Here is a 53,451-nt window from a genome sequence, read left to right as displayed (position 1 = left end):
CTAAAGCACTGTTGGTAATGAAGCAGAATCCAGAACTGTTTCAGCTTTGACCTACCTGGTGTAAACATTCCACTGGAAGATGGGACAGATCAGCTTGCTGTCACAGCATACCTGACTCAGGTGTTAGATGGGCCAGGAAGAACTAGGTCAGAGCTATAGAGATGAGGAAAGGGACTGAAATGGGAGACACACAGGGAGTTAGTTAACTGCTCTCCTCTAGCCCTGATTCTCCAGAGAAAGGACTGCATGGGAGAGGCATGCTCTAGGCATCTACTGTAGGCCATTAGTCATCAGGAATGAAACAAGTGGTGTAACCCCACTCGGCCTGTGATGAGAGCAAGCTGTGTCTTGTACTGGCTGAGGTGAGGCTCTAGCTGGACCCAGTGACCTGGGGAGGAGACTTTCGTGGTTGGAACTATCTGCAGGGCTTGCGGACATGGGGCCAGGCCCACCCTAAGTCTCAGTTCGGCCTGTTTGGGTGTGGCCTGAGCCTGAAGTTTCCTGGCAGGTTGCACTTCCTCCAAATGACTACAGGGAGCAGTGGGCCTGAGTGGGGAATGCAGGAAAGAGTGGCCAGCTGGGAACTAAGGGTCTATCTGGAGGACTTCCCAGTATCTTTCTAATTACCTCACCTCATCTTTTAGGTCTGAGAGGACACTATTTCCCGTTTCAACCTATACCAGGTTCACTCACAGGCCCATCTCCTGCCCGTGACACTCTATACTCTTCTCTCTTTTATAATTTATTTACTTGTATTTTATGTACATTGGTGTTTTACTTGCAAGTATGTCTGTGTGAGGATGGCAGATCCCCTGGAACTAGAGTTAAAGACAGTTGTGAGCTGCCACGTGGACACTGGGAATTGAACCCATGTCCTCTGGAAGAACAGCCAATGCTCTCAACTGCTGAGCCATCTCTCCAGCTCCTACGTTTCTCTTTAAGAAAATAACTTTTTATTTTATTCATTCATTTATTTTTACATCGGAGTGTTTTGCTGGCACACATGTATGTACGTGCATTACATGCATGCCTGGTACCCATGGAAGCCAGAATGGGCATCAGATCCCAATGAACTGGAGCTACAGATCCTTGTGAGCCACCCTATGGGTACTGAGAACTGAACTGGGTCCTATGCAAGACCAACCAGTGCTGTTTAACACTGAGCCATAGTCTTAGACCCAATCATCCCCTTTTGAATTTAGAACACATCTCTGTTATACTCAGTTGTGTGACTCTGTAACAATGTCCATGCCAGGCAGGCAGGATCACTGTCTGTTATGCTCACTACAGAAGCTCAGAGCAGAATCCGGTGGAAATGTGTGGACTACACAAGCAAACAAAAGTCATAGTTTGAGTCTTGAATATTCCCTACAGGTCTGTATGTTGAAGGCTTGGACTCCATCCCATGGAAGTGGTGGGCCCTTTAACAGATGTGTCCTAGTGGGAGGAAATGAGGTCTTTGAGGTTATGCCCTTGATCGAGACAGGGCAACACAGTCTCAAAAGCAACAGCGCCAACTGACCACAGAGTAAATTCTTTAAAACTATGTGCCCAAACAAACATTTCCTCCTCTCAAGTTGTTTATGTCAGGTATTTTGTCAGTGCCAGAAGGCTTACAAAACAGAGAGAAGAATAGAGTGGACAATTGAGCTTGTCGAGGGAGGTCTTTGGTCCAAGAGCAGTTACCATTTTAAGGCATATCATTCTTGGTGTTTGCTGGCTAAGTGTACTGCCTTCTCATCCAGCAGTTCTGAGCACCTCCCAAGGTGCATCTTCCTGTTCTGAGCTGAATTATGATTCCTTTCTAAGTACTTCCACCAAGTGTTCATTTATAACTCATTGTTATGTTACTACTGTCTGGTCTCCCATGAGAGTACTGAGGATTTTCTTGATCCTTGACCTCCACTGAGTAAATCCTTAATTGTCAAAACCATCACAGGTTGTCTATACCTACAGAATAAAGGTCATTCCCTGCCTCCCGCTTTAGCCTGACCAATGTTCCACTGCTTCCCAAACTAGCCTTCCCACTTGTATGCTTTACTGAAGTTATACCAGAAAGTGCAAGATACACTATTGTTTCATATACGGTCTAGGAACACATGCTGCTGAAAGCTGTTGACTATGAGACTGGCCTCTTCAGTCTGAAATGCCAGTTGGTGGCTCTGTACTCACCGACCATTTCTCCATTCCTTCCAGGTTTAACCTCAGGGCATCTCCTGTTCTGAAGAAGTCCTGTCACTTCACTTTGTCTTACATAAGTGCATTAATGCATCATTTTAAAATCATACTTCAGGAGTTTATGAATGTAACTCCATTATTGTAAGCTTTGTGGGCAAAAGCAGCATCTTAATTACATTCATATTCAAATGACTCGGCAGCTTAGCATGGTCTTTCCCCAGGCAGAGCTAATAAGCCAGCAATGCAAACTGTATGGCTTTTAGATCTTTATTTGTATTTTTCTCGAATTGCCTTCATGGCATTACACAGTGATTTAAAAAAAAAAAAAAAGAAGAAAAAGAAGATCTTAGAATTCTTCAGAAATACATTTCAGTGAGTTCAGAGAACAGAAAAAGCTGGATGTTTGGATCGGCTGTACTCTTTGGAAGGTGGCCAGATATGTTTTGTGAAGTGAGCTGCAAGGATGTCTGCATTCTGCATCGACTCATGGAAGACTTTCTCTCAAACATCATGGAGGTAAAGGAGGCCACCGTCCTCGGCTTATTTCCATCCAGCCAAGCATCCCATGTTAATTAGGAGCTGACCAGCTGACACAGCACACACTGTACCATATTAGCACACACTGCATCACCACTGACCAATAAAGACCTCCACCAGATACAGTGGATAAAAGGAAATGTTTCATGGAAAAACAATGCAGGCAGACAGTGCAACCACCTTTGAAAGAGACCCTGACAGCAGGCAAGGGAACAAGGAACCATTTATAGATTTATCCTTAGGGATTGGGGATTAGCGATTACAGTCATCAATATTTCTATTTTATTGTGAACCTACGAAATATATGTCTGAAGTCTTATTCTGTGATTACAATCTCTGGTTTTACTTCAATTCTTAAGACCTTGAATGAAGTCTTGTGGCTTTCACTTTGGTGTTGGTCTACTTAGTGTTGTCTTAATGATCCCAGGAGAGATTAGTAGGGGGAGGAGAGAGAAAGACCAAAGCAGTAGGACAGGTGTCTGCTTGCTTTGAGAAGTCCAATGCTTTTTTGGAAGACATGTCTCCTTTCGTCACTGCAGTGTCATGTGGGGGACTCAGGTACGCTACCATCTAACCAGCAAGGGACTCACAGCTCAGAAGAAACTCCCTTAAGGATATTGGCTCATCAGAACAAAGAAGGGAAAGTTATTAGTGAGGTCACTGGGGAACCTCACTTGTCCTTCCGCAGGTAGTGAAAACTTTGCACAGTCCTTTCCACGGCGTCATCCATGGTGACCAGTGGCTGGTACCCAATGTGTTTTTTGGCTTTCTCACAACTGTAGTAATGAAATGTGCCAGCCAGTGCCACGCGCATTGGTGTAAAAGTTGGCTGGATTTGGACGAGAGGACTGACCACCATCACCAGCAGAGACAGCAGGAAAGCAAGGTAGTAGGCCACCCAGTAGGGGATGTGGTACTTGGGGGGCTCATAATTGAGGCCTGTCAGAATGCGGGACAGGAACGTCCAGAAAGGAATTGGCTCATCATTGGTAATGTGAAATGCCTGGTAAAGGAACACAGAGTTAGAGAGCCCTGCACAGCTGCTGGAACAAACAGGCCAACATGGGTCCCCAAGCTCAGCTAGCTGCTGGCTCCACCTACAACTCTTTCTGTGGAAAAGCAAGGGCACACTGGCTTCCTACCTGCCCCATCTCTTTTGCAGGGGCACTAAACGGTGTGGGGTGTGGTTGTGTTATTAGGCCTCACAAGCCTAGTGGTGGAGTGTATAACAGTCTGTCTTAGACTCGCAGAATGGGCAGTGTTTAATTAAGGGCAGAGAGGGGCAGTGCTACAAAGTCTGCAAAAAGGCCATGTCTTTAAGTGAACTTCAGCTTGCTCTTAGGCAGTTACATTTGGTTTTATCTTTGCATGGAACAAATGTTCCATATTAGATCTTTCAACCCACAAAGTATATGCATCCCATTTCCAACCACCCCCAAAGTAGTAAGTGAGAAAATGGAAAAGGTCCAGGGCGAGAAAAGAGTACTGAGTGCTCAGGGTGCATCACAAGGACAATAGTGAGCCTGAGAAATGGGAGGCCAGGTGCCAGTAACCCAGTAGGTTTTCTCAACTCAGTTGCCTTTTGGAGGTCAAATGTTAGGAGACTCATATACATCACTTGTTACAGGAGTGCAAGCCTGAGTAATATGAGCCACACGTGCTTGGGAAGGGAGGATGGGTCTGAAATATAAGGAGGACAAAAGTGAGGAGCAAACATCTACCCTAAGGAACAGGTGACCATGCTTGGAGTGAGCACAGAGGTCTAGAGAACAAAAGCCCGAGGGTTGGTTCCATCCTGGCTATTGGCTCCTGGATTTGGGCTGTCCAAAGTAATAAGATGCTGCAATGATGCAGAACTTCCCAGGAGGACCTGAAGTGCTGAGAGAAGCAAGTGTCTTACCTTCCCACCTAGACCTGCATCTTCACCGAGGTGCTCAGCAGACAGGATATGTCCGTGAACCACGTTCTCCACAAAGGTGAAGTCCACCAGGTTCTCCCCATTTCTGTAGGTACACAGTAAGTATTTTAGTTGTGCTGAGTGTTTGGCTACCAGCCCCACAAAGCCCCAGCACTGAGACTCAACAGATTAACCCACTTTTTCTTTTCCTTTCTTTTTTTTCTTCGAAACAGGGTTTCTCTGTGCAGCCCTAGCTGTCCTGGACTTGCTGTTTAGACCAGGTTGGCCTCGAACTCACAGCAAATCTGCCTCCCTCTGCCTCCCAGAGTGCTGGGATTACAGGCATACACCACTAAGCCCGGGTCACTAACCCACTTAACCTCAGCAGTGCCTGCCTCTCCTATACCTGAATGATTGCAACAGGTAATGAAATGTGGCCATGAAGAACTACTGGGACCTGTGGGTGCAGTGAAATATTGAATGTGAGAGCATGGTGTCCTGCATGGCCCAGCAGGACCTGCAGCAGTGTGTCTTCTTTGGCTCTGATCTGGGGTATAGATCTTGAAAACATGCCCAGGATACACCATGCCAATGGTCTTCAAGTTTTCTAGCACTGCCTCTGTAATCCATCAGTCTTAACTCAGGGTATCAGTGAGATTTAGTAAGCACAGGAAGACAAGACACAGGGATAAAGAAAAAAAATATAAAAGAAAAGGCACTGGGTGTAGTTGCACATGCCTTTAATCCCAGCACTCAGGGAGGCAGAGGCAGGCAGATCTCTGTGAGTTCTGGGCCAGCTTGCTCTACAGAGAGAGTTCCAGGGCAGCCAAGGCTACACAGAGAAACACTGTCTCAAAAAAAAAAAATGTTCAGCAGCCAGCCACACCTGTTGTCATCCTTTCCATTTTTTAATGCACTAACTCCCTTCTATATTCAAGGAGTCAAGGGTCATTGCTTCCCTCCAGATCCTCAACTTCTTTAATTTCTAAACAGGATTGCACAACTTTTCCCAGTGTACGTGAAAGAGTATACAGCACTGAATAATATCCTTCCAAAACTTATGCCACTCTGGAAATTGTGGAGGTGACCTCATGCTGAAAGGGAGACTTTACAGATGAAGTCAGTAATGGACAGACATCTTAGTTCAATGCTGATATCTTTATAAGAAAGGGAAAGTTTCCCACAGATAGCATAGATAGTCTTATGTAGAAGCAGGAGTGATGCAGTGGCATGCAAGGAGCTAGAAAGAGAAGCCCACAGAGGCCTTGGACATATTCTCCTCACAGCAGCCAGAAGGAACCAGTCCTGTCAACAGCTGCATTTCAGACTCCTATTTCCATAACTGAAAATCAATTTGTGTTGTATTCAAAACTGTGGGAATTTGATACAGCAGTTCCAGGAGGACATAGAGGACAACAGAGAAGGACACATGTACGTTCTGCATGTTTGTGTTCACTCAATATTCTTGTTAAAACCTAATCCCCCATGTGCTGGTGTTCAGATGTGGAAACTTTACAGGGTAATTAGAACATGCAAGCACTGCCCCCATGAATGGGATCTTATTAAAGAGGCTTTGAGGGAACCTGTTTGTCCCTTGGGCCACATAAAGATAAACAGCAGGTAAAAGACTAGACTCTTAGCAAACAGCAGTTTTGCTGATGGCTAATCTTGGACTTCGTAGTTACTAGACTATACTATTGTGTTATTGTTAAGCCTGAACAGACACAGACAGTTATACAGTGCAGCTTGGCACTGTCTAATTATTTTCTGTGTGTGTGCTCACACGGTCAGAAGGGGACAGAGAGCAATGGGAGCTGCCTTACCCAATCATGAACTTCATTTTGCCCTTTCTAGCGGCATCAATTAGGATGGGGACCAACTGAGGGTCCCTTGGGCCAAAAATGCCATGAGGACGGATGGCTATGGTTAAAAACTTCTTCTTGGGGTTGTTGGCATCCAGTACTGCCTGAAAAAGAGCAGGAGAGAAAGAGGCCACTGTAAGACTTTTCCTGAGCTGAGATCATACCTAATTGTGTGTGCAGTATTCCCATTAGGAGACAGACTGATGACTGTGCAAACCACTGGACAGCTGTCTACCTTGGAACATCTCACACTGCAACTCTTGATCCCATCTGTCAATGACAAACCACCAATGCAGGAGGAAACTGGCCAACACCTGCTAGGGTGAAATCTGAAAGCTAAGGTTGGGTTCAATGGCTATGTGAAGTGCTGCCAGTGGGTACATCCTGGATTCAATTTATGGAAACAGTCTGAAATTTCCAGTTAATGAGGTAGCCTTGAGCCTCCAGAAAGGCTGCTACCACCAAGAGTTCCTGAATTCGGTGCCATGTACAGGTTTCAAGAATAATCATGCACCAAATGTAACAAATGGTTCAGTCGACAACAGACACATAGTTGGGGAGGTGCCTCAGTCAGCAAATCTCTTTCTTGCAAGCACAAGGACACAATCCCCAGAAGCCATGTCATAATGTGTGGAGATGCTTATAATCTCATGGCTGTGGAGACTGACACCTGAGGATACCTGAAGCTTGCTGGACAACCAGTTCAGTCTAATTGGCAACTTCTAGGCCAATGAAGGACCCTGTCTCAAAGGAGGTGGACAACATTTTAGAAGATGACACCTGTCTCAATACAAGCATACACACGTCCAGACACGTCCGTTACTGTGTAGACTTGCACATATACACAAAGACACGTAGCTGTCTGAGTTTGTTGAGGTATACTCTATGTTCCCACAATAACAAGTCAGTCAATAATGCATTTCTCTGAATCTATCTCTATCCTTATGAAGCATGACTATATGAAGAAACATATTTTGCTTCATAAGTAATTTCCCAAATGATTTGTTATAATGTTAGTAAAAACAGGGAGGCAAAATTAGTCTACAGATTATAATCCGAGTCACTTTAAGCTAGCTATAAACTGAGTGTATGGCAATCACAGCTTCCTGAACCCATGGCACTTAAAATGCTGCTAAGTGTCTGTGGTGCTGAAGGGAATGACCATGCCTTCAATTGGCCTCTATCATGGCTAGCTCTATTACTAAAGAGAAGGGAGTTTGAGGATGTTTTTAGACTAATCCCAAAGATAACTCGTTATTATTAAGAGGGTTTAAAATGGTGTTCATCCACAAAACAAGGCAAGTTACTGTTGGAGTCACCTCCAGTTCTCCTGACTTCTCGTTCAGTACCCAAAACTTCATGCCAGTGACATATTGACAGCCAGAGCTCAGACAACAGTGCACAGGGCATCTTGAGGCTAGCTGAGGACACGCTCTACTGTGATTTCCATGTGACTGTGTTCTGTGCTGAGCTGGAAGTGAGAATAGTCAGAGCAGTAAGACCCATGCCAGCTCAGCATAGAGCTTCAGTTTATGAGTACCAGCTTGCAGATCAAAGCACAGTATGTGATTTGCTGCAAAGGCCTAAGAAATTTAACTCCACAGCTGCCCAAATGACTTTGGGTGCTTGGTGGAACCCCAGTCTACAGTATGGGATTCCCAGTGTCCCTGTAACATAATCACATGGAAACTATGGGCTCCCTGATGAAGACTCTGGATCCGTCTGTGAATCAGTGCATTTTCCCATAATAGAGAGATGGTAAGATCATTTTGGAGTGTAAAGGAAGTAGTCTCCAGAAAATACTGAGAACATTATCTGGCCACAGTAAGTTACATCTCATGCTGGGAACTCAGGCCTCAAAATACTAACTTCCCCATGTTCACAGATATTTTTCTTATAAACGGAGACACTTGAAGTAACTGCTCGTTTAACTGACTTTAAAGCACATACTTTCTCCTGTAAGATCTTGGTCTCTGTGTAGTAGTCAATGGGCTTCACAGCATAAGGGAGGTCTTCAGTTCCATTTTTTATGTCAACACCCTCAAAGACGACACTGGCACTGCTGGTTAAAATGAGTTTCTGGTAGAAAAACATTGAAAGGAAAACACAAGTCAGGAGTTATTGCTATTTCCAACAAGAGATGTATAAAATCTTTGTGAAGTACAGTATACTATCACTGAGTGGGCATTACAGACAGAACATATTTCATCCTTATGAAAGAAGACTTGCTGGGTGGTGCTGGTGCATGCCTTTAATCTCAGCACTCAGGAGGCAGAGGCAGGTGGATCTCTGAGTTTGAGGCCAGCAAGGTCTACAGAGAGTACAGTACAGCCAGGGTTACACAGAGAAACCCTGTCTGGAAAAAACAAACCAGGGGAATCCAAGATGTTGGTGTCCAGAGCACAAGGTGTCTGACGAGCAGGACAGCAGAGAGTGCACAGCCACCAACAGACCAAACTCTGGGCCCTAAAACACCAGCGATTATGTTTCCCAGGTGACAGGAAACCCCAAGGTGTGGGAAGCATCCAGATCCAATCTCAGCTCACCCAGCTAAACCTTGGAAGAGTTCCTGGGTCCAAGAGTTCCAGGGTTGTGGCAGGCACTCTGTTGCCAGCCTAGAGCTACACGCCTGCATGCTCTGATCACCATCTCAGACTGAACTGTGGGCCTTGCAACACCAGAGACTGGGTTTTCCAGTGGAGAGAATACCCCACGGTGAAGGAAGCAATCACCACAGACCGATCTCAGGTCACCCAGACAACCCCCGGGGAAAAGGTCCCAGGCTCTGGCAGGCGCCCAGTTGCCAGCCCAGAGACACACTCTTGTGCTTGTGACTCACTGTCACAGAAAAACTGTGGGCCCCCAAGCACCAGAAACCGCGTTTCCCTGTCGGGAGTAACCCCACAGTGGAGGAAACATCAGGTGAGACCTCAAGGGCACCTAGCTAATACCAGGAAAATTTTCTGGGTTTCCACAGGCTCCGGGTTCTAGCCTCCAGCCACACACCTGTGTGCTGCGCTCATCTGCCACTGATTACCACTTGGGTACTGTGGCACAGAGCTCCAACCTCTCCAACCTCAGACCTACAGAAGCCTGAGATCCACAGGATCAGCCCCCAGATACACCTCCATGGTGAAGCTTCTCTCCCTAGCTAGACAGAGCAAACCTCGTGGCTCCCTGATTTTTCAAGAGGCTTGCACCCAGCAAACACAATGTAAGAGCAGCAGCAGCATCACACTGAATTCAGAGCAAGAAACCCGTTGGCAGGGCACCTGTCTCCAGGACTACTTCTGGTGGGAGGATAGCCCACACTGACTACTAACAACCTCAGTTACCACACAGGACCACACAACTGAGGAGAGCTGTGGCAATTCCTGAGAATTACCGGCCATTAGATGACCATACCGAAAAAGCTGAAGAGGCCTCCTTCAGGAATGACCATCTTCCTGGCAAGGGGATTCCCCCCCAATCCCAGGATTCCGGCAGGCACAAGAAACTAACAGCCAACACCTGAGACTGCCACATGGATAGAGGCCCACACAAAAGTACAACCAACAAAAGCCAAAGCAATTTGGCATCTGCAGAATAGAGTTATCCAGGGGAAAGTAGCCATAGATACGCTAACGTAAGTGAAATTCAAGAAGATGACCTTAAATCTATGCTTATGAAGACTAGAGTGGAGGAAACAAACTAAATGGGTAAAGAAATAGAGGAAGATAAAGTCAAAGAGATTATGGCCATTCATAAATAAATACAGGAAGATGCAGCCAAAGGGTTTTTGGCCTTTAAAGAGTAAATAATTAAATCAGGGAAAGAAATAAAAGAAATAGAGGAAAGTTCAAACAAACAGGTGAAGGAATTGAAGGAAAAGCAGGAAAACACAAAGAACAGGTGAAGGAAAACAACAAAAGAGTTCAAGATCTGAAGATAAAAATGGAAAAATTAAAGAAAACACAGAGAGAAAAAATCATGTAGAGGGAGAACATAGGGAAGAAAACAGGAACTACAGAGGTAAGCATAACCAACAGACTACAAGAGATGGAAGAAAGAATCTCAGGTGTTGAAGATAAAATGGAAGAAATCGATGTTTCCGTCAAAGAAAATGTTAAAATCTAAAAAATTCCTCATACAAACCATCCACGAAATCCAAGACAACATGAAAAGACAAAATCTATGAATATTAGGAATAGTGGAAAAAGAACATTCCCTTCTCCACGGGCCAGAAAATATTTTCAACAAAATCATAGAAGAATAAAGTGAATAAACTGAAAGTAATAAAAAAAGAAAATAAAAGAAAAAAGAGAAAGAATCACTGAAGAAAATTTCCACAATTTAAAGGAGAGTCCAATAAGCATACAAGAGGCCTACAGAACACCTAATAGATTAGACCAGAAAAGAAAATCCTCCTGCCACATAATAATCAAAACAGTAAGTATACAGAATAAATTTCTAAAAATTTCTAAAAGCTGCAAGGGAAAAAGGCCAAGTAACATATAATGGCAAACCGATCAGAATAACACCTGACTTCTCAACAGAGACTACGAAAGCCCGAAGGACCTGGACAGATATCATGCGGATCCTAAGAGAACACAGATGTCAGATCAGACCACTATACCCAGCAAAACTCTCAAGCATCATACATGGAGAAAACAAGATATTTAATGAAAAAAGCATATTTAAACAGTTCCTAACCACACATCCAGCCTTACAGAAGATACTAGAAGGAAAACTACAACCCAAGAGAGCTAACTACATCCAGGAAAACACAGGAAATAAATAATCTCACTACAGCAAAACTTAAAGTAGCCAAGCACACAAACACACTACCACAACCAACATCAAAATAAAAGGATCTAACAATCACTGCTCATTCATCTCTCTCAACACCAATGGACTCAGCTCTCCAATAAAAAGACACAGACTAACAGAATGGATGTGTAAACAAGACCCAACAATCTATTGCATACCAGAAACACACCTAAGTCACAAAGATAGACATTACCTGATAGTAAAGAGCTGGAAGATAGTTGTCCCAGCAAATGGACCCACGAAGTAAGCAGGATTAGCCATTCTAATATCTAATAAGATAGACTTTCAACAAAATTAATCAAAAGAGATGGGGAAGATCACTTCATACTATCAAGGGAAAATTCCACCAAGAAGACATCACAGTTCTGAACATCTATGCCCCAAATACAGAGACAACCATATTCGTAAAAGAAATCATCAATAAAACTTAAACCACACATCAATGCTGACACATTAATAGTAGGAGACTTCAACACCCCATTCTCCACAAAGGACAGTCAACAAAACAGAAACTAAACAAAGAAACAATGACACTGACGGATGTCATAAATCAAATGGACCTAACAGATATCTAGAGAACTATTCACCCAATCACAAAAAAAATTTCCCTTCTTCTCAGCACCTCATGGAACCTTCTCCAAAATAGACCATATACTTGGTGACGAAGCAAGCCTCCACATATACAAGAAGATTGAAATAATCCCTTACATCCTATGTGACCACCATGGGCTAGAACTAGACCTCAACAACAATAGAAAGAGCAAAAAGCCTACACACACATGGAAACTCAACAACTCTCTACTCAGTAACAGCTGGGTCAGGGAAGAAATAAAGGAAGAAATGAAAGACTACCTAGAATTCAGTGAAAATGAAGGCACAACATACTTATGGGACACAATGAAAGCAGTGCTAAGTGGAAAGTTCATAGCATTAAGTGATTCATAAAGAAATTTGAATCATCTCACATAAGCAACTGAACGGCTCACCTGAAAGTCCTAGAGAAAAAGGAAGCAGACACACCCAGGAGGAGTAGATGCCTGGAAATAATCAAACTCAGGGCTGAAATCAATACATTAGAAACAAAGAGAACAATTCAAAGAATGAAGAAACAGCTGGTTCTTTGAGAAAATCAAGAAAAGACAAGAGACAAACAATTAGCCAAACTAAAAGGCAGTGAGACACTATACAAATCAGCAAAATCAGAAATGAAAAGGAGAACAGGATAACATAACATAACACCAAGGAAATCCAAACAATCACTAGGTCTTACTTCAAAAGCCTATACTCTACAAAATTTGAAAATCTAAATGGATAATTCTCCTGAGCTGAATCAAGATCAAATAAATAAATTTTTTTTTAAAATAATAACTTCTGGTAATTGCATCATTAATTAAATTCATTTTTTTTAAATAATAACTTCTGGTAATTGCATCATTAATTAAATTCATTTGCCAAAACATTTATAATTTAGTAATTAGTGGCATTTCCCTTAGGTTTATATAGCTGTGAAATTCTTTTTCTTTTTTTTTCAATGCAGTTTATTCAGGAACCTTGAACAATCATCAGACCCTGGGGAAAGCCAGCCCACAGCTTAAATAGGCTCAGGGTAGCCAACCCCAGAGTGCCACGTGGGCAATGCAGATAGGTCCACATACATGGAAGCAAGCCAGATCCTCAGCCTTAGCCAAATGTGGAGTTGTTTGTGACAGAGAGCACTCACCATCGGGAAGGTGGAAGGCGGAAACCAGCTCCATCTTTAAGGCGCGGCATTACGCAGCTCTCTACAGTTCCCCCTTTTTGTTTTAGAAGCATCAGGCAAGAGTAGAGGTCTGATCTCTGATATTAGAAATAAATTGGGACTTTGTACCGATGTTCATTTAGGTGTCATCCACCCAAAGAGCATCAGACCCGTCCCATACCTTTTTCTCAGAGTCTATATGCAACAAAATTTGAAAATTTAAATGAAATGGACAATTTTCTTGATCGATTCCACTTACCAAAGCTAAATCAGGACCAGGTAAATCAATTAAATAGTCCTATATCTCCCAAGGAAATAGAAGCAGTCATCGAATGTCTCCCATCCAAAAAAAGCCCAGGACCTGATGGTTTCAGCGCAGAATTCTACCAAACATTCAAAAAAGAGCTAACTCCAGTTCTCTTCAAACTATTCCACGAAATCAAAACAGAAGCAACATTACCAAACTCATTCTATGAAGCCACAGTCACCTTGGTACCTAAACCTCACAAAGACCCAACAAAAAAAGAGAACTTCAGGCCAATCTCCCTTATGAACATTGATGCAAAAATACTCAACAAAATACTCGCAAACCGAATACAAGAACACATCAAAGATATCATCCACCATGACCAAGTAGGCTTCATCCCAGTTATGCAGGGGTGGTTCAATATACGGAAATCCATCAATGTGATCCACCATATTAACAAACTGAAAGAAAAAAACCACATGATAATCTCCCTAGATGCTGAAAAAGCATTTGACAAAATCCAACATCCATTCATGTTTAAAGTATTGGAGAGATCAGGGATACAAGGCACATATCTAAACATAGTAAAGGCGATATACAGCAAACCTATAGCCAACATCAAACTGAACGGAGAGAAACTTAAAGCAATCCCACTGAAATCAGGGATAAGACTAGGCTGCCCACTCTCTCCATATCTCTTCAACATAGTGCTGGAAGTCCTTGCTAGAGCAATAAGACAGTTGAAGGAGATCAAGGGGATACAAATTGGAAAGGAAGAAGTCAAATTATCACTATTTGCAGATGATATGATAGTATACGTGAGTGACCCCAAAAACTCTACCAGGGAACTCCTACAGCTGATAAACACCTTCAGCAACGTGGCTGGATACAAAATTAACTCAAAAAAATCAGTAGCCCTCCTATATACAAAAGACAAAAGGGCTGAGAAAGAAATTAGGGAAACAACACCCTTCACAATAGCCACAAATGACTTAAGGTACCTCGGAGTAACCCTAACCAAGGAAGTCAAAGACTTGTATGAAAAAAAATTTCAAGTCTCTGAAGAAAGAACTAGAAGAAGATATGAGAAGATGGAAAGATCTCCCATGTTCATGGCTTGGCAGTATTAACATAGTAAAAATGGCCATTTTACCAAAAGCAATCTACAGATTCAGTGCAATTCCCATCAAATTACCAACACAATTCTTTACAGACCTGGAAAGAAAAATTCTCAACTTCATATGGAATAACAAGAAACCCAGAATTGCTAAAACAATCCTCTACAATAAAAGATCTTCTGGAGGTATCTCCATCCCTGAACTTAAGTTGTACTATAGCGCAATAGTTTTAAAAACTGCATGGTACTGGCATAATAACAGAATAGTGGATCAATGGAACCAAACAGAGGACGCAGAAATAAACCCACACACTTATGGACACCTGATCTTTGACAAAGGCGCCAAAACCATACAATGGAAAAAAGATACCATCTTCAACAAATGGTGCTGGTCCAACTGGATGTCTACATGTAGAAAAATGCAAATAGATCCATACTTATCCCCCTGCACAAAACTGAAGTCCAAGTGGATCAAAGACCTCAACATAAAACCAGACACATTAAATCGGCTAGAAAAAAAAGTGGGGAATACCCTAGAACTCATTGGTACAGGAGAAAACTTACTGAACAGAACACCAACAGCATAGGCTCTAAGAGAAACAAAAAATAAATGGGACCTCATGAAACTGAAAAGCTTCTGCAAAGCAAAGGAGACCATCACCAAAACGAAGCGATTGCCTACAGATTGGGAAAGAATCTTCACCAACCCTTTATCTGACAGAGGACTCATATCCAGTATATATAACGAACTAAAGAAGTTGAAAAGCAGCAAACCAAGTAATCCAGTTCAAAAATGGGGAACAGAGCTAAACAGAGAATTCTCTGTAGAGGAACACCGAATGGCAGAGAAGCACTTAAAGAAATGCTCAACCTCACTAGCCATTAGGGAAATGCAAATCAAAACAACCCTGAGATTTCACCTTACACCCATGAGAATGGCCAAGATCAAAAACTCAAGTGACAACACATGCTGGAGAGGTTGTGGAGAAAGGGGAACCCTTCTCCACTGCTGGTGGGAATGTAAACTTGTACAACCACTCTGGAAATCAATCTGGAGCTTTCTCAGACAACTAGGAATAGTGCTTCCCCATGATCCAGCCATACCACTCCTAGGCATATATCCAAAAGAGGCTCAAGGACAAATAAATAAATTTAATAGTCCTTTATTCCCTAAGGAAAGAGTCTCCCTTCTAAAAAATAACTCAAGGCCAGATGGTTTCAGTGCAGAATTCTACCACACTTTCAAAGAAGAGCCAACATCAATACTCTTCAAACTATTCCACAAAATAGAAACAGAGGAAATATTACCAAACTCATTCTATGAGGCCACAATCACCTTGATAACTAAATTACACAAAGACACAATAAAGAAAGAGAACTTCAGACCTATCTCTCCTATTAACATTGATGCAAAATACCTAATAAAATACTTGCAAAACCTAATCCAAGAACACATCAAAGATACCATCCATTCTGACCAAGTAGGCTTCATTCCAGACATGCATGGGTGGTTCAATATACAGAAATTCATCTATGTAAACGACCATATAAACAGAGTAAAAGAAAAAAAAAAAAAACACATGATAATCTCTTTAGATGTTGAAAAAGCATTTGATAAAATCCAACACTTTTTCAGGTTTAAAGTCCTGGAGAGATCAGGGATACAAGGCACATACCTAAACATAGTAAAGGCAATATACAGCAAGCCTATAGCCAACATCAAAGTAAACAAAGAGAAACTTAAATCAATCCCACTGAAATCGGGGACAAGGGAAGGCTTCCCACTCTCTCCATATCTCTTCAACATAGTATGTGAAGTCCCTGTTAGAGCAATAAGATAATTAAAGGAGATCAAGGGATTCAAATTGGAAATGAAGAAGTCAAAGTATCAGTATTTGCAGAAGATATGATAGTATACGTGAGTGACCCCAAAAACTCTACCAGGGAACTCCTACAGCTGATAAAGACCTTCAGCAAAGTGGCAGGATACAAAATTACTCAAAAAAAAAAAATCAGTAACCCTCCTATATACAAAAGATAAATGATGGGCTGAGAGTGAAATGAGGGAAACAACACCCTTCACAAGAGCCACAAAAAAACATAAAGTATGTAGGTGTAACTCTAACCAAGTAAGTCAAAGATTTGTATTAAAAAATATTTCAAGTCTCTGAAGAAAGATACAGAAGAAAGAACTGCAGAGATGGCTCAGAGGTTAAGAGACCTGGCTGCTCTCCCAGAGGTCCTTAGTTCAATTCTCAGCAACAGCATGGTTGAGATGAGATCTGGTGCCCTCTACTATAGTGCAGGTGTACATGCAGGCAGAAAACCGCATACATAATACATAAATAAATTAAAAAAATTAAATATACAAACAAATAAATAAATAAATCTTAAAAATTTAGAAAAAGATATCAGAAGGTGGAAGAATATCTCATGCAATTGGCTCTGTAAGATGAACGTAATAAAATGGGCAATCGTACAAAAAAACAATCTAAAGATTCAATGCAATTCCCATCAAATTACCAATACAATTCTTTACAGACCTTGAAATAAAAATTCTCAGCTTCATATGGAATAACAAGAAACCCAGAATTGCTAAAACAATCCTCTATACTAAAAGATCTTCTGGAGGTATCTCCACCCCTGATCTCAAGCTGTACTATAGAGCAGCAGTAATGAACATGGCATGGTACTGGCATAGAAACAGACTGGTGGATCAATGGAATCGTAATTGAAGACCCAGAAATGACCCACACACCTATGGACACCTGATTTTAGACGAAGATGCCAAAACCATGCTAATGGAAAAAAAGAAAGCAAAACAAAATAAAGACCCTGTTGCATATAGTCATACATACCTGGTCAGTTAGCCTAAAATATGGGAAGTAACACGTTAAAACTTTGAGATAAAATGCCATTAAAGACATTTTGGTTTCGGTGTTGGAGAAAATGTTCCTTAAATCACTTTCTTTGCCCTTACCTAGCAAGCTATCTACCCCCTCAGAGAATGAACAAGCCTAAAACTTACTAATAGTGGAAAAAAGTTTCAGAAAGACATGTTCAGTGTGATCCCACTGTTATAAAGTCCTCTGACATGCAAGCAAGCAAATACCTTATACTGGAGGTGCATGGAATTGATAGCCAGTGGCTACCTAAGAAGAGGAAACAAAGTGGGTGACAACTTCAGCAGGGTAAACTGTCTTGTCAAGTGTAAAGCATAATCGAGAACGACAGTTCAGACTGTCAACTTGATGGGGTTTGGAACCATCTAGGAGATACACCTGTGAGTACATTTCCAGAGAGGTTTAGTTCATGGAAGGAAAGGCACCCTAATGTGTTCATGGGCTGGGGTCCTGAACAACAAGAACAGAGGAAGCCAGCTAAACACTGGCATCCATCTCTCTACTTTCTGCTTACAGAGTGCTACGATTAGCCAGTGGGAATTTTAACAATGAGAATCCAGAAGAGCTCCTCTCCCACCTATTCCTGCGAAGCCAGCTGATTACTGGGAACTAGACAGATGTACCTAGGAAAATTATTAGAAGAAGAGCCTCTGCTCTCTGTGCCCCCTTTCTCACTTTCAGAGTATTTGTAGCATGCAGCTCTGTGGGCAGGTGAGCTGTTGCACCTAGAGGCTGGGGTTCCATCAAGGTCTTTCTAGGACTCAGATTTCTAACAGTGTTGAACCTGATACAAAACCAAAATTTGTTCGCCCTCTGGCCGAACTCATAACAGGTTCCTATCAGATATAAAATGCAAGCAAGGTTAGCAAACAATGGGATGATTTTTTTTAAAGTTCAGCGAAACTTATCTTATGGTGCAGGTATTCCACATTTGGGTAGAAACCCAAAAAATCAAAAGCAAGGACTGAGGCAGGTATTTGCATCCCCCAATCACAGAAGCATAATTCATAAGAGCCCAAAGGCGAAACCAACACAAATGTCTATTGATGGATGAATGAATAAATAAGTTACAGTCCATCCATTAAATGGGAACATTAGCTTTGACAAATAAAGAAAATTCTGACCTGCTCCAAGGTGGACAAACTGTACAGACATTGTTATAAGTAAAATGAGCACACCACAAAAGGATACAAACTGTTGGGATGCACTCATATGACCTTCTGAAAGTAATCAGAGAGACAGACTGGGGAATGGTGGTTGCTAGGAGCTAGGGAGTGGCAGAATAACGTAGAAGTGCCACTTACTTACTTACAGAGAAGGACAGTGGCAATGGTTGGACAAAAAGGTAAACTGAGTTAATATCAACAAACCAATACACGAAAGGGTTACAGTGCTGGAAAAGATTAAGTATGTGTTGTTCCAGGCAGAGAAAATAAGCAATGTCTAAATTTCATAGTTTTTTACAGCAGAGACCAATAGGCCTTAGCATAGCTGAACATTCAGAGGGTCTGTCTGTAGCAGTATAACCCCAACTGGCCCTCTGTGATATCAGCTGGTGCCCAGCGCTTACCTGTTTTTATCTTCTCAACATGGAAGAGGTAAACCTGGATGGGCCTAGGAAGACAGTAACAGGAGCTACTCCCTCTCCCTTCCCCCTAAAAAAGCCAGCACACTCTCCTGGGATTTGTCACTGCTGCATTCCCCTTACCTGAACCCCAGCCTCTTTGCAGGTTTCAATGACATTCTTGGTGCCAATCACATTCACTCTATAAAAGAGTTCCTTGTTGTTACTGGACGGTGGGGGTGATGCACAGTGGAAAACTGTGCTCACACCTTTCAGAGCCGGGTACAGGTCCTGAAAAAGCACACAAAGACAAATTCCAGCTCAGGGAAGGTCAACAGCCTTCTCACGTTCTCTGTCATCTGTGGCCTATTGGACTTTTGTCCTTTTATAAGTATATAAGCAACACAAAAATACACTCTTTGTAAAAGATTCAAACTACACAAAACCATGTGGGATAAAACCAAGTTTTTTTTTTTTCCATTGACCCCTTCTTATTACCTTGTCTTGAATAAAAAGGGAGCAGGAGAAGCCAGACAATGCAGTGACTGGAAGGAGATTCATAAAGCATGTCAGTTTCACTTACTTCCAGAATGAACCTCTTAAGACAAACAGGTGGCTGCAGATCTGAGACATTAAACATATTAAATAAACTAGGAAGACCTTGTTTTACCACACAGGCAAATAGGGAGGCTCTCCAAGAATATTGGGGAATAAATAGATTCAAGAACCAACATACAGAGACTCCTATGGGCCAAAGAAGATTCCCATGGGCAGGTTGGTCATCAATAACAATAACAGTAACAGTTGTTAAAGTAGAGAACAGAGAGGGATAAAGTGGTTAACTCTTGAGAAAAAAGATCTGAGGGACTAAATGGGCAGAACGACAGCATGTCACAACAGCAAGCCTCCACAAAGGAGTAGGCTTTAGGTATAATTCATGGTTGTCATCAGAAGAAATATCACTAGATGCCATAAAATCCTTTGTAATTATACACAAACATGACAATGCTGGGAAACCACTTGAAAGTAAGGTGTAATCTTCTAGGCATGCAGACTTTTGCCCAAATAACTACCAAATGATGAACAGTAGGCACACTGCAACAGATAGGACATTATTTTTAAAAAATAAAATTTTATTGTTGTATTTGTGTGTGTGCACACATACATGTACAATGCACGCACACACACACACACACACACACACACACACACACACACCTGAAGATCAGAAGAGGATGGGGGATATTTTCCTCCTCTTCATTTTTTTGAAACAGGGTCTCAATATGTATCCTCAGCTGGATGTTGGCTGGTCAACAAATACCAAAAAGTCACCCATCTCTAGTTCTCTCATGCTTGTTTCGCAGGCCTGCATGACCATGCATGACTTTTTATTATTTGTGTGTTCTGGGAATTTTAACTCACTGAACCATCTTCTTAGCCCCTAGCGAGTCTTAGGTAACAGTTGCTCCATATTTAAGCTTCCTTAACGATTCTCACGATATCCTTTATACCTGTTTCTAATTGGGAGCCAAACGTGAACCATGCATATGTAACCCATACCTTTAATTTCCTTTAATCTGAAGCAATTCCCTGAGTTTTGCTTTCTGTCTTCTGTAACAGTAATATTTCATAAGATCAGAGAGTTTATGAACTTCTCATTTTGCATTTGTCTGTTCATTCACAGTTACATTCGCGCTTAATAGTTTTGGCAAGCAATCCACATGAGTACTGGTGTGTGCTTATCAGGACACTGCTGGTAATGTCAAATTGGATCATTCAATGAAGGGGACAGCTGCCAGAGTCTTACCAAATTTGTGGGGTGGTAATTCCATGGACTGGTTACAGCACCCACTGATGGTTCTGTTCTGCCCATTTTTTTTCTGCAAATGGTGACACTCTCACTTGAGGGTGCTCTATACATTTACTGACTTGACTTTCCTCTGCCATGTAGACCTCTGTCCACCTGAATTTTCTTTTCAGTAACTAGGGACACATAGATTTCTTTAATAATGTGTTTGGGTAAAAAAAAAGAATCTTTGTATTCATAGTTACTATACTGACAGATTATCTTCATGGCTTTGTTTACCTTGTACAAGCGGTAAACAGAATTCAGGTAACAGAATTCACTTGCTTACTCACTATAAAGGAATTACAAAGGACATGGGTGAAGAGGTGTACAGGGTGATGTGTTGACAAAATGGTGTGGGACTTCCATGCCCACCCTGGGTGCACCAGCCTCTGGTCTCATGACATAAGCACCACTAAAGCATAGACATGAGCACAGCAAATGAGAAAGCCCAGCAAGGTCTGTCTGACCAGATTCTCCTTCCTCCTAGGTATGGGGATGGATCCCTTCTGACACTAGGTAGAGAGAAGAGCATGACTCCTCTTTAGAGAGATGAACTGTAGTTTCTGTAGCCTGCCCTAGACAAGCAGCTGTGAACTAGGAAATGTGGATGAAAACAATACTCACTCTCCTCTCTTAATATATTTAATATCAACTCTCTCTCTCAATCTCTCTCTCATGCAGGTGTGCACATGTATGCACATACATATGCATAAATGTTTGTAGTCATGATGTACCAGGATGGGGGGACCCGAACCACATCAAATCTTTGCCTCATACTCACTTGGGAGACGCAAGGAAAAGGATTGCTGTGAATTTCAGTTCAGTATCGTTGACATACAGAGTTCCAAGCTAGCCTAGGCTACAAAGCAAGACCCCATCTCAAAGAATGTGTGAATGTGTGTGTGTACGTGTGTGTGTGTAAATCAATCCAAGTCTGGATTTTATAGCACCTAGAAATAATCAATATAAAATTATTGAGCTACTTATTGGTTTTGTACTCAATCTTTGCAATTTAACGTGGATTTCAAAGTGTCTCTCACTGAAGACTTGTCTCAGTTGAAGTGCTTGGTAGCCATATGTGGCCAGTGGATACCTTTCTGGAAAATGCAGCCCTAGAACTACTAGTTTACAGGAAACAGCAGGTGCCAAACGGACATGTTGATGATCTGGAGATGCAACTAGCAAAATCCAGACCCTGGGATATGCTACCTGACAATGAACAAGCTAAACACCACTAAGACAACACACATACTAAGGCATCTTAGGAAATAAGAGCCTGACACATTTATCAAATGCACAGTCTTGATGACTGTGTTTAATTCTTCTCTTGCAGAGCAATTAATTTTACAGAAGTCTTATGAAGTGTTCAATGAATGACTGATATTAAGGAGTTATTAATGGTGCCTCTGAGATATGATTGTAGAATGTTTTTATTAAAAATGATTTTTTATGTTTTAGAGGTAAGTGCTGAAATGTTTATAGAGAGACTGGTTTCAAAATAATTAGGGCCTGGAGGATGGGCATGCTGAGAAGATGGCTGAGTCAGCAAAGTGCTTGATGTGCAAGTAAGTATAAGGACCTGGGTTGGATTCCCCAGGACCCATGTTATAACAAACAAAGAAACGAACCACTGGTGCACAGAGGTATGTTTGTAATCCCATAGATGGGGAGGGAGAAACATGTAGGTCCCTGCCGTTTCCTGGCCAGCCATCTTAGCTGAGTCAATGAACTCTAAGTTCAGTGATCCTGCTGCAATAACAAAGAAAGCAATAAGAAAGACACCTGATATCAACCTCTGGCTTCCACAAGCATGTCCACATGTCCACACCCTCATGTACAAAGAAAATAATGTGAGAGGGCAAAGATTACATGCCATGAGAAATTATGTAAAGGAGAGAATCTGTCTAATAGTATAAAGAAAGAACACGTAAGATGCAGGGAGAATATAATGAAAGACTAAAACTGAGGCCTGGATATTTTTAAGAAAATGTTCAAGCCATGAGTGGAAAAGCCAGATGGCTTACTAAGAACACAATCTAAACTAAAGACTCCTGTCATTACAAAAGACACCAGAAGTTGTGGGTGGTGTTGGTGGGGCTAGAGAGATGGCTCAGTGTTTAAGAGCACTGGTTGCTCTTCCACAGGATGTGGGTTCTCTTCCCAGCAACCACATGGTTATTCTCATTTGTCTGTATCTCCAGTTCCAGAGGATCAGACAGCCTCTTTGGCCTCTGTAGGAACTTGTATATGTGTGGTACACAGGTGCACATGCAGGCAAAACACCCATACAGATAAAATAAGAACAAATAAAATCTCAAAAAAAAAAAAATACCGTAGATCTGGAACTACTCTGTCCCACCCCCTTTTCAGTTGGTATGCAACTTTTTCCTTCTGTTTGTAAGGAAGGTAGAACCAGGGCCTAAAGAGAGTACAATGAGAGCTTTTTTTCTACAGCTGCTGGGGCAGGTGCCTGTAGTTCCAACACTGGAAGCCCAAGGCAAAGGACCATTTCTAAGCATTCCCCTGCCATGATCTTTACCTGCATCATGTCCACCTTTTTTCCCTTAGCCCAAAATTCAGGATCTACTATAATAGCTTTACCTTTTTCCTCTGATCTTTTATCACATTTGTCTGGCACACTCGTGCCCTGGTTGATGCATGCTGCTTGCATCTGAGAGGCTGAGCGTGACTAGAGAACACGCTGTGTTGGGAAGGTCTTCCTGTGGAATCACATGCAGGTGTGGGCAGGCTCATGCCTGGGAGGGTGGATGGTACCAGGGGAGGCTGAGGGCCAAGCAATGGTAAAATCAAGGAACATTCAGAATTTCTTTGCTACCCAGAGAGTAGAAGGAGAAGACATGGAAAGTTTTCACCAGTGCTGGGGCTATAACCTGAAGAACAGTTTGATGTACCACCTGGTGCCTATCTATTCCCTAGCGACTGTCCTCAGAACTGGTTTAGTGGTCACTGTGGGGGAAAATCAAGAATCAGGTGACCCAGACAAAAGAGCACTGTCCTTGAAAGGTTTGGTGAAGCACCTTAAGAGATCTTCTGGAGGTATCTCCATCCGTGATCTCAAACTGTACTACAAAGCAACAGTAATAAAAACTGCACGATACTGGAATAGAAACAGAATGGTGGATCAATGGAATCGAAGAAAAGACCCAGAAATAAACCCATACATTTATGGACACCTGATTTTTGACAAAGATGCCAAAACCATACAATGGAAAAAAGACAGCATCTTCAACAAATGGTGCTAGTCTAACTGGAGGTCTACATGTAGAAAAATGCAAATAGACCCATATTTATCACCCTGCACAAAACTAAAATACAAGTGGATTAAAGACCTCAATATAAAAACGGACACACTAAACCTGTTAGAAGAAAAAGTGGGGAACAGCCTTGAACTCATTGGCACAGGAGACAACTTCCTGAACAGAACACCAACAGCACAGGCTCTAAGATCAACAATCAATAAATGGGACCTCCGGAAACTGAAAAGTTCTGTAAAGCAAAGGACACTGTCAATAGAACAAAACGGGAGCCTACAGATTGGGAAAGAATCTTCACCAACCCTTTATCTGACAGAGGGCTAATATCCAAAATATATAAAGAACTGAAGAAGTTAAACAGCAACAAATCAAGTAACCCAATTAAAAAATGGGGTACAGAGCTAAACAGAGAATTCTCTATAGAGGAATACAGAATGGCAGAGAAACACGGAAAGAAATGTTCAACATCCTCAGTCATCAGTGAAATGCAAATCAAAACAACCCTGAGATTTCACCTTACACACATCAGAATGGCTAAGATCAAAAACTCAAGTGACAGCACATGCTGGAGAGGATGTGGAGAAGCTGGTGGGAATGTAAAACTGTACAACCACTTTGGAATTCAATCTGGCACTTTCTCAGATAATTAGGAATAGTACTTCCTCAAGACCCAGCTATACCCACCGCTCCTAGGCATGTATCCAAAGGATGCTCAAGTATACAACCAGGACATTTGTTCAACCATGTTCATAGCAGCTTTATTCATAATGACCAGAAGATGGAAACAACCCATATGTCCTCAGTTGAGGAATGGATACAGAAATTGTGAAACATTTACACAAAGGAATACTACTCATCAATTAAAAACAAAGAAATCATAAAACTTGCAGGTAAATGGTGGGAACTGGAAAAGATCAATCCTGAGTGAGGTATCCCAGAAGCAGAAAGACACACAGGGTATATACTCACTCACATGTGGATATCAGACATATAATATAGGATAAACATACTAAAATCTGTACACCTAAGGAAGCTAATCAAGAAGGAGGACTCTGGCAAAGATGCTCAATTCCCATTCAGAAAGGCAAAGAGGATGGACCTCGGAAGAAGGAGAAAACTGGGAACAGGCCAGGAGCCTACCACAGAGGGCCTCTGAAAGGCTCTAACCTGCAGGGTATCAAAGCAGATGCTGAGACTCACAGCCAAACTTTGGGCAGAGTGCAGGGAACCTTATGAAGGAACTGGGAGATAGTAAGAACTGGAGAGGATAGGAGTTCTACAAGGAGAACAACAGATCCAAAAAGTTTGGGCACAGGGATCTTTTCTGAGACTTTGCCTCCAGCCAAGGTCACTCATGGAGATGGCCTGGAACCCCTGCACAGAGGTAGCCATGGCAGTTCAGTGTCCAAGTGGGCTCATAGTAATAGGGACAAGGACTGTCTCTGATATGATCTCAGTGGCTGGCTCTTTGATCATCTCCTTCCTGAGCGGGGAGGAGCCTTAAGAGGCCACGGAGGAAGACAATGCAGCTACTCCTGATGAGACCCGACAGACTAGGATCAGAGGAAAGGGGAGGAGGACCTCCCTTATCTGTGGACTAGGGGAGGGGCACGGGTGAGGAAGAGGAAGGGCAAGTGGGATTGGGAGGGGTGGAGGGAGGGAGCTACTGAGGGGATGCAAAGTGAATAAACTGTAATTAATAAAAATAATTGAAAAAGAAAAGAAATCATGAAATTTACAGACAAATGTTGGGATCTAGAAATAATCATCCTGAGTGAGGTATTCCAGAAGCTGAAAGACACACATGGTATAAAATCACTTATAAGTGTTATTAGACATATAATATAGGATAATTGTACTAAAATCTGAACACCTAAGGAAGGTAATCAAGAAGGAGGACCCTGGTAAGATGCTCAGTCTTCATTCAGAAAGGCAAATGAGATGGACATCAGAAGAGGGAGAAAACAGGGAACAGGACAGGAACCTATCACAAAGGCCCTCTGAAAGACTCTACCCAGCAGTGTATCAAAATATATACTGAGATTCATAACCAAACTTTTTGCAGAGTGCAGGGAATATTATAAAAGAAGGGGAGATAGAAAGACTTGGAGGGAACAGGAGCTGCAAAAGGAGAGCAACAGAACCAAAAAATCTGGGCATAGGGGTCTTTTCTGAGACTGATACTCCAAGCAAGGGCCATGCATGGAGATAACTTAGAACCCCTGCACAGATGTAGTCCATGGCAGCCAAGTGTCCAAGATGGTTCCCCAATAATAGGAACAGGGACCATCTCTGACATGAACTCATGGGCTGGCTCTTTAATCACCTCCACCTGAGGGGAGAGCAGCCTTACCAACCTACAGAGGAAGAAATAGAAGACAGTCCTGATGAGACCTGATAAGCTAGGGTCAGATGGAAGAGGAGGAGGGCCTCCCCTATCAGTGGACTAGGGGAGGGGTATAGGAGAAGAAGAGGGAGGGAGGGTGGGATTGGGAGGGGATGGGGGAGGAGACTATAGCTGAGATACAAACTGCATAAACTGTAATTAATAAAAATTAAAAAAAACAGAGCAGGTTTCTATAAGAGGTAGTGGTTCTAATTGGGGCATTGCCCAAGTTTCCTGTCTCTCCTACCAACTTCACAATTGCCCCCACAACCACATCAGGTTATTCTGTGACTTCAATCTCAGTCTCTCTCCTGCCCTGTGCACTGCCCCTCTCCTTCCCACTGTGGATTGTTTCTCTGGATAACCATGGGGACAAGTGACAAGAAGAGACTGGGGAAGAGGGGTTGAAAGTTATACATTACAACAGACGGGGCTGGTGAGGATGCAATACAGAGAGTGACAGTACAAATACCCAGAGTTGGTGCTGCTGTAGTATTAGAGGGCAGGACTAGAAAGAGACGAAACAGTGCTCAGAGTGCAGGGTATGCCACTGAGACAACGTACTTATTGGGGGTGACAGGTCCAGGCCAAGGAATGACAATGGGAGTAGTGGAGTAGAACATTCATTGCAAAGAAAAGACGCAAGACCAGTAAAGCCATCTTCTTAACCATCCAAATCGACAATGGTACCAGAAATGTTGATGGGGCCACCATCAGCAAGGAGCTGAAACCATTGTGGAATGAAACAGGTCACTTGGGAGGGGAAATGAGTGGCCATGGATGGCTGCCATAAACAGACCCAACAGCTGTGCTGAGCAACTTGCAATACCTTCAAAGATTCAAAATATGAATACCCCACAGAACATGGATGGAACTTGGAAGCATTACGCTAAAGAAAGAAGTTGGCCACCTATGAAATTTGCAGAGCTGACAGATGGAATAACTGAAAGTGGACGAGGAGTGCTTAGGGGCTGGGGTGAGAGCGGGAAGTAAACAGGTACAGGATTTCCTTTTGAGGCGAAGAAGACGTTCTGGAAGTAGACAGTGGGAATGACTGCACAGTTTTGAAGAGAGCTGCTGAAATTTATTTCAGTGCACATTTCAAAACCATGAATCTGGGGGCTGGAGAGGTGGCTCAGCAGTTTTAAGAGCATGCACTGCTCTTCCAGAGGACCTGAGTTGAGGGCCAACACCTACATCAGATGGCTCACAACTGCCTGTAACTCTGGTTCTGATTAGGGGTGGAAGACAACACCTCTTGCCTCTGCAGACATCTGAATTTCCATGCACATACCAACACAGAAATACATACATAACTAAAAATGATAAAATACATTTGAAAAATATGAATTTTATGGCATGCAAACTATATCTCAGTTAAAAGTAATGAATATCATATGGCCGAGCAATCTACATAGTCTAGGGCAGCAGCTGCCATGTTGCAACCCATAATATGTGGATGAAATGTTTTCATGAAGTTTGTTTGGTATCCGGCCTTGTCTGCTCTCCGGACTATGGCCCCGTGGCTGCTTTCATGTTCCTAGGACACACTAAAGCCCCATGTGACACAGGTAACAGTTTTTCCTTCTGAATATGGACAACACGGTATGTAAAATTATTTCCTAAAACTTTTCAATCTTTCAAAATCATTTTTTTCAAACTATAATTACTCCTTACCTGTTGACTGCAGAGATCGCCTATAAAGAACTGCACCTTCGGGTTATCAAATCCTTGGCGGATATCAAAAACATTGACAGCATAGCCTCGCTCCAGCAACTGCTCCACCATGTGCTGCCCCAGAAACCCAGAGCCTCCAATCACCGTGCACTTCTTAGCCTGGACAAAGAAAGGAATGGCAAGAGGTCCAGAGGTGTGAGGACTAATGTGATAAAGGTCAGGCTTAACTGTCATGAGCCACTGCAATGACACACACATCTTCTGTCTCTTTGAAACTGCCTGAGCTCAGGAAAAAGCTTTAAGTAATTGTGTTTCATCTCCAGTGTCACTTCTTCTCCTGGGTTCAACAAGGAGGGAAGAGAAAACAAATGAAACTAGGCTAGACTCGTAGATTTGATGATATCATCCACACACACTTTGTATTTAGTGGAAGGGAATTAAAGTGCCCATGACCACACCAGGACAATCTAAACAAGCAAAAAAAAAAAAAGCTGAAGGCAATGCCTTCTTGCTCCTGATTGGCTATCCATGGCCAGAAGAAAAAAAATCTAGCCATTTGAGATTCTGCAAGTAAAGCATCTGTTCCCAGAGTCACAGGATGGTGATTTTTTTTCTTTGCCACCATTCCCACAAGGAAGGTGGATCTTGAGGCTCTGAGCTGACCACTTAACCCCTCTGTGTCCTAGTCCATGAACTAAGGGCCACACTGATGGGATTTCCAGGCAGAATCAGAAAGCCATTCATTCAACACTCGCACCTAGGGATTTGCTGTGCCTTCTCTGAACCTGAAGGAGCTGAAGAATCAGCAGCAGGACGCGTTATTTAGATTCCAGCCTCCTCAGCACACCCAATTTCTTGGCTAAACTCCAACTATGGAAAGTGGGATGATAGAAGTATAGCATGGCACCTGCAGGTGGCACCTGGTGTTAGGCCTCCAGGATGTCAATGAAAATGTCAACTGACATCTGCTCAGTAATCTGGCTATAGTTAACTTTTCCCATCACAGTGAGAAAATATTTGTCAGACACAACTTAAGGAGAGCAGGATTTAGCTTGGCTCACGGTTTAAGGGATCTAACCCATCAGGGTGGGGTGGCATGATGGTAGGAGAGGCAGGTGGCTACACTGCATTCTTGGTCAGAAGACAGGAACACACTCAATCACTGGCACCAGCTGGCTTTTCCCTTTCATCTTTTTATTCAGTCTGGGATTCTATCTAATGGGATGCTGCCACCCACATCTAGGGCAGGCCTTCCCTCATCACTTCAGTATATCTGGAGACTTTCCCAGACACATCTCCCAGGTGACTACAAATCTAGTTCTGTTGTCAATGAAGATTAACACACCACACTAGCGCTGACCCTAAAGGAGGGCCTGGGGTCTTTTTAAACTGTGTATATGGATATTTGCCTGCATGTGTGCCTGTGCATTTTATGCATGCAGTGGCTGCAAAGGCCAGAAGAATGAGTCAAATACCCTGGAACTGGTGTTATAGATGGTTGTGAGCCACTGTGTCCATACTGGGAACTGAATCTAGATCTGGAAGAGCATCGGTTGCTCTGAACTAGCCCAGCCTCCCTTCTTGTACCTTAAAGACTGGCATAATTAAGCTGCTATGTGACACACTCAGGGCTTGTCAGAATCAGGTCCCTCCTGCAGATTTACCTCTGTCTTAATGTGGGAGTCCATTCTGAAATAGCTCTGCATAACCTGTACACACGATCAGCCTCACCACTGCCCATCAACCACCTCTTTGGAAACCTCTTCCTTCCATCCCTTTCTACCTCATCTACACAGGCACAATGCATGCACTTAGAAGTACTCTGGTTTTCCTCGGCTTAGTAAAAGTCTGGCCATTCCTCAGAGCTTTCGCCCGATCCTCTCTCGCATCTATAGCTTCAGGAATTCTATATGGATCACATTCTAATTATCTTTAAAGAAAACAACTTAGGGGTTGCTGAAATGACTTAGAGGTTAAGAGTGCTTGCTGTGCAAATATATAACATGAGTTCAAATCCCCAGCATCAGTGTGAAAAGGCACTCATGGCTACCCATGCTCGCAACCCAGATTTAAGGAGCAGAGACACAGGTGGATTCTGAGAGCTTGCTGACCAGCCATCTTGGGCAAAACTACAGTCTTCTAATTTACAGAGTATAGTGGATTTAAGAAGAATGTCTGTGGTAATCTTGAGCATCTGAATACCTTATTCACAGTAGTGATGCTGTTTGGAGAGGTTTAGAAGATATGGCATTGCTAGAAGTGTGTTACTAGGGATGGGCTTTGAACTTTCAAAGTCTCCTGTCATTCCTAGTGCTCTCTCTCGGCTTTACACCTATGGTTCAAGATATGAACTCCCAGTTTGCTGCCCCAGTCACCATGTGTGCCTACTGCCAAGCGCCCCTGCAGTGAGGTTGATGTACCCTTATCCCCATGGAATCATACGCCCAAATCAACCCTTTCTTCTATGAGTTGCCTAGCCATGATATTTTATCACAGCAATAGAAAAATCATATGGCGAGACCGTGTCTTAAAGAAATAAAGCAGAGACCAACAAAGATGCTCAACGTCATCCCCTATCCTTTGTGTAAACATGGGTGTGAGTATCTGTACACTCACATGCATGAACCACACAAGTACAGGCATGTGTATATATAGACATATATATGTATACATATACAACTATATATATCTATATATACACAAACACACACACACACAAAGACCTCAAAAAATAAGTAAAACACCTTATAATTTTGCTATTGTATTCTCCAGTGAAATTTCATTTCCTGATTTTATAATTACTTGTCTGTGCACTTATTTATTTACTTACATAATTATCAAAGAAAGTTCTCTCTATATGCCCCTGGCTGTCCTGGAATTCCTTATGTAGACCAGGCTGGCCTTGAACCTACAGAGATCTCTCTGCCTCTGCCTTACAAGTCCTGGGATTAAAGGCATGTTTTACCACGCCTGGCTCTCGTTTCCTGATTTTAAATGTGACTGATCATTAATCTACCCTTGGATAGGATGATTCTCTCCTTATACTGACATATTGTAGTGATACTGCTTGCGACAACTGGGCCAGCAGCTAGTTGGTAGAGTTTTTTAGTGTCGGGAATCAAACTAGTTCAGAGATGTCAAACATGTGAAGGCTAATATCTGTAATCATATGTCTAAGACTATGTGGCTAGAGGAAACCATGTGACATAATCACTAACGGTTTGTGGTCAGAGCAGAGAAAAAAACAGAATAAGTACTGATAAAAACGAAGTCCTAGATAGGAAGCAAGTGTGACTCCAGAATGGATTAAATGGATGAAATGAGCATCTCAGAGACTATAGTGTTAAGAGGAGGAAAGGAATGGGCTTGGAGTAGGGTGTATAGTTCAGCAATAGAGCATATCTGTTAGGCCATATGTTTGACTCCCAGCACCTGAAAATTACTGCATTCAACTGTAATACAATATCGAGGGCATGGCTAGAGCCTCTGCATTTTCTCCAATCTTTCTGGCTTTACTTTTTCTTCAGTAGGATGACTTCTTTATTTTTTTTTTCAGAGCAGTCATATGTGGAGTATGTATATAAGACAAAAAGTACTCTTTCTTAGTAGCTTAAATTTAGACATTTATGTCTTACAACATCACCCAGTGGAAAACAGAGCTGATTCCAAAGCATTAAAGAAGGTTGAAATCTGATGACACTAGCAGTTTGTTATTATGATTTTTAGGTTGCCATTAATAATAAAAATCTGGGTTTATACAAAAAGAGATATAGAAGTGGTATACAGCTTCAACCAAAGGTGGCCAAATGAAGCCTTATGTGAACTCTGTACCAAAACTAGAAATGATGAGAATGTCTACTTTACCAATATTTGATAGACCCACTTTGGAAAATGGCACTTTCATCAAGAGTGAACCATTTTACAGTAAACTAAAGACCTCTGTGAAGAACTTCCAGAAGGCTGGACAATGAATGATGGGACAATAATTCCTTCAATGTCTCTTCTGAGCATCATACTAGACCTTAGGGGCTACTTGCCACCATCTGGGAAAACTTCCAGCAGTCTACTCGGAAGTCTAAGCTAACACACTACAGGCCACTGAGGACAACCCAACATGCCTAGCTGGCAGACAACATTTACTACCATCACATGCATTAGTCCATCCAGGAACAAGCATGCCAGAGGTGCCTGCATGGCTGCAGCTACATAAAGAAGCCCAGGGAAGACCAGTGTAAAATCTCCCAACTGGAACCAGAGTCACGAGCAAATATGCTATTGTTTTAACAATTTATTACATTATTTGTATGTGAATGTGTTTTGTCTGCATGTATGTCTCTGCACCATCTGCATGCACTGCCCTTGGGAGGCAGAAGAGGGGGATCCCGTGGGACTGGAGCTGCAGATGGTGGTGAGTCAACATGTGGGTGCTTGGGACTGCATCCAGGTCTTCTGCAAGAACAGCTGGTGCTCTTAGTCACTAAGCCAGCTCCAGCTCCTATTATTGCTCTTTTAAAGCCGTTACTTTCTGTTGTTGTTGTTACACAGAAATAAGTAACTGGCATATCGTAAGCCAAGGAATACAACACACTCAATCATAACCCACCATCTCTGATTGAACAAATGGATTAAGAAGACTTTAACATGCACAGGTAAGGCCTTGATATGAAGGTTTTTACCTAGTCTAATTCAACTGTGTTATGTCATGTTTGGTTGAAATCCCTGGGAGACCTGCTGTTTTGTCAAGTGAAACAGAGGGAGAGTGGATCTGGGGTAGAGGGGAGGGGGGTAGGGTTTGGGAGGAGTGGACGGAGGGGAAACTGTGGTTGGGATGTAAAATATGAGAAAAGAATAAATACATTTTAAAAACACACAGGTAAATATCAATGGTTTAGCTCTCTCCCCTACTTCTTGAATGTTAGTACTTACGTTGGAAATGCTCACTGTCAAACATGGTCCTGTGACCTGGTGTTTCTTTGACACATCATCAACAGCTTTTTCCATCATGGGATTGGTGCAGTCAACTCTTCTTCCTAGAGCCATAATTAGAGAAAGACATTAATTGTGTGTGAAGCAAAGGATCTTTAGCCATTGTGAGTGTTCATAAATTGCTAAGCCATAGGCATTATACCTACTGGTCAAACTGCCCTGTTCATATTCCTGTGCTAGAGGCTGTATTTCGGGCCCTTTAACTAAAAGTGCTCTTGGTTAAGAGGCAGGACAGGAACACAGGTAATTAACCTTTGTTACTGGTCATACCGAAAACCTCCGGGTAGTGGTTGGACAATGATGAAGACAGGAGTAACCAAGTACAATGATGCTACCAAACAGGAAAAATATGCAGCTCAGGTGAAGGTCTCGTCATGCATTCTCCTCTCCCTTTACTCACCAAAGCAAGTTGCAAATACAAAGAATGTATTTAGTGATGCAGCAATGGAAAATGGAAAAATGTACCAGAAATAAAAGCCTACCCATGAAAGAAGATGCGGAAAATGTCACTGGGGAAAGAAGAGTCAGGCAGCCATTGAATCTTGTGACAGCTTCAATTCAATTTCCAAAGCTTGACATTTTCAAACAATGGGTGCCACCATATGTCTCTATGGACCTTGGTTTTATGAGTGTATAGATCTCTGTGGTAGAATCAAAGCCCCACATGTCCTTGAAATGGATATTACCACACTCAATGTTTGATGGGTCATTTATGCACATGTTTTGTGAACTCATAATGGAAGTTATCAGTTATTATTTCATGTTGTCAAACTAACGGCACTCAGGACCATCTCTAGGAGACTTGTAAGCATGTCTGTGGAGGCATTTCCAGAGAAGTTTAACTGAGGTGTAAAGACCTACACTGAATGTGGATGGCATTATTCAGTGGGCTGGGATCCTGTACTGAATACAATGAGAAAGCAATGGAGATGTGGCCCAGTGGCTAAGAGCACTTGCTCTTGCAGAGGCACTGTGTTTGGTTCCCAGCACCCACATGGTGTCTCACAGCGGTCCTTAATTCCAGTACCTCCTCTGACCTCTGTGACCTCTCAGCACTAGTACTCACCTCTCTCTGCTTCCCGACTGCAGATGCAGTGTGACCTGGCCCTTCCACTCCTGCTGCCATGCCTGCATCATCATTAAACATACTCTCACGATACACTTAACTCCCCACCTTTCATAGGTTGCTTTTCTCCAAGTATTTTCTTATAGCAATAAGAAAAAAGCCTAACAACCCGTTCAGGATATCTGAGAACTTGCCTTTTTCTGGGTCTCTGTCTATACATGTAATGAATATAGACATTTAATCTGTAGCTCTGTGCCAACTCCATCCCTCTCTTTATTACTCACTCCTCCAAACAGTTGCAGGGCCTGACATCTACTCACCTCAAACCTAGGTGGCAGTGACTGGACTCATGGCTCTACATGTAGCAGGACAGAAGCTGCTGGAGAACAAGGATCAGGACACATTGTACCAGTCTCCCTAACAGTCTGCGCTGGCTTGGTCACTGCTGAATCATAGGCATCCAAGACAGGGCCTAGCACAGAGCAGGCACTCACTTGCCTGCCAGCCTCAGGGCTGCATCAAGTGTTTATATATGCAGAGCCCTTACTGCTCTTCCTCTTGTACCCTGTGACACCTATCTAGAAGATTCGCTTTGTTCTTAAGCTAGTGTGATAAAAATCACAAATGCCTACTCCTCACTTTGCTCGCGGATTCTTCAGATCCTCCGGGGAGCATAAACAAACGAGAAGGCAGATGGCATCAATGTAGGCAAAGGGATTCTCATGTCTAGCTTGCAACCCCTGAAAATGTCATTATGGATCTCACTAGCTGGGGTCTGTGTTGTGTATCTGGGGCCATGATGGTCTTCCCCCTGCCTGCCTGTGGGATCCTATCATAGTTGCATGGAGGGAATGCTTCCTACAGGTTAGGCACTCTGATATTTTAAGACATGCTGTGTGTGGTCAGGTGTTACACAGACCTAGGAGATGAATGCAAGCTTACTAATCAAACCCATCCCGGGAGGATACTCTGCTCACCTACACTGCCAAAGCACACAACCCTCCACTCTTGAAAGCTGTAAACTAATGAACACAGAACTTCTGCCTGGCCACAAATCTCAGTTCTACCTCTGACTGGGAAGCTCTCTTGGGAGTCATTAAAAAGTACTGCACCAATAGACCCATATTTATCACCCGGTACAAAACTAAAGTCCAAGTGGATCAAAGACCTCAACATAAAACCAGACACACTAAATCAATTAGAAGAAAAAGTGGGAAAGAGCCTAGAACTCATTGGTACAGGAGACACCTTCCTGAACAGAACACTAACAACACAGGCTCTAAGATCAACAATCAATTAATGAAACCTCATGAAACTGAAAAGCTTCTGTAAAGCAAAGGACACTGTCATCAGAACAAAACTACAGACAGCATAGAGATTGGGAAAGGATCTTCACCAACCCTCTATCTGACAGCAGGCTAATATCCAGAATATAAAAGGAACTCAAGAAGTTAAAACACAATGAAACCATTAATCCAATTTAAAAACAGGGTACAGGTCTAAACAGAGAATTCTCTGTAGGGGAATACAGAATGGCAGAGAAACACTTAAAAGAAATGTTCAAAGTCCTTAGTTATTAGGGAAATGCAAATCAAAACAACCCTGATATTTTACCTTACACCCATCTGAATGTCTAAGATCAAAAACTCAAGTGACAACACATGCTGGAGAGGATGTAGAGAAGGGAAACCCTCCTGCATTGCTGGCGGGAATGTAAACTTGTACAACCATTTTGGAGGTCAATCTGGTGCTTTCTCAGTCTATTAGGAACAGCGCTTCCTCAAGATCCAGCTATACCACTCCTAGGCATATATCCAAAATATGCTCAAGTACAAGACACGGACACTTGTTCAACCATGTTCTCAGCAGGTTTATTCATAATAGCCAGAACCTGGAAACAACCCAGATGTCCCTCAGTTGAGGAATGCATACAGAAATTGTGGTACATTTACACAACGGAACACTACTCATCAATTCAAAACAAGGGAATCATGAAATTTGCAGGTAAATGGTGGGAACTTGAAAGGATTATCCTGAGTGAGGTATCCCAGAAACAGAAAGACACATACGGTATATACTCATTTATAAGTCGATATTAGACATATAGTAGAGGATAAACTTTCAAAAATCTGTACACCTAAAGAAGGCAAGAAGGAGGACCTTGGGTAAGATGATCAATCCTCACTCAGAAAGACAGACAAACGGGATGGACATTGGAAGAAGAAGAAAGCAGGAAAAATGACAGGAACCTACCACAGAGGGCCTCTGAAAGACTCTACCAAGTAGGGCATCAAAGCAGATGCTGAGACTACTAACCAAAATTTGGGTAGGGAATCTTAGGAAAGAAGGGAGAGATAATAAGATCTGGAGAGGACAGGAGTGCCACAAGGAGTGCAACAAAACAAAAATATCTGGTCTTTTTTGAGACTGATACTCCAACCAAGGACCATTTGTGGATATAACCTAAAACCCCTGCTCAGAAGTAGACCATGGCAGCTCAGTATCCAAGTGGGTACCCTAGTAAGGGGAACAGGCACTGTCTCTGACATCAGTGGCTAGCTCTTTGACTGCCTCCCTGAGGGGGGAGCAGCCTTGCCATGCCACAAAATAGGACAATGCAGCCAGTTCTGATAAGACCTGATAATCTAGAGTCAGATGGAAGGGGAGGAGGACCTCCCCTATCAGGGGACTTGGAGAGGGGCATGGGAGGAGATGAGGGAGAGAGGGTGGGATTGGGAGGGAATGATGGAGGAGGCTACAGCTGGGATACAAAGTGAATAAACTGTAATTAATATAAAAATAAAAATTTAATTTAAAAAGTATTGCATCTGCTTCTTTGTAAGATCATGTTGAGAATTAAAGAAAATAAAATGGAAAACAAAGACAAAGGTCTTAGCACAATGCCAAATGCTCATTAAACACCCTGTTAAAAGCATCTACTGTCATTATAAATATTATTTCCCTGCAGCAGTCTACCTACCTCACCCCCCAAAGGTCCTCTTCTGAACTACTAAACCACTTCATACCTCTCCAGCTTACCTGAGGCCATGCTGTGTCCACTCAGTACAGGCTGCTTAACATGTACAAGGCCTTGGCTTTGGTTCCCAGCACAGAAAGAAGGAATCAATGAGTTACACAGGTAGAGACTCTCAGGCAAACACTGATACAATAAACTTTCGCTTCACACTTTATTCAATGTAGAGTACAATTCACCCCAAAGTGCTCCACTCAGTTCTTTTTTGCTTTCTTTTTCACTGTTTGATTACATCTGTCTGTAGTTTTCCCTCCCTCCTTTCCTCCAAGTCCCTTCCCTGTCCCCCTTCTCCCTTCTTCCCCACCCCCTACCATCTACTCCACCTCAATTTCTCTTCAGAAAAGGGCAGGCCTCCCATGGATATCAATCAGCCATAGCATATCAAGTTGCAGTAAGACTAGGCTCATCTTCTCCTATTGAGGCTAGACTAGGCAGCACAGCAGGAGGAAAGGGTCTTAAATGCAGGCAACAGAGTCAGAGGCCACCCTTGCCCTTGCTGTTAGAAGTCCTACATCAAGACACAGCTACAGAACTGTAACATGTTTCAACCAGTTCTTAATTAAAATACAGAAAATACAATCGTTCTACTACTCAAATCTTGGTACCAGACCTAGGAAGAAATATGGGCCCAAACTGGGATAGCTGGATAGGGGGTGCATCTAAGGATGACAAAATTCTACTGTTGTCCTCCAGTGATGGGGAGAATAAGTGACCTTTCCACTGAAAATCTGTGAGAGTTCCAGGGAGGGAAAGCTTCCTAACGTGCTTTAAACCATGCTGTATGTGGTCAGGTTGCAACACCTTTGCAGATGAACTCTGTGCACTCTAGAAACACAAAGCCCAGCTGCCAGCCCCTCTCCCACTACTAATCAAAGCAAGAAGCATATACCCTCTCCCATTTGCCAGTAGAGGACATGGGAAGTGAAAGCAACATGCCCCACCCTAGCACTGCTCAGAAGATGATCACACAGGTCTTAGCACACCAACCTCATGTCAACACTAAACCTACACTGTCTCAAATTATATACCATCTATCTGTTGTCTGTAGGCCTTGGGGTATCAGAACTATTCCAAAAGTGAGTCAAATCCCACTGGTATTTCTTTAACCCTGTCTGTTGTCTGAAATGCACTGGGTGTTCTACATTCAGGTTCAATGCATATCAGGAAAGGCTCTAAATGAAGAGGCATTTCTCCAGAGAAGACACACTTAACAGTTCGCAAGCGTGAAATTGACTCAACATTAGAAATCACTAGAGAAATGTCAATCAAAATCACAAGAAGACCATCTCATAGCCATTAGGAGGGCTGTTATCAGAAGTCAGAAACAGAAAATAAATGTTACTGAGGTCATGTGGAAAAAGGAATACTTATGTGAGGCTAACGGCAACACGAAATGGTTTATCCACTGTGGAAATTTGGAGGTTCTCTACAGAGTTAAACAGAATTACCTTGTGATCCAGTGATTGTAAATCACATGCAGGGACTTGGACTATGTCCATTTCCACAGCAGCATTGTTCACTGTAGCCAAAAGGTGAAAATACCCTAAATTTCCACTGATGGATGAGCTGATAAAATGTGGTCTACTTGGACCATACCACAGGATAGTGTGTAGACATGAAGAGGAACAAGATTCTGATATATGCAACAACCTGAATGTACTCTGAGGATGTAGTGGTAACTGAAATGAACCAGGCACCAAAGAATAACACTTTCTGATGCCATTACCACAAGGTACTCAAACTCACAGAAACAGAGAGTAGATGATTTCTGGTAGTAGTTGGCAGCGGTGGGATTAGGAAGGGTTGATAAAGCAGTTTCACTTCTCAGTAGGAAAATATCAGAGCGGAGTTGGTGTTAGGTTATCCTACAGTATGCAAAAAAGAGTGCAAAAATGGTCACAGTGTTGCATTTTCCGGTACATATATTTGAACACACACAGAGAAACACAGAATTGCTTTGAACTACTGAAAAGTGAAACACCAAAGACCTATGGGTTTGTGGGCTGACGGTTGCAATGCCAGAAGCCTTATGTCTGTTTCATTTAGAATGGTGGGACTTTGAACCTATTAAAAGCCATGATGTACCCCCACATCACACACTGGGAAAAATACAAGAAGCTAGGGACTGTTTGAGACCACTGATTGCTGAAGACAAAAGGAAAGGATAGTGTGTTTCAAAACCCACAAAGATGAAAGTGCCCCTCATCTTCTGACTGGGACTGCGAGCTCTTTGGAAATGAACATAGGTGTGAAGCTAGACGATGCCCACCTTGAGTCCCTTACCTCCATCTGAGGGTAGACTGTGCTGATCTGTGTAAGAAATATAAACTCCAAAGACAAAATACACTCCCAGACAAGTCAATCACTGGAGTTAAGAATCCTGATGAGGGAACCTGAGCCTCGGAGACAGCTATGTCTCATTACCACTCACCTCAGGCTTAGCACCCTGTACAAGACCAGGTCTGATGATCCAGTGGAAAGAGAATGGCTCCCACAAAGCCGGCACCTACTTATCCAATGGATACATTACCTTGAGTAAATATTGCAAAGCAAGGGTCCTGTAAGAAACAGAGTAAGGCCTCTTCCTGCAGAATTCAAAGACACAGCACAGTGTGAGTGCTTAGGAGGGCATTTGTTTTCTGAGGTCAGTTCAGACCTCCAGAGAAGCATCAGCCTGTGTGGAAAACAGAAGGCTTCAAAGAATTACAGAGCTGGGTTTGGATCCTAGGGAGGCCAAGCCCACAGAACAACTGCAGGCTACATGGTCATAAGAAAAAATCTGAAAACTTGAGTTGCAGGGCCCCAGGAAGAGTGAGTCAAAGGGAGGACATGGGAGTCTTAGAAGACAGAGCACATTCAAGGGCGGGAGGAACATGTTCTAGAGACTGCGATAAGTTGTATCTACACAAGAACAAAGCAAACGTATGCTCCAAGAGAGCAAAGAATTTGGCCAGGGTCACAGAATTGGCATCCAAGCCAGAAGAAATTTGTCTCTCTGCTCTTCCTCTGCCGGTAGAGGGAGCTACAGACTGTTCACCCCTCAGCAGCCAGGAAAGAAGAGAAAGAGAAACAAGAACCCTACAGTCCCCTTTCAAGGTAGTGTACCCCATTCTGCATAGGTTTCACTACCTTCCAATAATACCTTGGATGGGGATCAAGCCTTTAATACAGGGACTTTAGAGGAATATTTAATACTCACTTTAGCAAAGAGTATAGAAGGACATGAAGTCAAGATTAGTGGGATGAAACTGGACAGGAGACTTGAGTGCACTTTACTTTCTAAACTGAAGATTAGAAGCAGGGTGCTGACCTGACCAGGGTTGTTCATTGCAACATTAATCTGGCAGTGCAAGTGCATACGTTGGTAGAGGGGTATACAGATGAGTCGTGGGAAATGAAGGAACTACTTACCGGCTAGCTGATAGACTAAGGTTCACTGAACTCCTAACAGGGACTCTTTCCAGTTGCAGATACTGGAGTAGCGGCAGTGAACAAAAGTAAGATACCTGCTCTCATGTCCCCACCTTCCAGTGGAGGGAACAAAGAACAAAAGGGTCAAATTGACAGTGGCTTAGGAGGTGACCAGTGCTACTATAAAAACAGAACAAAGTGAACAGAGTGCTCAGAGTAACGTTATGAGAAAGTGACAATGGCTGAAGACCTGGAGTGGGGAAAGATGGAGGTCTCCTATACAGAAGGGCCAGGTGAAGCAGAACTTCAGTGAAGGGTGGGAGGTGTGTGGACCTGGAAAATAGTGATAGGGAGCAGTAGAGAGTGAATATGGTCAAAATATATTGCCAGCGATGGGCATGGACACAATGCCTGGCACGCCCACTCCCCTTTCGAGGCCTCAGCTGCCCCTTACAATCACCCCTCCACACCGTTAGGTCACATCTTTCCAGGCCCCTCAGATGTTCTGTGTCCCTCAACTCGGTTTTTGAACGTCCCACCCATCCCTCAGCACTTCCTCCCAGCTCTGTCCCCTACACGCAGCAGGCTCCAAGGCTAAGCCAGCAAATCTTACCCTGTTTAGACGCTCAAATGGATGCACTCAACCTGCATGCAACTGGAAACAGCAGAACTCCAGGCAAAGTCCAGCGTCTCTTTTCAAGAGTGGGGTATAAGCCCACAGTCAGCCCAGCTTCCTTCATAACGTTGATTGGTCTAGTTCGGTCCCGTGCAGCCAATTGGCCCTTGCAGCGCGATTTTGCCCAATGAGGCCAGTCTATGGCCGCCGACGCACCGCCCTATTACCCTGGGGCGGGCTTTGTCAGGTTAGTCCCACCTGCTTCGTCTTCTAACCAATGGGAAGTGGTGCCCGCCCGCGAGTGCACGGGCGTGCACACCCATCAGTGGGAAGGGCTCTGATTCCACGCAAACCCTGTTGCCTTAACAAACGGTTGCAGAGTCCCTTTGGTGATGGTAAGTGATAAGTGTCTCATGGACCCCACTTGGGCCCCCTAGGTCTTTCCTAAGCCTCAGTGCAGCCCTACTGTGTTTCCTGCACGGTTCTTGGAGATGATGTACTAGTTCTACCCTGGAGCTATGTCCTGGAAGAGTAAGAGAGAAAGTACACCCTCACGCTGGTTGCCTGGCCAGCTCTTAGCCACTGACCCCTCCCTGTCCCCAGTCACCTTCACCACCATCCCCCTCCACACAGACACTTGCCACTCGACCTTGGCTGGTTTTCCCGGGAATCTCGGATCACAATTCTCTTGCTTCCCCTAGACCCGGACCTCAGTCAAACTCAGGCCTCCTGGCTGCTTCCACTCAGCTAAAGTTTATGCATGGCGCTAAGAGGTTTACTGGGTTCTGATGGCTGCAAACGCACTGAGATTTTCAGGAGATGCTTGGAGCTTCTAGAGGAGGCACACACGTGCCAAATGGATTGGTTTTTATCATTCCATGCTGGCATACTGTTTATCATAGTAACTTTACATTTGGCCGAATTTAGGCATTATTATTTGGAGGAGCAGAGTTCATGGGAACTAGCACCACAAGTAGATGTTTTAAGTACATTTCTAGAACTGAGATTCCCGAGTTCATGGACAGTTGATCCTCTATATATGCACAACTAGCTCTCTTTCAGAATGAAGAATAAGGAATTTCCTGGCTTCTAAAATCAATAGTTACAAAAAAAGGAGAGAGAGACCGAGGTTCGTGGAAGAATTAATTATTCTTTCCCGCAAACCTTGTTATCTCTCTGTTTATTGAGCAAATATTTAGATTCCGTTGGAATAAAGTTTTTCACATTAATTACCCAGCTGTCTAAGTTAGCAGTGGCATTAGAACAGACATCATTTTCCTTTTCATCTTTGAGAATGAAAACTGAAGCCACAACAAATCTATTCATAATAAAATGAGAGTGTGCCTTACAAACAGATACCGTCTCACATTTGTGTTTACTAACTTTGGAAAAAAAGAATTCAAGCACGTTGAACCTCCAGGCACAAATGATACTGTCATTTACATAGCTGTTGGTGCTCCTTTATACTTGAAAAAAAATGATTTAAGAATTCTAATTTCCTAAAGTGATATGTTGATTAATGGCACAATTGCATAAACTTTCTGTAGTATAAACTTTAAGGCAGTGGAGAGAAGAATTATATCTCTTACAAAGAATGGGTCATGTAAACACCAGAAATTCATATTTATTCATTCATTTGCTCTATGTTGATCTATCTAGGAACGAGGAGGAAATGGTAATATAAAATTTTAAAACAAAAAGCTTCTTCAATTTGCTGGCTCCTCAGTAATACATAGTTGGATTTAGTCATGTGAGACATCGCCTTATTAACAGAAGTGATGATTGAATTTACAGTTATGTTAGGAAATTAACCACATTTTACTAGCATATTGCTGATTTTCCATCTTTTACAATGTGGTGTTTTAAAAACTAAAGTATATCCATTAAAATAGTTTTAAGTTGAGAGAGATTTTCCCTTTTTCTTCACAGATTTCTTTCTTTAGAGTTAGGGTTAATTTTATTTTACTGTTTACCCTTATCATTTGTGGGTAGAAAAGGGGAGCATGATGAAGTCTGAATGTGTTGGTCAGAGAACAACTTGGAAGAGTTGGTTCTCTTTTTGTACCATGTGGGTCCTGGGTTCCCACTTAGGTCAAGCTTGGCAGGAAGACATGTCCCCAGCCCACAAAAGTTTATGTAGCGACATAAGTACATTACACAGAATCGAGCCTAAATGAAAAAGATGTGGATGTCTAGAACTGTCATAAATAAAATCTGGACTATAGCTTGTAATACCATGCTTCTGTGTTTGTATGACATCTGAAGGCCTCTAATTTTAAGAAGACAAACGCGACATCCAGGGGCCAGAGAAAAAGGATGAGCCCTAAGCCTGAATTTACTGAAGAACAGAAACAGGAAATCCGGGAAGCTTTTGATCTCTTTGATGCTGATGGAACTGGAACTATAGACATCAAGGAACTAAAAGCAAGTTCCACACATTCCTGCTTTGCCACCTGGTGTTTCCCTGTTGCCTGTCTTTGACCTGTCACTTTCTTCTCTCTTCTTCCTGTAAAAGTAACAGAAAAAGGTACCTTGTGTATATTTTACCTGGAACAATGATCTTATTGATAAATTTGATGGCAAATATTAACTAAATCATCATTACTGTATTCCCTAATCATTTTCATCATTTTATCCGGTATTAGGTTAATACCCTCAACAGTCGTTTTTGCTCCTACATCACTTACATGTGTCTATTTAAATGATCTTGTTTACATTGTAGGTGGCAATGAGGGCCCTGGGCTTTGAACCCAAGAAAGAAGAAATCAAGAAAATGATAAGTGAAGCTGATAAGGAAGGAACAGGAAAAATGAGCTTCAGTGACTTTTTGACAGTAATGACTCAGAAAATGGTAAGTTAGCTGACATAATTAGCATACTTTCCATCCATTATGGTGAGATACATGAGAATCTAGACATAAAAAGAACTTCATTCAACAAAACTAGCCCATTCTCGTGGGAGAAGATTGTATTTTTAATTGAGAGGAACCCTACGTTTCATTTGGCTTTGTTTAAGGTCAGAGCATTACAGACATGTGTCTTGCTTTTTTATTTTTGAATTTTAATATTAGTATTAAAAGTTAAATTAGCATACAATAATTCAGGTATCATTATAAAGTTTTCAGACAAGGTCTTCACATGGGAGATTGGTTCCGAGATTACTCTTCCTTGTGGGCTCTCCAGTTGTAGCTACTAAAAGAACCTTCCTAAAACATTTGAGGTTTGAATGCTTCCGGAAATTTTGCTCCATACTGTTGGAGTACTCAGGGCCCAGTAATTCTTTGAAGGCCATTGTGCAAATTACCTGTCTCCTCCTCTGCCCTTGTCAATAGGTCCCTGTCATCTAATTAGCTTAAGAGTATATTTTTATATATATATAACCCTACTCACTGCTTCTCTATTTTAAATATGAATCTAGTGTCCCCCTGGTTTTTACAATACTTTAGGTACAATGACATTTCCTGTAAAACCCCTGAGTATTATATGTTAAGTTTACAAAGTTTTTCTTCTTTTTCTACAATGGATTATACGTGTTTTACTGTAGCGGAAGACATATTATCACGACAGCTACCACTAGGACCTTGTGATGATTAGGATGGAGCTGGGGAATTAATCTAAGAAGATAGTTTTCCTACAGCTCCCTCCTTATCTTTAGAATGGCAGAAAGTTTTGGACAGACAAAGCACAAGAGGGACAGTCAGCTCCACCAGGAGCCCGTCCTTGGCACATGATTCTTTGGCTCCCAAACAAGTCCTCGTGACCTGAATCCTGAGCTGCCTGTGAGATAGATGATGGGGTAGGAAATGGACAGGGAGTACATACCACTGTGGATAAGAGAAACTGGCTGGCCTGCCTTCCTGCCGTTGCTCCAGTTAGGTATTTGGAGACAATAGGATGAGTAGGATGTGGCAGGGCTGCTGTGAATAACAGTCTGTTTGATGTTGTACTAAAGTCTGAGAAAGACACCAAAGAAGAAATCCTGAAAGCTTTCAAGCTCTTTAATGATGATGAAACTGGAAAAATATCCTTTAAAAATCTGAAGCGTGTGGCCAAGGAGCTAGGCGAGAACTTGACTGATGAGGAGCTGCAGGTGAGAAAAGCCTCAGTCAGAAACTTGAATCCCCACTTTGGAGCCTCTGGCTTTCCCAGGTTCTCATTTCTCCAGTAGGGCAACTTACTAAAAGAAATGCTAGTATCCCTTTGTGTCTCTGGTGACAATGCCCCTGGACCCTGCTTCCAGAATACACATGTGAAGTTGAACTTACTCCTCTGGCTTTTAGGTCAGAATGACTTTCCAGCTACTTTTCAACTGATGGATGTAACAATACCTATGACTTGGTTTTCAAGTAACTATCATTAAAAGGGGCACCCTCACATTAAATGGACCATAGTCATCTTTCCTCATAGCATTATTTGAAGTTTCTTATTGAATCACTTTTCAGTTTAGTTTGTGACTTAATCTAAGATAAACCCTTACTGCCATGCAGGAAATGATTGATGAAGCAGATCGAGATGGAGATGGAGAGGTCAATGAGCAAGAGTTCCTGCGTGTCATGAAGAAGACCAGCCTCTATTAAGATCAGTGTTGCTTTTCTACTGCAAGCACGTGTGACTAGATTTAGTGCCTGCCATTTTGTGAAATACGGCTTTTGGATAGCCTCCCCCCAACCTCTGTGGTCATTTTAGCCATGACCTTGAATCTAGTTTTGACCTTTGAAGTGTTCTTTGATATTAAGTTCTTTGTCCATTTCAACATGGCTATTTCAACAGGGCAGAACAAGAGCACAAAGAGTGGGGAAAAGGGTCTGAAAGTGTGACCCTCCATCTGCCATTACTTCATATTGCTCATGCATTTCCATATAGCTACAAACACACAATGGCTTCCTAGATGTCCAGGAATCCATGTCACCATAAGCAGTGGTCCTAAAGTGGTTTTGGTTTTTAGTCAGCACCAGAGTACAGGTTTTGTTTGTTTGTTTGTTTCTTATAAAAGTCAATGAATGCTTGTCGTTGCCTTTGAATGACAGTTAGTAAATGCCTTTGTTTTGTCTTAAAAAAAATAAAACCTTTCTTAATTTAACCTTTCATTATTTGAAGGATGAGTATTTTTAGATTTAAAACTGAGTTCATCTTGTAACAATTGTGTTGAGGGTGGCTTGGTAGATACATAAAATTCGCCATCAGCCTATGAAAAAAAGGAATTAACTTTTTTTTTACTTTTCTGTCGTAAGTGGTTTCTTGCATTCAGAACTTGTGGGGTTTTACAAGTGGTAGAATTTCCATATCACCTAGGTCTAAATGATGCCCTAAAAGTAGTTCCAGCCAAATGTAAAGGTTATAGACTCTTGTAGGTAATTTGTGCTTTGAAAAAATGAAGAGGGATAGGCAGTAGGTAAAATTCAGGCAATCTTGTGTGTTTATTGCTTATAGCATCTCATAGTATTTTGGGGTTGGGTTGAGAAGGACATGGGTATTGTCCAGGTGCCCTCTGGGCACTACACAGAATCACCTATGAGAGAAGCCCAATTATGTGGCATTAAAGTCTGCTCCAGGGTGAGGGTGAAGAACAAGAAGGGCTGAAGGGAAATGGAAAGTGAACAATGATTGGCTCAATTTATATGTACACATAGATGTACATACATATGTGTGTAATGTATATTATTACATTACACACACAGACACACACACACACACACACACACACACACACACATATATATATATATATATATACCCCCAAACAAAACAAAGCAAAACAAACAAACAAAAATCCTACAAGAGCAAGGCAGGTGATCAAGCTTATAATTCCAGTACATAAGTGGATGAGGGAAGACAATTGCCTCATCTGTCTTTCTATCTGTCACTTTCTCGCGTGCTCTTGCTCTTTGTGTGTGTGTGTGTGTTTAATAATAAATGCCTCTAACTCCTCTTGATTCAATATTCAACTTACCTAGGTATTTTGTATTTTCAGCTGGGAACCTGTTAAAAAGATGTGCTCCTCGGCACACCCTTATATCTGGCAATCTTGAGAATCCAGGGCCACTGGAATGAGTGATGGATTACTCCTTGGAAAACACAGAGAGGGAGACAAAAAGCCAAGTGGAACCTCAGACTTAGGTTATATCATGAGTTCACTTAGTTCCCTGATGAACAATTTGGAGTAAGTTGCTTCTGTTGGTGCCTCAGATTCCTTGCCTGTACAGTGGTTGCGGGGGACTGTTTAACTGAGAATTTCTGTGGTCAGATGAAATTTTCCCAACAGGACCTTGCTTTATGATGTTCAAGAATGACTTGTTTCAGAATGATCTCATTCCTTTTTGTTGGTTTGTAGTTTGGTGCAGCCTCATGAAGCTTATGATCATTGTCCCCAAAGTCAGTTGACAGCATTTTTTCCTTTTTTTCTTTTCTTTTATTTATTTTTTTACTATTAATTACACTTAATCATTTTGTATTCCCCCATAAGCTCCTCCCTCCTACCCTCCCGATCCCACCCTTATTTGACAGCATTTTTTACGTTTTTGTCACATTTCTGTTTTCTAGTAAGAGGCCTATGATCTGATACATGATAAAGGGTTGGAAAGACTGGCCCTCTTCCCATTTCTCTATGAAGTATAACCCTACAAAATCAATTATGTTTAATGGGCAAGTAAAAGTTCTATATATTTATTGTATGCACACTTACATTGTGAAATACGTCTACCTTATAAAATAGTGGAATCAAGGTAATTACCCTGAAAACATTCTCCTCCTGCTTAATGTTCCTTAGTATGACTTCGAATCTTTTTACATTCTCTTGAGGGAGGTGAGGGGACGGCAATTTGTGTAATATCCCGAGTGGTGAAAGCAAATATAAGGAAGTGCTATGTCCTGCAGTACAGCCATTTAGTGATTCTCAGTACAGGAAACAGGCATGGTGAGTCATCCGAAGAAGTAGGTGGCGCCGAACCACAGGAGCTGTGGAGTTCAGCTCATGTGGAGCCAGGCAAGGGACACTGTAGGCATTGGGTATGCAGGACAGAAAAATAACTAAGGAACCCACTTGGTTATTGAGCTATCATGGGCTACATCTGAACAAGGGTTCTTTTTTTTTTTTTATCAGTTACATTTTATTAACTCTGTATCCCAGCCGTGTCCCGATCCCTCATTCCCTCCCAGTCCCTCCCTCCCTCCCTCATCTCCATCGTGCCCCTTTCCAAGTCCACTGATAGGGGGGACCTCCTCCCCATTCATCTGATCCTGTTTTATCAGGTATCTTCAGGACTGGCTGCAAAGCCCTCCTCTGTGGCCTAACAGGACTACTCCTCCCTTCGGGGGTGGGGAGACCAAAGAGCCAGTCATTGAGTTCCTGTTAGAAATAGTCCCTGTTCCCCTCACTTTGGGAAACCAATTGGTTACTGAGCTACCACAGGCTACATCTGAGTGGAGGTTCTAGGTTATATCCATACACGGTCCTTGGTTGAATGTCAGTCTCAGAAAAGACCCTGTACCCAGATATATTTGGTCCTTGTGGAGCTCCTATCCTTTCCCCATCAGACTAACTCCCCTTTTTTCTTATGATTCCCTGTACTCTGCCAAAGGTTTGGTCATGAGTCTTTGCTTTGAAAACACTGCTAGTTAGAGTCTTTCGGATGCGCTCAGTAGACTCCTGTCATACGTTCAATGCACATCCCATCTGTCTTTCTAAACGAGGATTGATCATCTTACCCCATGTCCGCTCAATTGATTATCTTTTTTAGGTGTATAGATTTCATTATGTTTATCATATCTTATAGGTCTATATAAGTGAGTATATCCCATGTTTGTCTTTCTCCTTCTGGGATATTTCACTCAGAATGATCTTTTCTAGATCCCACCATTTGCCTGCAAATTTTATGATTTCCTCCTTTTTGATTGCTGAGTAGTATTCCACTGTATAAAAATACCACAATTTCTGTACCCATTCCACCGTTGATGGACATCTGGGTTGTTTCCAGGTTCTGGCTATTACAAATAGAGCTGCTATAAACATGGTTGAGCAAGTGTCCTTTTTGTGTACTTGAACAAACTTTGGGTATATACCTAGCAGTGGTATAGCTGGGTCTGGAGGAAGCACTATTCCTATTTGTCTTAGAAAGCGCCAGATAGCTTTCCAGAGTGGTTGTACCAGTTTACATTCCCACCAGCAGTGGAGGAGGGTTCCCCTTTCTCCACAACCTCTCCAGCATGTGTTGGCGCTTGAGTTTTTCATCTTGGCCATTCTGATGGGTGTAAGGTGATATCTCAGGGTCGTTTTGCTGAACAAGGGTTCTACATTATATGCATATATGGTCCTTGGTTGGAGAAACAGTCTCATAGAGGGCCCCTGTGCCCTAATATAGTTTATCCTTGTGGCGCTCCTGTCCTTTCTAGGTCATCCTAACTCCCTCTTCTTTCATATGATTCTCTGCACTCTGACCAATGTTTGGTTATGAATCTCCGCATCTGCTTTGATACACTGCTAGGTAGAGTCTTTCAGAGGCCCTCTGAGGTAGGCTTTTGTCCTGTTACTTGTTTTCTCCTACTTCCCCTATCCATCCCACTTAGGTTCCCTAGTGAGGGGAACAGTAAGTATTTCTGACATGAATTCAATGAATGTCTCTTTAACTCTCCCCCCCAAAGGGAGTAACAGTCTTGCTAGTATACAGAGGAGGATATGGCAGCCAGGGAAGGTGGGGTTGGGAGGGAATGAAGGAGAGGACTACAGCCGGGATACAAAGTAAATAACCTGTGATTAATATAAAAAAAATAAAAATTAAAAAAAAAAGAAAAATAACTAAGGCAAAAAGATAGATGGGATGGGCAGTAGAACCAATTGAGGCTGGTTCCAGCATAGCTGCATTAGAGAGATGTGGGCACTCAGAAGGAGAAGGAAAGCCTCAGCCATTCATGTCAGTGGATATATGGGCATAGCAGCAGTGGAAGAACTGGATAAGGGAAAAGAAGGGAAGAATGGACCCAAGATTTTTTAGAAGACATAGGAAGTGTTCATAAAAGAAGTTTTGAGTAGATGAGTCTTTTGTTTTTCTTTAAGTTTCTTTCTAAGATGTTATAAAAGCTGGATTCTGAAACCGCTGGTGTTGAGTTCAGAATCTATCTGACAAAGCTGTTTAAAGACAGGAGGTAGTTGAGTTGCAGGCCTTGCAAGACATAGGCATAGAATACAGGCAGGACATTGGAGGAGGAGGGCTGAATGGAGCCTGGCTTCTCTCAGCAAGATGAGGAAAGAAGAGCAGAAGCTCTTCACATGAGACTGAAGCAAAATAGTGCCCCCACAAAGACTGTAAAACCTGTTAGAGGGTAAAAGGATCTCAAGATGGCCTAGTAGTTACACTGTGTGTTTAGAACGAGGTCACCTGTCTACAATCTCCTGGGCTTCTCAGAGTGCTGACCTTGCAAACAGTGTCAAGTGTAAAGACCTTTGGCTTCCCTCAATTTCTGCTTTTCACTGTGTGTCAGGGCTGCTCAGCTCGGATTTATTTTTGTTACTCTCTCAAATACTAAGAGTTTGGCTGCAGGGTCAAAGAAGCAATAGGATCAAACCCACAGTTGTTTTTATTTATTTATTTATTGTTTTTATAATTTATTAAATTTACTTCACAACTATAGCCCGTTCCCTCATCTCCTCCCCATCTCACCCTCCCTCCCCCTTTTTCCCTATCCCCCTCCCATAGTCCTCAGGAAAGTGGAGCCCTCTTCCCCTGCCATCTGACCCAAGGCTATCAAGTCTTATCAGGACTGCCAGCATCCTATTCCTCTGTGTCCTAGCAGAGCCACCATGCCAGGGCAAAGCAATCAAAAAGAGCAGGCAACAGAGTTAATGTCAGAGACAGCCGCTGCTGCCTTTACTTGGGAAGCTACATGGAGACCGAGCTGCCTATCAGCTACGTCCGAGCAGGGGGCTAGGTTCTCTCCATGCATAGTCCATAGACATAAAGAAGCTAATAACAAGGAGGACCCTAGGGAGGATGCTTAATTCTCATTTAGACGGGCAAACAGAATAGACGTCCTCTGAAATACTCCACCCAACAGGGCATGGAAACAGATGCTTAGACCCACAGAAAAACTTTGAAGGGAATGCAGGGGGTCGTGGGAAAGAGTAGGGGGATAGAAGGACTCAGAGGGGACAAGAGATCCACACGGAGATGATCAGAGCCAACAGATCTGGGCCCATGGGGGCCTGCAAAGACTGATGCACCAATTAAACCCAGTTTAATAGCAGTTGTGACATAGTCATCAGTTGCAGAAAACATACAGTATTCAGCCTACTATACAGTTTTGGCTAGAATTGCTTGCTGCCCTGATGGCGTTTGCTTTTGAAGCCAAGACCACCACCCCCCTCACCTAATCCAGGAAATGCCCTTTCTGAGCTCTTCACTGAGACTGATTTTATTGTTGTTGTTTATTTATTTGTTTTGAGACAGGGTTTCACTGTGTAGCCTTGGCTGTCCTGGACGCTTTTTGTAGACCAGGCTGGCCTGGACTCACAGAGATCTGCTTCACTCAGCCTCCTTGAGAACTGGGATTACAGATGTGTGCCATTTTGCCAGGCTGTGATTGACATTTTACAGTAAGTTTCTGCCTTCTCCACAATGACTCTTCCAATCTGTTTTGATCAGTGTTCCATATCCAGGAATTTGCTAGTGTATCCTACACCTTCCTTTGTAGCTGAAGTGATCAGTATGCACTGATGGTAGTTATAAGGCCATGTCACCAATCTAGTGTGCAGTTCTGCAACATACAGTTTTCTTCATGTATGTGTGTTCATACATGCAGGTGTTTCTGACAGCAGAGGCCAATAAAGGGCTTCAGATCTCCTGGAACTGACGTTATAAAGCCATTGTGAGCCACCCAGCATGGATGCAGGGATCTGAACTTGTGTTCTCCACAAGCATTCATACTCAGGTGCCTCCTCAAGAGCAGCAAATGCTCTTAACCACTGACCATCTCTCCATCTCTGACTTAAACTCTTAGGACAGCTCTGGCCTCAATGGCTAAGACTATCACTCTCAGCCTTAGAGGGATGTGGAGGGAAACCTCCCTCTTTTTGCCACTGAGAATATCTGCCCTCCTGTTAACTACTGCTTTTTGCATGTCATTTACCCTTTCTTTCTGTTCTTTGCTCTGACCCGTCTAGGGTGCCACCAGGACTTACCCTATAGAAGTCAATTAGATCTGCCCCTACCTATTAATTTCTTTAAAAATATTTACTTTGATCTTGTGTATATGTTTTGTCACCATGTACATATGTACACTATGTGCATGTTTGGCACCCTCAGAAAGTGTGGAAGCTCCTGGAACTGGAGTTACGGACACTTGTGTGTTGACATGTGAATCCTGGGGACCAGACCTGGGTCCTCTGCAAAAACAGCAAGTGCTTTTAACTGCTGAGCCATCTCGTCAGCCTCCATCTTTAATTTTCTTTTTAAAATTTACAATTATTTTGTTTATGTGAATGTCTATGACACAGCACATGAGTGTTCAGATGACAACCAGCATGAATGAGTTATCTCCTTCTACCGTGTGAATCCCAGGGGTTGATTTCAGCTCATCAGTCTTGGTGACAAGCATCTATACCACAGAGCCACCTCATCAGCTCCCTCCCCTTTTAATTTCTGAAACCACCTCAGTCCAAATGTAGATTGTTACACTCTTTCCCATGGGCTCTCTCTATCTTGTCTTTTCCCAAGACCTCCTTCTCATGTTATCTTGCTCTGCAAAAGAGTGTGACCTTCAGTTTTGGCCCTATGTGCTTCAAATAGCAACATTTGTACTCAGCAGCTGTGGCCTTCGATGGTTTCAGCCTTGCTTTGCATGTCTACAAAATGGATGTGCTGTGAGAACAAAGAGAGCCTATAAATACCAGAAAACAACAACCAAAAACAACTGGTGGGCACAGTGGATCTGTAGGTCTTACCTGCAGCCTTCAGGAGTTTATGCAGTCGTTTGTGGCACTGAGGATCACACTCCATGCCTGCTTTCCACTTTCCCTGAATTCAGAGTCTCTGTCTTTTGTAAGAGCCTGTGTGGGCTCATTTCTCTATACATGCTCAATGTCTTTACCCTTTCCGCAACTGAAATATCATCCCTGTCTTTGTCACTAACCTACATATACATACACATACACACGCGCACGCACACATACACACACACACACACAATCTATAGATAGATAGATAGATATAGATTGTGTGTGTGTAGGAAGCTCTCCATAGTGCTTTCCTTCCAAAAAAACTTTTTTAGGTGGTAGGGGAGAGCAAGGGGGATTTTCAAGCTGGAATTAAT

General features: G+C 42.6%; 2 protein-coding genes across 5 annotated transcripts; one reads left to right on the top strand and one right to left on the bottom strand.

Annotated features, from left to right (window-relative positions):
* Nucleotides 1-2,431: 2,431 nt before the first annotated feature.
* Nucleotides 2,432-41,297, bottom strand: LOC110540271 (sterol-4-alpha-carboxylate 3-dehydrogenase, decarboxylating). Of its 4 annotated transcripts, XM_060376724.1 has the most exons (10): nt 41,150-41,294; nt 38,872-38,990; nt 37,131-37,186; nt 32,966-33,069; nt 28,040-28,198; nt 18,997-19,143; nt 8,425-8,553; nt 6,436-6,578; nt 4,616-4,718; nt 2,432-3,718 (listed from the first exon to the last, which is right to left on the bottom strand). In XM_060376724.1, the coding sequence occupies exons 3-10, from the start codon at nt 37,138-37,140 to the stop codon at nt 3,386-3,388; spliced, it is 1,128 nt and encodes a 375-aa protein (XP_060232707.1). In that variant the 5' UTR covers nt 37,141-37,186; nt 38,872-38,990; nt 41,150-41,294; the 3' UTR covers nt 2,432-3,385. The 4 variants fall into 4 exon arrangements, with proteins under 4 accessions (XP_060232707.1, XP_060232710.1, XP_060232708.1 ...); XM_060376727.1 differs by lacking the exon at nt 37,131-37,186 and having other exon boundaries at nt 41,150-41,293; XM_060376725.1 differs by lacking the exon at nt 38,872-38,990 and having other exon boundaries at nt 41,150-41,261.
* A 183-nt stretch (nt 41,298-41,480) lies between these two features.
* On the top strand, nt 41,481-46,231 carry LOC110540272 (centrin-2-like). Its single transcript, XM_060376690.1, has 5 exons — nt 41,481-41,547; nt 43,418-43,576; nt 43,875-44,003; nt 45,104-45,241; nt 45,639-46,231. The coding sequence occupies exons 1-5, from the start codon at nt 41,545-41,547 to the stop codon at nt 45,726-45,728; spliced, it is 519 nt and encodes a 172-aa protein (XP_060232673.1). The 5' UTR covers nt 41,481-41,544; the 3' UTR covers nt 45,729-46,231.
* Nucleotides 46,232-53,451: the final 7,220 nt, after the last annotated feature.

Source organism: Meriones unguiculatus (genome assembly GCF_030254825.1).
Source record: "Meriones unguiculatus strain TT.TT164.6M chromosome X unlocalized genomic scaffold, Bangor_MerUng_6.1 ChrX_unordered_Scaffold_30, whole genome shotgun sequence".
Lineage (NCBI taxonomy): Eukaryota > Metazoa > Chordata > Mammalia > Rodentia > Muridae > Meriones > Meriones unguiculatus.
The sequence above is the reverse complement of the archived record's forward strand: the minus strand, read 5'-3'. Positions and strand labels throughout refer to the sequence as shown.

Coding starts and splice junctions, on each gene's coding strand:
- LOC110540271 (XM_060376724.1), bottom strand. Junction 28,199..32,965: donor TGACAGTGAGCATTTCCAAC/GTAAGTACTAAC, acceptor TTCTTTGTCCAG/GCTAAGAAGTGCACGGTGAT. Junction 4,719..6,435: donor AAAATGAAGTTCATGATTGG/GTAAGGCAGCTC, acceptor GTGTACCTACAG/AAATGGGGAGAACCTGGTGG.
- LOC110540272 (XM_060376690.1), top strand. Junction 43,577..43,874: donor TAGACATCAAGGAACTAAAA/GCAAGTTCCACA, acceptor TTTACATTGTAG/GTGGCAATGAGGGCCCTGGG. Junction 44,004..45,103: donor CAGTAATGACTCAGAAAATG/GTAAGTTAGCTG, acceptor GTTGTACTAAAG/TCTGAGAAAGACACCAAAGA.